The 69,333-nt window shown below is 38.2% G+C and overlaps 7 protein-coding genes and 2 long non-coding RNA genes across 12 annotated transcripts in view; 5 read left to right on the forward strand and 4 right to left on the reverse strand.

The window, feature by feature from the left end:
* rnf31 (ring finger protein 31) overlaps window positions 1-1,162 on the forward strand; it is a 17,423-nt gene extending 16,261 nt beyond the window's left edge. Inside the window, exons 23-24 of the mRNA XM_008396424.2 lie at window positions 177-342; window positions 427-1,162. Coding sequence (XP_008394646.1) covers window positions 177-342; window positions 427-474 — 214 coding nt within the window. The 3' untranslated portion in view covers window positions 475-1,162. The remainder of the gene's footprint in view (window positions 1-176; window positions 343-426) is intronic.
* A 1,357-nt stretch (window positions 1,163-2,519) lies between these two features.
* irf9 (interferon regulatory factor 9) lies at window positions 2,520-11,092 on the forward strand. The gene is made up of 10 exons (XM_008396425.2): window positions 2,520-2,658; window positions 2,983-3,057; window positions 4,645-4,767; window positions 5,266-5,443; window positions 7,922-8,040; window positions 8,125-8,188; window positions 8,503-8,562; window positions 8,654-9,040; window positions 9,429-9,544; window positions 10,117-11,092. Exons 2-10 carry the CDS (start codon window positions 3,001-3,003, stop codon window positions 10,282-10,284), a joined length of 1,272 nt encoding a protein of 423 aa, XP_008394647.1. The 5' UTR covers window positions 2,520-2,658; window positions 2,983-3,000; the 3' UTR covers window positions 10,285-11,092.
* A 1,106-nt stretch (window positions 11,093-12,198) lies between these two features.
* Window positions 12,199-15,859, reverse strand: emc9 (ER membrane protein complex subunit 9). The gene is made up of 6 exons (XM_008396426.2): window positions 15,585-15,859; window positions 15,294-15,496; window positions 14,450-14,526; window positions 14,299-14,368; window positions 14,090-14,184; window positions 12,199-12,848 (listed from the first exon to the last, which is right to left on the reverse strand). The coding sequence occupies exons 2-6, from the start codon at window positions 15,486-15,488 to the stop codon at window positions 12,668-12,670; spliced, it is 618 nt and encodes a 205-aa protein (XP_008394648.1). The 5' UTR covers window positions 15,489-15,496; window positions 15,585-15,859; the 3' UTR covers window positions 12,199-12,667.
* An 832-nt stretch (window positions 15,860-16,691) lies between these two features.
* On the reverse strand, window positions 16,692-18,323 carry LOC103456717 (adhesive plaque matrix protein). 2 transcript variants are annotated; one of them, XM_008396428.1, is made up of 5 exons: window positions 18,260-18,323; window positions 18,137-18,183; window positions 17,184-18,066; window positions 16,831-17,123; window positions 16,692-16,753 (listed from the first exon to the last, which is right to left on the reverse strand). In XM_008396428.1, exons 1-4 carry the CDS (start codon window positions 18,274-18,276, stop codon window positions 16,844-16,846), a joined length of 1,227 nt encoding a protein of 408 aa, XP_008394650.1. In that variant the 5' UTR covers window positions 18,277-18,323; the 3' UTR covers window positions 16,692-16,753; window positions 16,831-16,843. The 2 variants fall into 2 exon arrangements, with proteins under 2 accessions (XP_008394650.1, XP_008394649.1); XM_008396427.2 differs by having other exon boundaries at window positions 16,831-18,066.
* An 804-nt stretch (window positions 18,324-19,127) lies between these two features.
* LOC103456719 (neutral cholesterol ester hydrolase 1-like) lies at window positions 19,128-25,592 on the forward strand. The gene is made up of 5 exons (XM_008396430.2): window positions 19,128-19,564; window positions 21,467-21,689; window positions 22,662-22,731; window positions 23,015-23,186; window positions 24,703-25,592. Exons 1-5 carry the CDS (start codon window positions 19,430-19,432, stop codon window positions 25,321-25,323), a joined length of 1,221 nt encoding a protein of 406 aa, XP_008394652.1. The 5' UTR covers window positions 19,128-19,429; the 3' UTR covers window positions 25,324-25,592.
* On the reverse strand, window positions 22,746-23,354 carry LOC103456718 (uncharacterized). Its single transcript, XR_532305.1, has 3 exons — window positions 23,314-23,354; window positions 23,019-23,172; window positions 22,746-22,942 (listed from the first exon to the last, which is right to left on the reverse strand). It is a non-coding gene; the product is annotated as an uncharacterized LOC103456718 (long non-coding RNA).
* A 16,242-nt stretch (window positions 25,593-41,834) lies between the features above and the next one.
* tnfsf10 (TNF superfamily member 10) lies at window positions 41,835-53,504 on the forward strand. 2 transcript variants are annotated; one of them, XM_008396431.2, is made up of 6 exons: window positions 41,835-42,062; window positions 42,614-42,739; window positions 45,048-45,093; window positions 46,185-46,301; window positions 47,200-47,441; window positions 50,877-53,504. In XM_008396431.2, the coding sequence occupies exons 1-6, from the start codon at window positions 41,955-41,957 to the stop codon at window positions 51,084-51,086; spliced, it is 849 nt and encodes a 282-aa protein (XP_008394653.1). In that variant the 5' UTR covers window positions 41,835-41,954; the 3' UTR covers window positions 51,087-53,504. The 2 variants fall into 2 exon arrangements, with proteins under 2 accessions (XP_008394653.1, XP_008394654.1); XM_008396432.2 differs by having other exon boundaries at window positions 41,837-42,062; window positions 47,206-47,441.
* A 3,091-nt stretch (window positions 53,505-56,595) lies between these two features.
* On the reverse strand, window positions 56,596-63,456 carry msl2b (MSL complex subunit 2b). The gene is made up of 3 exons (XM_008396433.2): window positions 62,194-63,456; window positions 58,099-59,357; window positions 56,596-57,403 (listed from the first exon to the last, which is right to left on the reverse strand). The coding sequence occupies exons 1-3, from the start codon at window positions 62,333-62,335 to the stop codon at window positions 57,104-57,106; spliced, it is 1,701 nt and encodes a 566-aa protein (XP_008394655.1). The 5' UTR covers window positions 62,336-63,456; the 3' UTR covers window positions 56,596-57,103.
* On the forward strand, window positions 59,810-65,572 carry LOC103456721 (uncharacterized). 2 transcript variants are annotated; one of them, XR_532306.2, is made up of 3 exons: window positions 59,810-60,310; window positions 60,432-60,608; window positions 65,374-65,572. It is a non-coding gene; the product is annotated as an uncharacterized LOC103456721 (long non-coding RNA). The 2 variants fall into 2 exon arrangements; XR_001775994.1 differs by having other exon boundaries at window positions 59,810-60,608.
* Window positions 65,573-69,333: the final 3,761 nt, after the last annotated feature.

A 69,333-nucleotide genomic window follows, 5' to 3' on the forward strand; every position in this document is an offset into this window, starting at 1 on the left:
TCCATCCATCCATCCATCCATCCATCCATCCATCCATCCATCCATCCATCCATCCATCCATCCATCCATCCATCCATCCATCCATCCCTCCCTTCCTCCCTCCCCCCCAGGTGTCACTGAAGCCCTGCAGCAGCTCTGACTGAACCCCTCTGAGTCTCAGGTTGTTTTTCCTGCAGGAAACACTACAGGGAGTACCTGGTGAGCCTGATAAACGACCACTCTCTGGACCCGGCGGTTCTCTACGAGCCCCAGGAGCTGGTAGTGGCCTGCCAGAGATACCTGGGCGACCTCAAGAAAGGAGACGGGGAGGACGACAACGCGTTCAGCGTCCGCCTGCTGAAGGTTCGGCCCAGACAGGATTAAACTCACCTGCTCTAATAAACCCGGAGACGCTGCTAATCCAACTGTTCTGTTTCCGCTTTGCAGAAACTGATGGAGGTTCCTCTTGGAGAAAAAGTTCCTCGAAGCAAATAAACTGAAGAAATCCCTGCCTGCAAAAAACTCTTACCAAGTATCTTTACCTGGTTTCTAGGGCAGAGAACGTCAACATGTGGGAGCCTGTTTTCAGTCAGACGTTGATATGGATGAAAGAGTTCTAGATATACTGGCAGATAAATTCACCTGTAACAAAATATTTTCCTATAACTTATATAGAACCAGAACTTTTCACAGTATTAAGGAATTATTCACTTAAAACAAGCTCCTGCATTTTGCTGATTAATCAGTTTTGTTTTATTCCAAGATATTTGCTCTAGAAACTAGAATAAAAATATTTGGTGGGATTTTGGATTTTTGCAGTGTTGACATCTGGTTGATTCTTCCATAGAAATCATATATTTATAACCATATATTTCTTGTTGTTTTTTTTGGTGAAGCACAATCTATCTTAAAATTTCCTGCACATTTTCTCTTGCTTTGTGCATTTTAATTGGATTTACTTAAAAAGTTTAATCTGAAGTTATTCACTGTGTATGTTGTTGTGCAGGAATCTGACAGTTTTATTTCTTAAACTTGAACGAAGCTGGATGAGGGGAAACAAATGAAAACATTATGTTATTTTGATTAGATTTTGGTGCGGATGTTAAATTTTTCTTCTTGTTTGGTGTTCACATGATGACATCACATCTAAAACCAGATCAATAAATGGTTCAAAAGGGAAAAATTGAGGAAATTCTCATTTTTATTTACCGCTTCTTTCTTTGTTATTGGAAGTGTGAGGAAAAATGAAACGTGTCATTTTTTGCAGGCCTTGGTAAAGACGAATTTAACTGAATAAAGCCGTACAGTAACTGAGGCGTAACGCTGTGCAGCCAGACGCATTACAGTCATTAGTAAACAGACTCTCCACCCCCTGCATTTCTGCCAGATGATGCAGCAGTTCTGGAGAAAAGCTGTGCATATTGCAAACAGCTGGGCGTTCTCCATTAAAGGAAGAGACCAAAACGACCCACAACACAAATATTACAGCACCCATGAGTTGTATTTGACAAAACAATTTCGGATTAGTCTCCGAAATCATTTTAAAATATTAGCTTTTATGCTTGAAGTCATTGTCTTTGTGTGTTAGCAAAGGTTACCTTAACTAAACAACTCACTTTGCCGTTTCTATCCACGGAAACTGAATCCTGGATTAAGTCTAATCCCTCCGATTGGGACATGTGAAGAAAAGCAGAGAGATCTGAGTCCTGTGTGCTGCCAACGCCCATCACAGAGGACCAGGATCCAAAAAGCCTAAGTCAATAAACCCTTAAAAATGAATAAAACCCCATCTGTTGCTTCCTTAACAGGTTTTCTAAAAACTTAAGCAGATGATACTCAAAGTTACTTAAGAAAAACATTGACACTAGTGGCAAACCAACAGTCAAGACGATGTATTTTAACTAACAACTGATCAAATTCAGAGGTGTTAGGTACAGAAACCAACAAACTAACCAAGATCAAGTATAAAAATGAGATCAAAAGAGATCCAGCATGTATAAGAGAAAATGTTGACTTTAGAACCATTATCTGTATTTACTAACTTTAAAGCCTCAGAAACATGCTCTGTATTCATGCTGGTTATATAAGAACATTAAATAGTTTATCCAACTCAACTATAAAATACATCATTTACACACAAACTGATGTTTTCAAGCATCTATTACTGCTTATTATGATTATTTTTCATTTTTAGAATTAGAGAATTACAGCAGGCTAATAAAATAAACCTTTTTAACACTGAAATGTTTAGATTTTATGACAAGTCTTATTGGGGGCATATTTGAATTTACTGAACATGTAAATATTCATGTCAAATAAAAACAGCAGGATATACTACTCATAAATCATTGTATTAGCTAATAAAAAGTCTCAGGAATGTAGAATAAAGTGTTGCAGTGTGGATAATTAGATGTAATTATTTAGTCTTAACTTGAACTAAAGCACGAATATACATTAAAACAAGCTGCAGTTTCTTTTAGGATAAAAAAACATCGGGTTGTTTTTGTTATGTAAGCTGCAGACTGAGCGGTGTTTTCTGTCGCCCCCTGGCGGTGGAGGCGCGGCGTGTTTCTGCAAAGTCACGTGATTTCGAGGAAACGGGCAGCTGGGCTGAGAGGAGCGAAGCTCTGCTGCTCCGTCACTCAGTCTGCAAGGCGCCGCTGAGGAAACATAACCAAGGTAAACGAAACTTAAACCTACTTCCTCCATTTTGACACTTTAGCTTCTATTTCTGACTTTATAAAGTCCTCAGAACCGCAGCGGAGGGCTCGCTTCTGATATTTTATATCAGCAAAACTCGGCTCTGTTTGAAGGCTGTCAGATTTTTAAAAAAGAAAAACAACTTTTAGTTGTTATCGCGGCTCATTTCTGTGTCATAAATCAAATGTATTCTTCTTTTACTTATTTTTTCAGTCAGTTATTTATTAAAATGCACCTGTAGAGCGATATTAGCTCATGTCATTAATGTGGCACTTATTGTTTTATGTTGTTTATGTATTTCAGTCGTTTTAAAGGGGAATCATGGCAGCAGGAAGGATGAGATCCACCCGCAGACTTCGCTCATGGATAGTGGATCAGGTGTGTGTGTGTGTGTGTGYTTGTGCGTGTGTGTGTGTGTGTGTGCGTGTGTTTATGTCGTGAGGGGTGGAAAGAGGGGCAGAAAGGGAGGGGAAAGCAGATAAGAGTCCTAATAACTGTCCCGTTTTTGAGGTCATATAAATATCAACCGGAAGTCTAATTTTCAGAAGTTAAAATGAATTAGTTCTCTTCTTAAGTTATTCTAAAATACCACCTGCTGAAATTTTAATGAGATGCTTTTATGTGACCGAAATCTGTTTTTTAGAACCAGAAATCTGTCACAGAAACTAGATTTGAGGTTTGGTCGGTTTATTTGTTATTGTAAACAAGTTGTGTGAGCCAGATTAGACATCTATGAATACCTGTGGATTGTTTTAATGCATTATCTTACATGTCTATCTGATTTTTCTCTTGCAATTGAACTAGATAAAAAAAAAGACAAACTTGGTCAAACTTGCGTGACTTTGTATTGTAAATTTCCACCCAAAAACTCGAGATTTCTAGATTAATTCAACAAATTTAGGAGAAAAAGATCAAACTCTATGCTGTAGTTAAAAAGTTGTAAATTTACATGAAAGAAATTATAATTTGCCATAATAGTTACAATCTATCCTTTAGAAAAACATCCAGATGCTCGTAATTTACCTCCTCAATATAGGTTTTCTGGTAAAACAAAAAAATACAAAGTATTTTAAAAAATTAAATTTTGAGAAGTTGAAATAAGATGACAAAATCATAATAAGATGGGAATAAAGTCAATATGAGAATAAAGTCGTAAGAAAATAAAGTCGAAATAATAAGAGAATAAAGTTGTAGTATTACAAGAATTAAGCCGTAATATTGTAACTTCATTCTTGTAATACTACAATTTTATTCTCATAATTTTATTACTTAATCTCATTTTATTTTTTTCTTTAAATGTTCTTAGCGTGGCCCTAATACTGTTGTGTTCTGGCATTTTTTATTTTGTTTTATGCAAATTTATGACTTTCAATGTCAGAGAAAATCTTTGTTTTGATATTTAAATTTCTCTTGTTAAATTTTTTATGTAAACATGTGAAATGAATCTAAACATTTCCAAGTTTTTGCCAGAAATTTACTCAGGTTGAACAAACTTTCTGCTACTTTCTTCTTGTTTTGTCAAATTGCAAGATAAAAATCGGATACATTTGTAAAATAATAGCCTTATAATAGCCCACAGAAATTAAATCGGTTGAGGCAACTGACACTTTGTGCAGTTCCAACAGGATAATGATGTGAAACCCATTTCAAATCTGGTCTAATAGGATAAAGCTAGCTAACTGGAAGCTCATTCCAGTTCAAATGAACGGACGTTGCTCCAAATCTTAGTCTAATCCTTGAAACATTTAGTTGTTATATTAAAAAACCATATTGCAGTGATGGAGTAACTCCAGCTGTTTATTGTGACGCTCAGATTCTATTTGGTCCGTTCGGAGCTGGCGATCTCTATCTAACCGTTAGCAGGCGTTAGCCCAGGGCAGCGGTTTGGTTTCGCCAAATGGAGGAACTTCCTGTTGGTGTTGAAACGTTGCTGGAAACCAAACGTTGGTGTTTGTCGTGTGACAGGTGAGCAGCGGGAAGTATCCAGGTGTGATGTGGGACGACGAGGCCAAAACGATGTTCAGGATCCCATGGAAACACGCAGGGAAACACGACTTCCGTGAGGACGAGGACGCAGCTCTCTTCAAGGTCAGAGGTCGCCTGATGCTTTGTGACTTTGGATTTTAGTTTACAGGATGAGCGGGACTGGATCAGAACCCGGTGACTGGACCGGATCAGAACCAGGTGATCAGACTGGAACAGAGCACGGTGACCAGACTGGACCGAGTTTGGAAAATATTTCTGTTTTCAGATTGAATTTAAAGTCTGACATCCATCCATCAGCCTATCGTTCATTAATCTGTTCATCCATACATACATACATCCATCAATCCATTCATCCAACATCCATCCACTCATCTGTTCATCCATCCAGTTATCTATCTATCCATCCACCCAACATCCAATCATTCATCCATCCATCCATCCATCATCTGTCTGTTCATCTATCCGTCTGGTTTTTCCTCCACCCATCCATCCGTCCTTCCATTTGTTCATCCATCCAACATGTATCCATTTTTTAATGTATCTGTTTTTCATCCGTCCATCCCTCCCTCCATGGTAACGCGGGTTCCCCTGGTTCTGCAGGCCTGGGCCGAGTTCAAAGGGAAGCTGGCGAACGGAGAGAAGAATCCTGCGGCGTGGAAGACGCGTCTTCGCTGCGCTCTCAACAAGAGCCCCGAGTTCAAGGAGGTGATGGAGCGCGCCCAGCTGGACATCTCAGAGCCGTACAAGGTGTACCGCCTGGTCCCCATCAGCGAGCAGGGTGAGGCCCACCCGCCGGTTCTGACCCGGTCCAGGCTTTCTGTCTGTCTTGGTTTGGTGAAAACATTGAGCAACACGTTGCACAAACCAATCTATTTTTAGAGCAGAAGCGTTTCTGCAGCGGTTTATCTCTGACAGGAGCGTTTGGTGTTTGTCCAGCAGCTGGTTCTGACTCTGGTTCTGGACCAGATAAAACTCCAGCTGCTGATTCTTCAGGTCAGACTGGTGAACTTTCACACACATTCAGCAGACAGAGCGAGGGTTTTATTTAGAGCAGGAACCAGGAAACCGAGCGCGATTTCTCTGAGGTTTTCACTGCGATTTGTTGGCGGACGAAGTGGCTTTAGGTGTTGAGACGCCTGCTGGCGCGAAGATTCAAGAGGAAATGGAGCTGATGCTCCACGTTACCTTGATTTGAATATCTGGAAACTTTTATTTTCAAATCTACTTCTTGTTTTCCCGACAGGAAGCCACTGTTCAGTCAAACATCAGTCAGAAGTCACAGTAAAAAAGTCACAAACAAAAACATTCAACAACAGAATCATAGTGATGCTTTGGATAGGAAGGATTTACAGTAGCAGTCAGTACTGCAATCTGTAGAGGCCTCTGACTGAAGACTGTTGCTTTATCACCCTCATGACACCGTCAGTTGTTAACCAGCTCTGCTAATCCACCTCATTTGCTTTTGCTCTCCTCTTTAATGCTGCATTCCATTTGTAGTTGCAACTCGGAAATTCCAGCTTCTGAGTCGGGAAAAATCAGTATCCAATATGGCCGCTCCTCGCAGCAACAGCAGTATAAGGGTGTCTAAAATCAATTTTACATGTAGCACCTGCAACTCTAAGCTGAAAAAATGAAACATGGCGAAAAGTACGGCTTGAAACGATGATCGTAAGATGAACAGTGGCCACTTGGGCAGCGCCATTTTGAAACCAGACTACGTTAACTGGACCACTGTTAACTCGGGTTTGACGTCGATTTGACCTCTGAGTCAGCGAAAGCCTCATAACTATCCTGACATGCTAGCAGCTCCATAACATGTCCTGGATGACACCATCAGCTCTGCTAATCCACCTCATTTGCTTTTGCCACTCCTCTTTAAATCTCTGTATGGTTAGAAAGATGTTAGAGTAGGGGATATCTCTCTCTCTGCATCCTTTTCACCTCCACTGGGGTCATAGTTCAGGTGTTATTTGAGCTTTCGAGAAGCTTTATTCTGCACAGAGAACTAGCCAAAGGCCGCCTTAGAAAGAGGAAGTATGAAGCAGTTAAACATGATGATGACAGCAGGGGTGTAAAATGAAGAGCTTCACTGGGATCTAACTTCAGGAGACGCATTGAACATTAATATTTCATCAGTAATAAAGTTATTATGCTTATCATGTCAGCTGTAAAGCAGGGAAACGTCGTCGACCTCCATATTTACAGAAACGTTTACCTCTCCTGTTTGGGATCATTCATGCTAATGAGCTTCCAGTTTGTTTACGTTTTACTATGGAAACCAGAACACGAGTATTTACATGTCAGCTGCTTTCTGATCCACTTCTGACCAGGAAGGTCAGACTTTGAGGGATCGTTTGATCACATTTTTATTCTCAACTTTGAGTAATTCTTTGTTTTTAAGCAGATTTTTAAATGTTTTTATTTTAAATTAGAAAAGTGATGATATCCAGGGTTCCGACGCACTCTGGGAAAGTCTGACTTTTGATTCAAGTAATTTCAGATCTGGATAAAATGGAAATTGAAAAAAAATTCCTTTATTTTACTTCTTATCTAAAACTTCATTTCCAGTATTATTTTTTTCTTTGTGTCTTTTCTAGTTCCTTTTTTTCTCATTATCCTTCCTAGAGTCCTTTTTCCTTATTGTGTTTCCTTCCTTATTTCCTAGTGTCCTTCCCTCTTCCACTCATTTCATTCTTCTCTTCCCAGGGTTTTTCCTGTTTCCTTCTTATGTCTTTTCCTTCCCTCCTAGAGTTCTCTGCCTTCCTTTTTATGCATCTCCTTTCATCTTTCCTTCCTAGTTACCTTTACCTTCATTTAATGTCCTTTTTCCTCCTGATGTCTTTTCTTTGTTTCCCTTTGTTTCATTTTCCATCCCCTTCCATCTTTCTTTTGCAGTTTACTTTCCCTCCCTTTCCTTCTTGTTTAATTCCCTCCATCCTTTTTTCCTCTTTATTCTTTCCTTCCTAGCTGCCTACAGATGAAACGGAGCTGTGTATTGTGTCGTCTTGTGCAAAAGTCTTGAATCGTTCTTCCCAACTTGTTTTCCTCATCATCATGAGAAAAGTTGTTCTTCAGCCTTTCTGAAGGTTTTTTTTTTTTTTTTGCGTCAACCACCTGATCGTGACAGAGTGTTGTGTAGTTTGCACTTAATAAAAGGCGACACCCCTCAGAAGTTTCGGCTGCTGGCAGTCGGAATATAATCCCTTGGATTAGCGCTGCTGGACGTCAGATTAATCTTCCTCCTCCGGGTTTCCAGGTGTGCTGCTACCTGAGCCGAAGGTCAAAGAGAAGAGCAGCAAGAAGCTGAAGAGGAAGAGCAGCAGCTCGGACTGCCAGGTCAAAAAGATCAAAACTGAAGAGGTCACCTCTCAGCTGGTGAGGTTAACTCTCAGGTCAAAGGTCAAGGTTTCATCTCGCTGATGTCAGGTGGACCACTAACCTTCTGTCCTTGATTCACAGCATGAAGAGCACCAGCAGCAGGACAGTCAGCCGGTCCAGTCAGACGGACCCGCCCAGTGCACCAGTGAGTCCAGACGCTCCATTACAGCCCACAGCATCATGCTGCCACCGCCATGCTCAATAACTAGCTTTATAGAGGAAGGTCTAATCTCTTCTAAACTCTGATGCCTGAGATTCATTTACTAAATATTTTTGTTTATTTTGATGCATTTCTTTAAAAACATTATTCAGAAGGAACTTTTTTTTATCTGTAAAAGCCCCAGTGAGGTTGATATCAAGCTGTTGCTTTGTCTCTGCAGTATTTCAGAGTAACCTTTAACAGAATTATGAGTTTTTTCTGCTTAGTAACTGGTTTATTTCTCATCTTCCTCTCTGCAGCGCTGGATGAGATCAGGCTGGACGTTCGGATCGAGGAGAGTGTCCCGGCCAACACGGGAGGTAACCAAGGAAAAAAGCTGCTGTCTCCATCATGAACCTGCAGCTTTAGCTCCTCCCCCTTTGTTAACTCCGCCCCCTCTCTTTCCAACAGACCAAGACTCCTTCAGCGTGACGGTTCATTATCTTGGCCAGGAGGTGCTCAAACGTCAGATCAGTGGCCCCGATGTCCGCATCCTGTACCTGCCCTCCTCGTCCGTCCCCCCGACTCCTGCCGCCCTGTGCCGCTTCCCTCGCATCCTGCTGCCGGAGCCGCCGTCCACATTGCCGGCGGGCGAGGAGCTGCAGGCGCTGTTCACCCTGCTGCCCTTCATGGCGAAGGGCATCGCGCTGACGTCCACGGCGCAGGGGGTGTACGGCAGGCGGTTCTGCCAGGGCCGGATCTTCTGGACGGGGCCACATACGACCACGCCGGGCCTCCACCGGATGGAGAGGAACATGGAGTCGGTGCTGCTGTTCAGCAAAGACATCTTCAAGCAACGTGAGTCTAAACTTCTGGTTTTTATTTACCCATTGAGCTGCCTGGTACTCGTTTGGCTGAAGGGTGTAGCTGGCTGCATCCTTAAAAAGTCTTAAATTTCTTTTAAAAAACCAGCGAATTGGCTTTAAATTCATTAATGTCATGTTGTAAAAGCAACCTATTGTGCTTCCTTGAACAGGTGAGGATGTACAAAAAAACATTACACTTAAAATGAATCCATTATGGTCTTAAAAAGTCTTAATTTGAGTTGGTGAATAAAACATGATGGAGATTCGTTTGAAGAATATTTCAGGCTCTGCTTTCCTCCACTTCCTGAAACTGACCTGGGAAACTTCATTAGTAGGTAAAGATGAAAACTCAACCTGGTTCTGGTCTGGTGTTTCCTCAGAACTGGACTTTTTCCGAGCCAACGGCGGCGAGCCTCCTCAGTGTAGCTTCACTCTATGTTTTGGAGAAGAGTTCAGCAACACCGAAGATCCGTCTCGAAAGCTGATCATCGCGCAGGTAAACCTCCGAACCGTCAGCAGAGATAAAATAACCGGATACAGAGGCACATTTTGATCATTTTGGTTTTAATGCTACATATTTTTTTTTAAAATTGATCATTTGCAGAAAAAACTACAGTTTTAAAAGATTAAATATACAATATTAAGTCAGACATTTGTGAGAAAAATATGTCAAATTAATGTCAAAGTATTAGTGATCTTGGTGGAAATTTACTCTCCTGACACCATTTTTAACATCTAGAATGACCCTTGTTACCCAAATACAGCATCGTATTTAAGGAATCAATTTCAAATTACTCCTTGAAGTTTAAAGGAATAAATTTGAAATCTAAAGAATCACATTTTTTAAAATATGTTATTTAAAACTACATTTTGTGTTTATGAGCCAAACTTCCTGCCGTTTGTTCCAGTAATCTAATATTAAGTTCAGTTCTGATGGTTTAGCATCAGATTTAATAAAATAAAGCCACTATAATCTAAAAAAATAAATTTTTATGTCCAGTTTTTCTACTGTGAAGCACAAAGTTGAGGTAGTTCCTCTGTAAGGTGGCCTGTGCCTCCTGTGTGCAGGTTTCCCTCCCGTGGGCGGAGCAGCAGGTGGAGAATGCACTCTCCGTCTTCAACACCCTGTCGGTCTTCCGGACCTTGGCCAGCCAGTCTCCGCTGGGAGAAATCACGCTGAACCTCGTCACGGTGCCGTCGCCGTCCTCCGAGCTGGACGCCTGTCAGACCAACTGAGAGTCTCCAAGAAACTCTGAAACATTCCCAGCTTTCAAAATAAGAGCCTCTACTTTCTCTGCACGCAAAAAATAAGACTTTGAAGCACTTAAAAGAAAACTCCGTTGAACTCTGGAGCTGAATCGGTGACGTTTGAGGTTAAAAAAAATGGATTTTCTTCATTTTCTGCGGAGATCGGTGCGTTGGAAACACTACAGGAAAAACCAACAGCGTGGAGATCGATCGTGTGTTTTAGAGAAATTTGAAAATAGCTTCTCTATAAATCAGTTTTTATTGTTCTGTTGGGGCTTAGAGCCCAGACACTCTTTTAAAGGGACCATAAAGTTAAAAACAGGCATGTTTGTCGTACTGTTATCCAATCATAGCATAGATTAATAGTCTTAGCTGCTTGTTATCATCCAGACTGATTATGAAACAGTCTTAAAGCTGAGTTTTAGTTTAAAACACTCGTTTTATTAAATAATAAAGGACTTTCCACTGTGAACTTCATTATTACAGCAGAGATCACAACCAACAGTTTTTCCTTTTTACAATTCCTAAATCTTCCTTCATTCACTGGATTAAATTATGTATCGCGAAAGAGTAAAGCGCAATAACAACCATGGAAGTAAAACTACTGTTTTAGCCTCACAAACACAGATTTCTATTTCATTTTAAGGAAGTTCTAACTTTAGTAGATTATTATTTAAAGGCTGGTTTAAGAAGCTCTACTCAGATTTTATTTTGATAGTTTCTGGCTGTTATGATGCCATGTTCAGGGCATCTGTTCAAGAAAAAATAGTTTTAAAAGTTTGTATTTTAATAATTTGCAGTACCAAGTTAGTTTTTGTTCAGTTTAGATAATAAAAGTTTAAAAATGGCTGTAAAGCAGGCAGTGTAGATTAAAGAAAATAAATAAAATGAGGCCATTGAGGAGAAAGTTTCAGGGGAAAAACTCAAATATTTTGAGTAATTTCATATTAAAGGCTTAAATTTAAAGTATTAAAACAAAGATATTATAATGTCAGAAATTTGTAAGAATACTCTCATATTTTTCAGAATTTTTTTTTTTAATTGGACATTTGTCACAGAAAATGTCGGAAGTCATCTAAGACTGAGGCGGTAAATTTAGGAGACGAACATCTGGATGTTTTCCAGAGCTAAAGGGAAGATCCAGGTTGTTTTCCTGGATCAGAACGTCTCCTGGAGACCCGGTTCTGGTCCAGAAAAAAGCCCAGACCTCATCCTTAAACTCTGGGAAACATCCAGGTGTGAATCTCGTAGACGCAGCGCCTCACAGATGTACAACGTTTTAGAAAATTCCTGACAAATTTGAGTTTTCTTACAAATTTCTGAGTTTGTACATCAAATCGTTTTAATATTGTAAATTTATGCCTTTTATCCTGGAAGATTTTCATTTTACAGCTTTTCAACATCAGAAGTTTTTTCTCATAAATGAGTGAATTAATAAATTTGAGTTTTTTGCAGAAAATCAGCTCCTCCATGGTCTCATTATGTTTATTTTTTTCATCTATAACAGCCCTGATACTCTGTCATATTTATACCAACTATTTATGTGTATTTATATATATTTTTTAAGACTTAAACTGACAGAAAAACAAGGAATTATAGAATTTGAATGTGGGGAAAATTGGAATTATGAAACGGAAAATAGCAAACACTGAAATATAAAAATATTCTAAAAATTCTTAGAATTTTATTTTTTAAATCTGAGAATTTCTTGAATTTGAATGTTAAATTTTCTCATCTGATGTTGGTGTAAAATGTAAATATGGGAATATTGCACTAAAGTTTAGAGCATTTCGTTTGTTGGATTTCATTTAATGGTAGTTTGGGTCGATTTTAAGTTGATTTTCTTTAATTCAAGGTAAGAAAATCTGCAGAAATAAAGAAGGAAACTTCTTGGACCACAACGAGCTTCGAGTTCAGTTTATATCCAATATTTAAAACTGGAACATTTAAGGTTTGTAGAAGTTGAAAACTTGTTACCAATGTAATTAATCACAGTGTAATAATAACAATAATAAAGTACATCCTTTTAAATTAAACGTTTCTATCCAGCAGTTATGAGGAAATCAACCAAATAAAACATATTTTTTTAAACAAACTACCATCATCATCATCATCATCCTGAGTTGGATGAACATTTTGTGACAACAGATAAAGAAAAAAGGCATTTTAGAAATAAAACCATGAGGTGGATTGTTGGAGTTAAATCGTATTTTAAGGTGGATTAGTTAAAAAATAATCCGTTTTTTTTTTTTTAGGTTGGCACGAGATGTAAATCTGTCATTTAAGCTCGTTTGTCTTTGTTCTGTCGATAGTAAAACTTTTCCATGGACTCTGCTGGGTGTGTGTTTGTGTCGGGGGAACCGGGTCGCCGTCAGATGTTTCCGTTGGCCGGCGAGGAAAGCTCGGCGATCTTGGTGTTAAGCGTCTGATTGGTCCAGTCCTTGGTGATGTCATCCAGGTGGCCGTCGAAGTCCACCAGGAGGGCGTGGTCGCCCGACTCCAGCATCTGGCTGGCGATGGCCTGTGTCTCCTCCCACTGCCGCAGCATGATCCTGGACAGGAAGTGACACGAGTCCCTTAGGCTGACGAACAGGAAGCTGCTGCTACTCAAACCAATGGAGTTCAAACTAAATCAGCCATTTTATACATTTATTAATGAAAACTAAAAGGAAACTTGATAAATTGTTTCAGATGAGATTCTAATTTCTCAGATTTATCCGAGTCGGATTAAACTTCCTGACTCCAGATTAATCTCCTCCTGATGCTATATTGACATTTTACTACAAATCAAGACTTTATAAAGTCCCTCACAAACCTAACATCTTTATCAGACAGACCAACACACAGTGGAAAAAAAAATCGTTTTCACAACCCTCAATAAATAAATCTGAAAAGTGTGGCCTGCATTTGTATTCAGCCTCCCGGGTCTGGAGTTTTTCCTCCATCAGATAATTTTTCAGTCTTTAAATCTTCATTTTCAAGCCTTAGCACAGATACTCAGTTGAATTGAGGTTTGGACTTTGACTAGGCCATTCTAATTCATGAATCTGCATTGATGAAAACCAGATGCGTCCAAATGCAATTTAAAAATGATAGAAATTTGTCCCATCCAGCACAGGTGTTTGATCCTGAAGGACTTTTTTTGTAATCAAGGCAAAACTATTACAAACTTTATTTTTTATGATGAAAAATGTAAAATACGACTCAAAGTATTTGTTTTCATAACCAAGCTTTTAACGTAAGTAGATCCAGAGACTTCTAGAGAGCCAAACCCTTTTCTTATTACAGAAAATACTTTTTTTTTTAATAACTAGTTCATTTCATACTTCAATAATGAAAAATCCCTTTTAAGTTTCAGATCTGTTATAAATAACATCCATGTCTGCCTCTGCTGACCTTCACCGTTTCTCTACCTGAGGAATCCCTGACCTCACCAGCGCCCTCTGCTGGCCATTCTAGGTGCTTCAACTCTTTGCAAACTGGATTCTTTTCTCTCCATTTACTGGTTTTCATGTGAACTAAATCACAGATAAATGAGTTAATGTTCCAATTTAAAACATCCTGCAGCTTCCTGGAGACTTAAGACACTTAATATTATTTTTATTTTACATTTCAGTTTCAGGAATTTGTATCTTTTTCTTCATAGATAAATGATGAACTGGCTGTGTTGATTTGAACTCTTCCCACATGACTTCCTAAGTTAAAAAGTTGGTATTTAAACCAAAACTAACTCGTTTTATTCTTTATAACTCCCATACTGTCCCTTATGTCCTCCCTCCCCCTCAGGTCTTACGTGTGTTTGTCCTTCAGAACCCATTTGGAGTCTCTGCGCTCGTACATGACGATCGGAGGAACCCGATCATCTGGAGACATTTTGCTGCCGTCGAGCTTCAGGAAGAAACAGAAACAAACCGACTGCAATAAACCAGCAAACTCTCCCGTGCCATAAACATTGAAAACATTTAATCTCTTCATTAAAACTTGATTTTCTGTCGTCCTCACCATTAATAAGACTGCACTCTCAAACTGCTCGGCGATCTTGTCGGCTATCTTCAGAGCGCACGGCGTCGGGCTGCAAACAGACACCAGACCACTGAAACCGTTTCTGGATCGGCTTCGGTCCTGGAGAAGTTTCTCCCCTTCAGAAACTCACCTGCAGTCTGATGCGCAGGCGTTGGCCTGGTAATATCCAACTATCCTCTGCTGAGTCTGAGCGCACCAGACATCCACCTGGGAGAAGAGAAGAGAGAAAACTGCTGGTTTAGTCATTTTAGACAACATGTCTGCAAAACATCTGAGTAAATTAGCTGATTTATGTTCAGCTTTAGCAGGATTTTAAAACTAAAAATGCCTCATAAACGTGTTGCAGGAAATATTTAACGAAATCAGCAGATTGTTTACAAAAATAAAAGTGGATTAACACTTCACCCACAGTCCACACCTCATTGAAATCTTGAGTGGGCTTTGTAAGCCTGCAACTATTATTTTGATGATAAATCAATTAATAAGATAAAAATACATTCTGCAGATTTTTTATTTAACCACAAGCTTCATCTTTGTGGGAAATTTGATTTTTTTTACTAATATTGCTTTTAAGCTCAGAGCATCCAAGTTTTTTCTTATAAGCATGTGAAATTAATTCATACGTTTTTGGTTGAATTTACTCCTTCATAACCACATTACTGTTATTTTTGTCATCTTCAATGATCTTCAAATACTCTGTCATGTATATATCAACTAATTTAATACTCAAAACTAAGAAAAAAAATAGAAAATTATCAAATTTCAATGTGGGGGTGGAGAAAAAAAATCAGGAGTTGTGAAATGGAGCAACGTAAAACCAATTTTATGTCAATCTGAATTTGGAGTTTTTATATTGCTGAAATAAATTACATTTTAACTTTATTCTCATTTTTACTGAAAACCTTCTCTTTTTTTGGATTTACATCACATCCTGGACCTTTTTGAAAACCGGGCCACGACACCAAACTCCACACCTGCGTGAGGGCCAGTTGCGTGATGGGAGCCAGGGGCAGGTGAGAGTGAAGCAGCGGCACGCAGTCCGTCACGCAAACAGCGCCACCTGCCGAGCTTGAGGACAGCAGCAGTCCATTGATGCTGCAGCGGGGGAACAGGCAGGAGTGCAGGTACATCTTCACATAAGCCCGACAGGAGAGCTCCACCTCACCCATGGTGACCGCTACGGAGGTGCGGGGCGGACAGAAAGACGTTGAAACACCGAAGAACAGTAACACAAACACTTTTCTTATGAACGGCGCCATATTTACCTAGAAACAGACCCAGAAACGTCCCGGTTCGGCTGCGTTTGACAGCCGGATAATTGCCCTGGGAGGTCCTGTGGTTAGCATACAAGCTAAACCGATCCGCTGAATTAGTCTACCTCCAAGTTAGTCTCACTAGAGTAGCGAGATACACGATCAATACCTTAAGCAGTTTAGACCCCAGTTAAATTTCTTACAAAACCCAGAGGTCTGTCTTTTAGCTAACAAGCTGGGGAATGAATGACGTCCAACGACAGTTTCTGGTCCCTCCCACTGGAGTCATATGCATTGTTCCGATTGGTTTAGAGCATAGATTCTGTATTATGATTGGCGTAGAACCGTGCTTCTCCGTTCTTTTTAAGAGCATGTTTACACATCGCAGCACCGTGCGCCCCCTAACGGAGCGGAGGAAGGCCCTTTGACAAAAGTGAATGAGTATCTAGAAAAATGTTTCTAGATGTTTTAGTGGAGCATTACACTCCATTAAAATCTGGATACTCAACCCACTAACTTAACAAAAAAAAAAAAAGACAAGTCATGTTAGAAACGTGTCACTGGATGCGCTCCATTTTCTTATATGTACTGCAAGTACTAGTTAAAATAAAATATCCACTTAATTTTGAAACATGAATTGCAGGTAGATTGAATATATGCACAGGGTTAATCCCAATATCACTGCCATTTGAAAAACTACCCTTACGTGAACCTCTTGGTTTAAAAAGAAAAAGACTAATGCATAGTTTTGTGAAAAATCTGCATGACTGGTTCTGCTTTAGAGGTGCTTCTGGGACAGCCTTGGTTGGTTGTTTGGGATATAAGGTTCCTGTGGCCATTTAACCAAATCACCACACTGCCTAGCCAAATAGCACTTCTGTGAGTGTTTTGGTACATTGTGTCCCTGGGGAAGTGTAGTCTCCATTTTACCCTCAATGTTGTAGAAACACCTGGAACATGCAAAGTTCCAGTCAAGTTTTTAATACCATATCAGCACAGTAAAGCTTAGCAGTTGAAAATTAGTCTATAGAGTTTTGCAGGCAGGTTTTCACTTATGAAATCATAATCAAAAAACCCCCAATAAGATTAGAGACACTTTAAGACAAAAAAAAGAAAACATAAGTTTTGTAACGAGTCCTTTATTGACAGAGGTGAATAATTTGGTGTAATTACTTCTGGACCTAAAACAAAAAAAAAAAAAAAAGTTAATTAGTCAAGACTGTAAAAAGTTGAAGTTCCTCTTCATAAAATTACCAACCTTCTGAAGTGCTCTAGATGCAGGGTTTTGATTGCAGAAACGGCCATTTGCTATAGCATCTTGGACTCTTGGGTGGCTCTCCATGATGAAGGGGCTCTTTAGGAACCTTGCCAGACTCCAAGGTTTGGAAAAAAGGCATTAGGCTATGGTTGACTGGAGCCTCTGTAGGATGCCTGGGCTTAACAGGGAATGTTTGTGGCCTACAAACACTAAAGGGACTCCCCACTGAACAAGGAGGCTTACTAGGAAGCTGTGGTGGTTGGGCCCGAGATACTGGCCCTCCTATTGGATACTTTGGCTCAACAGGAAGTACTGGTTGGTCAAACAGAGGGACTGGCCCTCCAAATGGATACTTGGGCTCCACAGGAAGCACTGGTGGGTTGGATTGAAGAACTGGACCTCCTATTGGGTACTTGGGTTCAATAGGAAGCACTGGTGGGTTGGACTGGGGGACTAGAAATCCAAATGGGTAGACTGGCGCAACAGGAAGCCCTGGTAGGTTGGATGGAAGGGCTGGACCTCCTATTGGGTACTTTGGTTCAATGGGATAAGCTGGTGGCCAGCAAGAACCTGATCGTCCTCCACTTGAACAAGGAGGCCTTCTAGGAAACCGTGGTGGCTTGACTGAAGAGACTGGACCTTCAATTGGGTACTTTGGCTCAACAGGAAGCATTGGTGGATTGAAGGGAGGGATTGGAAATCCTGTTTGGTACTTGGGCTCAACAGGAAGCGTTGGTGGGTTTAAGGGAGGGATTTTAAATCCTACTGGGTACTCTGGGGCAATTGGAAACATTAACGGGTAGAACAGCTGGCCTGGATGGCCTATTGAGTACTTCGGCTCAACAGGTAGCATTGGTGGGTTGGACGAGGGGGCTAGAAGTCTGAATGGGTACTCTGGCACAATAGGAAGTGCTGGTGGGTTGGACAGAAGGACTGGACCTCCTATTGGGTACCTTGGCTCAACAGGGAATATTGGTGACCTGCAAGAACCTGCTTGACAAGGAGGCTCTCTAGGAAACTGTGGTGGCTTAAACAGAGGGACTGCACCTCCGATTGGGAACTTCGGCTCAGTAGGCAGGTGAGGTTTACTACTGCCCTGTTCCTGGTGAGGGGTAAAGAAACCATGGAAACCTCTTGGAAACCATGGGGCATAGCGTTGCACATCTGGCAGTTTGTGTGGTTTGTTTGGACCCCAAGTTAGAATCCCAGCCTCAGGCTTTGAAGGCACATATGAAGCTGTTGAAAAGCAGACTCAAGTTGAGTTTTTGTTTCAATATATATTGAAAATTACACAAGTCAACCTTACCTTTTACTTTACATATCTGCAATGCCAGTAAGGAGACCACCACCAGCCTAGGAATAAAAAAAAGTTGAATAAAAACTGTTTAATGAGTAAAAAACATTCAACTTACTCTACAGTTTGACATACCTGAACAGAAAAGCCATAATGTCAACCTAAGTTGACAGCAAGCAGTTACTTGTGTACTGCTGCTGCTTAATTTTTATACCTCCCCCACCAATTCTGTTTTGGTAAATGAAAACAGGTGTCAGTAGTTGAAGGCTGGTGTGGCCAATTATCTTACAAGAGAAGTGCTTCCTGCATGGGGAAGCCATACAGGGACTTTTTTTTAGGTGGAAAACAGCACCTATCAACAAAGTTTAGGAAATTTGTCAATTTTTTTCTCCAGAACACTAGAGAGTCACTTTACATACATGATACATTTATTGTGAAACATAAATGAGAGACTACACAGATTTAGATCAAGATCACCCTTTGTGGGGTCAATGGACGGAATCACAAAGTTTAATGGCTAAAAATATATTATATATTAAGACTTAATACACATCTATAGCTTTGAAATTGGTAATACACGAGATTACTTAGTTCTGGTTTCAATCAAAGCTTATTTGATCAACAGGCAACAATGTGTGATGATAAGAAAAGATTGTTCAAAACAGTTGGGCACTACTTGTAGTCTCCTCCAGGGGTCAGGATTGAGACCAATAGATTTCATTCTTTCAACAGATATTTAAGGAGACAGCTTACAGCAGCTTTTAAAAGTAAACACTCAAAACTTTATTAAAATTAATTTATTGAAATATATGCATGTCATTTGGTGACAATAGTAATGAATACATAAATATAAAATAATTATGAAACTGACATTATATATATTATATATAAACAGCATTTAAGCTGTTTTTAAACTTAAATGCTTAAAAGCAGTCCAATCGGATTGAGTTGTGATTTAGCTTGGTGGGTCGTTTTTGTAGCTAGCTTAGTCACAGACTTAACTAACGGCCGTTTTCACGAAGAACTACAACTCCCATGAGCAAAATCCTTAAGCAAGGCGTACATGACTTCCGACATGAGCATTTCAAAATAAAACGTAGAGACGTTCTCTCCATCATGAAAAATATCACTTTGAGTGCCATTTTGTGCTTTTATTTTAAAATCGGGGTCATTCCTCCGCGTTTCGTCGATCCCTGACAGAGTCTCCCACCCGCTCCGCTCCCTCCTCCCCAACCGTTGGCGACCTGACAGCGGGCAGTGCCGTATGATTCTCCCGGGCAGGTTCACTCCTCCTCCTTCTGCGCGATGAGGCTCCGTTTGGCCGGGGCCGTGCTGCTGGCGGCGGCTGCCTACTACGTGTACCTGCCGCTACCGAGCGGCGTGAGCGAGCCGTGGAAACTGATGCTGCTGGACGCGCTGTTCCGGAGCTTCATGCGGGCGGTGAGTGGCAGAATGATGCGCTGAATGTGGAGGAACACCGGCGGACAGGTAGCGATCCACCGCAGCCGGGATCAATTTTACAGGTTAAAGCCGCGCAGGGCAAGTAAACACCTGCTTGTGGGTTTAAATAATAAATCACTAATGTGATTTTCACTGAGCTGAGCTGTCTAAATCAAGTTTTGAAGAGATTAAAATAGAATCGCATAGGAAAATACAAAATAAGAGCAACAAAAAACCCTAACCTAAAATAGTACATAAATTGTGGGGGGGATTTTGTTTCATATTTGTGCACACATTTTCTTTATTAAAGCATATGGAGATCTCTGGTTTTTCTGGCCTGTTTATGTGTTTCAATACAACTTTGATTGGTGTTTTTTGCAATGTGGAAAGTATTTTAACACCAAGGTAACCAAACCTAAACACCTGTACGTTTCATTTCAGTTATTTTTACAGCTACAACTGGTTTTGTTGTTACATAATTATTTAATTTGTAGTTTCTCGTGTGAAAAATCTAAATCTTTAATTAAGATGATTGAATGTTTAGACCGTGCAGAAATGCTTTTAGTGTTTTAAACACTGAACCATGTGGAAATAAATGTAACACATGTTGGCTTGTGGATTCTTGACTCCAGCAGAAACATTGTGATCGTCTTAATGTTCAATTCTGTCTCTAATCTGAGTCCATTTTTTACTGAGCTGAAATTAAAGTGCATGAAATGACTAGCTGATTATGCATTTTACAAACTGACAGAGATGCAAATATTTATTTTAGATGCATTTTATAACAATCAAAAAAGCCAAATTTCACACTGTTTAAGCTGCTGGTCAAAGAGGAACTGTGTCAACTGAGTGGTGCATCCTAATAAAAATGATGAATAAAAACCTCAAATTCAAATTGTTGTCAATGCATCAGATAATTATTCATTTCTATGTTCGTCAGTTAAATTTTTTATTGGGGAAAATTTCCATGAGGTCCAAACAGAAAGCACAGAATGCTGCAACAACGTGAAAAACTCCTCCGACCGCATTACTGACGGTAACCTGCCTCCACAGACGGTAACCTAATGCCTTTCAGCAGACGATGCTGCGCCTTGGTCTTTGTAAAGAGCAACACGTTTTTCCTGTGTTTGGAGGACAGGTTTGGCACCCTGCTCAATGAGTTCACCCCGTTACTCAACAGAGGGGTCAAAAGGTTTCACGCAGGTTTCACATCCATTGTGTTTCTATAAATTAAGATATCAGTAAAAGCTTATTTAGTTTTAATTAAGTTATAAATGTATTCATTTCAGTGCAAAAAGTGAAACTCATGTGGATTTGTTCCTAACACAGTGATTATTTCGGATTATCTGGAACTATATTTCTAACCAGATTTTAAAATGTCGCAAAAAAGAAAATACAAATTAGGCTCTTTTTTTTTTTTTTTTACATTTTCTGGTTTGAAGTGAATCAACCAGGCTATGTAAAGCATAATTTTGTCATATTTTGGCTGTAAAAGTAAAAGAATAATTAAAAATGTCAAAATTTTTACAAGTTCTGTGCCTCTGGTAAGGCACAGATCAACTAGTGGAATTCGCTACGTCAGAACTTCTTCAGCAAATGCCCCCTTTTGGGCATTAACTCTTTTTCGGAAAAGCCAAAAAACCGAGTGTAAAAATGTTTTTATGAAATTGAGAAATTTTGCCATTAGCTTTATCTAATGCTGTACTGAAGAGTACGCTTAAAAAGACAACAAAAACGCGGTTTATGGGGGTTTAGTCTATCGTCTGCAATCTGGAGTTTGAAGCTATTCACTCTTAAATGGGTATTTGTGCCACCGTTTTTCCTTCCACTCAACTTTCATTGTATATATTTGAATCTTACATCATTGATCTGTTGTGAACACGGCTTGTTTGTGCATTTCAGAGCGACGCGGCCCACTCCCTGGGCGTGTGCCACCGTGTTCGCCTGCTGAACCGGGTGGTGTCCTGGGTGGAGGTGATCGAGGCTCGCTCCAGTCCCACCGTGAAGGTGATCGACTCCTCCCTGGGAGGCGTCCCCACCCGCGTCTTTCAGCCAAACGGAGACAGCAGGCTGAGAAGAGGAGTCATCTATTTCCACGGAGGAGGCTGGGCGCTCGGCAGCGCAAGTGGGTTTAATCCTAGATCTGATGTTTTTATTATATTTTTGCTATAAATTAGGAATACCTGCAGTTTATATAAGATTTCAATACAAAACATCTCAAGATTTTATGCTTTATTAAAAGTTTAGACCAAAACATGTCAGATTAGTCTAAAAATACATCTGATTCAATAAAATAATAAAGGATACAAAACATTTCCGGATGCCAACCTTCTGTTATCTTCCTAACCAAGATATAAATTCATGTTTCCTCACATTATTTTCTTAATTGTGAGGCAAAAAATAGTTTTATTTTTTATTTTGTTCTTTAAAAATAAACTAAAGAGTGGTCATCTTTATGTCTGTCATGATAACAAATTCTGTTGGACAATAAATGGTCCCAGAAATTATTGCCATAAATGATAATATTGTTTTGAGATCATACTTAAGTAATATGATGGTGATAATAATACAAGAACTCATCCTCATAGATCAATAAACTATAAAGTTTAATGAATATTTAACAGGAATGGAAGACATTTGAAATATCTAAAATAAATAAAGAAAACAACAGATAAATAAAGTGAAAAGTCCTTAAAAAAATATTTAGTTGAGACCAAAACATCAGACTGAAGAGTTTTATCATCCTGGTTTTGGTAGGAAGAGAGAAAAGAGAAAAATTATAAATTATGCAAATAGAAAATATTGAGCTTGTTTTAATTTAGTACATGATCAATTGATTTATTGCTTATTGCATCAGTCATAGCCATCGTAGGAACATCATGCTGTAGTTTTTCCATGATTCCTCTGGAACAAAGTAGAGATGTTTATACTCTTATTTTCCATGAAATATTGCCTGATTGTTGTTAAGTTACATCATTTTCCTGGTTTTGTCCACCAGCTGTTCATTTACATGCCAGGAAAAGTCAAATTATTATAGAAAGCACTCAGTAAATCTGACATTTACATCACAATGAATTTTACCGCTTGTGTTTTGCAGGGATGCGCTCCTATGACCTTCTGTGTAGGAAAATGGCGGAGGATCTGGACGCCGTCATAATGTCTGTGGAGTGAGTGTCGGGAGTTAAATCAGCAAATTCATTCCTTTTATTTTCTTCTTCTTCTTGCTAACTGCAGTGCTGCTGTGGCTTTCATGAAACAGGAGGTTTTTTATGTTCAACTTCACGGTACATTGTGTCCGTTTCGACAAACAAAGAGTTCGTTCAGTTGTCATGGACACGGTTGAACTGATGAGACCAGGGAACGATTTCTGCCCAGAAACTGGAATATGAGCAAGAAAAGTCTGATGATTTAGTCTTTAAATGCTGCCATGTTGCGTTTGTCCTGTCATAGTTACCGCCTGGCTCCCGAGGCCGTGTTTCCGGATCAGTACCACGACGCCGTGGCAGCGTCGCGGGTCTTCCTGTCTGCTGAACTCTTGCAGCAGTACAGCATCGACCCGGAGCGGCTCTGTGTGTCTGGAGACAGCGCTGGAGGAAACCTGGCTGCTGCTGTGGCGCAGGAGGTAAAGAAAAAACAACAAATATTACGCAGAGACACATCCAGGTTTTAATTTTTTTCTCTATTAACTCATTATTTAAATAACTGAAGGTCCAACACCACCGTCACGCCGCAAAGAAACAATGTCTTACCAAGTATTTCTGTCTAGTTTCTTGTTCAAATTTCTTAGTACATTTGAAATAAGATAAAACTAACTTACAAGTAACGTTTCAGCAAGAATAGGAGCTTGTTTTAAGTCAATGATTCCTTAATATTGATTGAAAAATTCTTGTTCCACTGATAAAATGACATTTTTACCATGTGATATGTGAATTTATCTCTTAAAATTAAGGAATTATTTACTTAAAACAAACTCCTATATCTTGCTGAAAAGTTGCTTGCGAGTTAGTTTTGTTTTATTTCAAGTGGAACTCGGCTTAGGTTGCTAGGTAACGGGGCTTTGGTTGCTAGGTAACGCCGCAGTGCCCATGTGACTTAACTGTTGGGTTAAAAAATATATTTTTCCCATGTTACAAATAAAATATGTTGCCAATGGAACTTAGACTTTTTCATTAATATTAAGGAATCATTTACTTAAAACAAGTTCCTGTATTTAGCGGAAATGTTACCTATAATTTAGTTTTATTTCACGTTTACTAAGATATTTTCTCTAGAAACTAAACCAAAAATATTTGACAAATAAGGCTCTTTAGTTTCTTCTGTCAAGTTGAGAACTTAAAAGAAGAAAAAAGCTTGTTTGCTAACTACGTTAATTGGCACGCGTGGTCAAACGTCAGTATTGATATGGCTGGAAGATTAATAACTGAAACTCATGTTTAAATTTTAACGTTTAAAACTCACTTGCCTGCCAGTGAACAAACTTTACCAATTTAGCAAGCTAAGCTAAAGTGGAAGTGCTACGATATGTCCCATGTGTTTAATAGTCTTTCTATGCCTGAGTGATTTATGCACTAAAGTAGAACGTCGAAACAATATGGGCCTGAAATTGGTGAGAAGATTTGAAGAATCGGCAAACGTCTAAAGAAAAGCTGTGAAAGATCTTAAAGTCTGTGGAGCCATTATTTCAAAATGGTTTCAAACATTACAAGAAAGACTGGAAATTTGGATGCGACCTATAAACCAACTGAAGTCTGTTTAATTGTATAACTTGCTTATTTTATAAAATGTCTTCAGTTTGGTGATTTGGTCTCAACTATCCCTTTTATTGATGGACAGTTTTCTTTAGAGACTCCATAATTCACTTTGTCATTTCTGTTGTTTTATTTAATTTTTGTTGTTCCAGTGTTAAATGTTTTAGAATTTAAAGTTTATGGATCTTTGAGAATTTGTTGTTGCATTATTATTATTATTATTATTATTATTATTATTATTATTATTGCACCATTCCCATCATATTACTTGGAATTTGTCTCAACAATCACAATAACTTCAGGGTGACATTTGTTACCGTGACCGGCCCGGTTCAGTTTGGGTCAGGAATCTTCCTCTGAACTGGTATATTTTATATTTTTTTCCTGCAGCTCAGCCTGGATGACTCTCTGCAGGTGAAATTCAAAGCCCAGGCTCTGATCTACCCAGTGCTGCAGGCTCTCGACTTCCACACGCCGTCGTACCAGCAGAACCAGGCCGTGCCCATCCTCTACAGGCCCTACATGGCCCGCTTCTGGCTGCAGTACCTCGGCGCTGACTCCTCCCTGGAGCCCGTCCTGCTGGCGAACAACCACAGCGCTCTGGACCAGCGGGCCATCAGCGCCGCCACCCGCTCCAAGCTCAACTGGACCGCTCTGCTGCCGACCGAGCGCAAGAAGAACTTCAAGCCGGTGGTTGAGGAGAAGGGATCGCCAGGCGTGGTGGGCGCGGTGCCAGGGCTGATGGACGTGAGGGCGGCGCCGCTGCTGGCGGAGCAGGAGGTTCTGGGTAAAACGCCCCAAGCGTATGTGATGACGTGCGAGTTTGACGTTTTACGGGACGACGGTCTGATGTACGGCAGGCGGCTGCGGGACGCTGGCGTCGAGGTGACGAGTGACCACTACGAGGACGGTTTCCATGGCTGCATGGTGTTTGCGAACCTGCCAATGATGTCGAGCGTTGGGCAGAGAAGCATGAGGAACTACATTCGCTGGCTGGACCAGAACCTATGAGCAGGACTCCACACATATGGGAGCTCTTAGTTGAATTTTTAAAAATTGGTGCAAAGGAAACCCAAAACAAAACAAAACTAAACAAAACAAAACAAAAGCAGCAGTATAAACATCTTTACACAGCAAAAAACAATTATCAAGTATTTTTGTCTAGTTTCTAGTGCAAATTTCTTATTGCACATTAAATAAGGTAAAACTAACTTGCAAGTAACTTTTCAGCAAGAAATAGGAGCTGATTTAAGTCAATAATTCCTTGAAAAAGTTCTTGTTTCATTGGCAGGTAAAGTGAAATAATCTGCCAGTGGAACTAGAAGATTTTCAACAATATTTATTAATTATTGACCCAAAACATGCTCTGATATCTTGCTTAAAGGTTATCTTTAGCTTAGTTTTGAGTTATTTCAAGTGGACTAATGTATTTAACTAGAAACTAGATCAAAAATACTTGGTAAGATTTTGTGTTTTTGCAGTGTAAACGTACAAGATTTACTGCTTCAGAGATGCTTTAAAATAAACTCACTGGATCTGAATATTTTAGTGAAAATGGCGCAAAAAAAATATTTATGAAAAGCAAATATTATTATGGGTCAACGTTTTGAGGGGAGGAAATATATTTATGGCTTATTTATTTCTTGAAATTTCTAATTAAAAAAAGAACTTTTTTATGTAAGCTAATTTTACACTGGATTAAAAGAAGATGAATTCACACATACTTAATAAAAAAAGAAAGTCAGCCACTGGACAAACACGCATAATGGATCAGTGTTTTACTTTAGTGTCTGCACAGTTTATAAATTTGTACTTCGACACATTTTATTTGATATATTTGTTAATTAGGTCATTTATGTGCGTTTTCATGATTTATTTATGTATTTTATTTAAAGGTTTAGAGTTTTTGATTAATTGACATTTTAGTTGGACACAACAATGTGCTGTACTGATGACAAAGCAGCTGTTTGCAACACCTGAGCTTATTCAAAGTATTTTTTGCAATTAATTACATTTATTACACATGAGATAAACACAAATTAACTATACAATTTAAAGCATATGGCCACTTTTTGACTCCTGAAATTCATAGACATTGAAGTACAAAACATACAATATTTTGGAGTTCACTTCAAACGAAACGTCTTATTTAAAACTTCTAGGTTTAAGCATTGTTACTGTTAAACTTGTAACAGACGGTAAAGTAATGAAAGTTCAGAAACAAAGTTGTTATGGACAAAACAAGTGAACACTTACTCAAGCTAAGGCTACGCAAACAAATGGCTAATACCAATTGGCTATTTTAGCTAACTAGTAACCAAGCTAACGCTAATTACTACATGATCTAGCTACTACTTATTCTAACCGTTCACTTATAGGAATGTAGGTTAACGCTTCTTGCAGTGTAAAAGTCCCTCTAGTGGTCATCTATATTAACTAAAGCTTAACATTTATTTTAGCTTGCAGCTAAATAATCCAACAGCTACTAAAGCTAATGACAACTCATGGTAGCAACTTAGTAGACTAATGACTACTCAAACTGAAAACTACTCAAACTAAATATTATTTTAGTTAAAAGCTACACAAACTAATACCTAACTCTTTGGATTGCTAGTCAGGGTTATAGATAGACCAGCTAACAGCTAAACAAACTAACATCTAGTGAAGCTAATGCTGTGATCCATTTGTGGTTGGAAATTTCAACTTCTGAGTTGGAAAAATAAACTTGAAAGCCCCCCAAAGTTGGACTTTGCTGGAGAATCTTTCCATTTTAGCTAGCACCAATTTAGGCTAATAGCCACTCAAACTAACAGATGTTAAAATAACAGCTACCCAAGCTAATAACTACTCACTTGAAAATATTGACGCTGTTACTTACATTTTTAACTTCTGAAGATTACAGTGATCCAAGCTAATATCTACTTAAGCTATTCAGCTAATGTCTGCTCAAAGCTACTTAAGCTTGGTGCTGTTTAGGCTAGTGACTTCTTGGGCTTACTGCTACTTAGCATCTACTCGAGCTGTCAGATTTTCAAACTAACAGCTGGAAAACAATTGATCAAGATAATGACTGATTAGGCTGATGGTGGCTCAAGCTAACAGCTACTAATGCTAAAAGGTGCCTAGAGCTCAGTTTAGCAACTTTTAAAGGTTCATCATTTGAAAGAACTCAAACTCTTTACTACTAGATTAAGATAAGGCTATATTTATTTTTTGCTTTTTTACTCTGCTGATTTTATATGAAACATTTATGTTTGTCAGTTTTCTCACCTGTGTTGCTTTGGAAACTGTATTTTCAGTATATCTTACACTTGAAACCATATTTTTGAATTTAATCAGGCAACAACTCCAAGACTAAAAATAATGTTTGCATAATAAAATATGACATTCCTTTCCTTTTCTTTTGTTCAAAAAGCAAGGAAACATGCCTGACCTACGCTTTTTAAAGAATACGTCATGATTGCAAAATGCAATAATTCAAATTGAAGGAACATTTCATCCGTTTTTCCTTTTTAATTATTATTCCGCTGTTTAAAAACGGCCTGCAGGTTTCAGATGATGCGCTTTGTAAAAGTAAAGCTCTATATTTTTGAATAAAGCTGCTTCGAGTTTGAAGAACTTCGACCTATTCCGTAACAGTTCCCTCAGAGACTGCAGAGGTTTGCTGACACATGTAACTACAAGTCAGCGTGAGTTATGTCCGTGTGTTGTAGTAAAAGTATGCCAGAGTTCGCAGCTGTGTATACTCAGCATTGTGCAATACTGTGTGTGTCCCTCTCTCACTCCGTAACGTTGAGATCGCTGCACTGCAGGATGATGGCTGTGAAATCTATTAGTAGGCTGCTGTACCGCCATGAGAGCGCAGATCCCCGGTGGGCTATCATGTTTCCTTTCTCCTCCACCGCTGTCCTAAAAACGAATAAAATAAATGACGTCGGCCAGCGCCTGACAGACACATGGCTCTGGCTGTCGGCCAACAGCAGAACCGATGACCTGATTGTGGTCGTTACTTCTCCAGTCTTTGGGAATAAGCAAACTGGGAGTTTCTTTTCTGAGGGAAGAAGTGATTCCAGACTTAAAACTTAATCTGTATAAGAAATAAAATGTCTGTTAGCAGGAAGAACGCAAAATCTTACCAAGTACTGTTTTCTGATTGATGTTTATGCATACAGAACAAATGTATTTTACATATACCAGAATGCAATAATGCAAATCAGCCAATTAAGTTTATTTGCACAGCACGTTTTTATACATATTGCAACTTTTATTGTATTTAGTCAAATCAATCATTGAAAAAAAAAAGTCTAACCAAGTATTTTTGTCTGGTTTCTAGTGCAAATGTTCTTAGTGCACTTGAAATAAGACAAAACTAACTTACAATCACCTTTTCAGCAAGAAACAGGAGCTGGTTTTACATAAATAATTCCTTCATACTGGAAGATAACCAGTTTGAACAATGAACTGAAGGAGGAAAAAAATAGGAGTGAATTTCTGCCAAAACCTCAGACATCTTGAGATTAATTTCAGAAATCTCTAGAAAACTAGAAGAAAAAATCTGAGTTCCAAAAGTTGGAAAATTGCAACAAAAAAAATCTGAAATTTTGAGATTAATTTCAGAAATTTTCCATAAAAACATGGAAATTTCTGATTTTGAGAAATTGAAAATTTGCTAGAAAGACTCAGAAATTTAGACATGAATTTCAGAAATAATAAAAAACAATTTTTTTTAGATTCAAAAGTTGAAAAATAGCTAAAAAAAAAATTCAGAAATTTTGAGAATAATTTCAGAAACCTTGTGAAAAGCTAAGCCTGGAAATTTCTGATTTTGAAAAGTCGAAAATGTGCTAAAATAATCTAATTTTGAGAGAAATGTTCTGTCGATAATAAGGAATAAGGAACATTTTCCACGTTTGGATTTTTTAAAAACTTTTTTCTGGAAGATTTCTGAGATTAATCATAATCAGAAAATGTCTAAAGATTTTTTTTTTTTGGCGTAAATTTACTCCTTTTTTTCTTCTACCACCAATATCCCTATTTGTAGTTTGCTGATATTTCTGAATCAAACATTCTGAATAAAGAACCAAACAAGGAGAAGCAGCATTCAGCTTCTATGCACCACAAATCTGGAACAAACTTCCAGAAAAATGTAAAACAGCTGAAACACTGTTTTACAGTTTAAAAATCAACTTAAAACCCACCAGTTTAGAGTTGCTTATGGCTAAATTAGGATTAGAGTGCCGGTTTTGATGTCTTTGATGTTTTTATCTTTACTTTTTATTTCCTTATTCTCACTGTTTATGTTTTAATGAAAGTTTTAAGGTGTGCGTACCTTTGTTAGATGGCGTTCTAACTAAAACTCTAAGGTTTTAATGTTTTTATCTTTTATTTGTTTTAATCTTTTTCAAAATCCTTTTCTCTTCCTCACTGTTTATTCCTGTTTTTATTTTAATTATGTAAAGCACTTTGAAATGCCTTGCCGCTGAAATGTGCTATACAAATAAAATTTGATTGATTGATTGAATAAAGTAGATTCTGATTTCAGTTAACAGAAGATGGCGCCAGATCGCTCTCTGAATGTTATTGATCTAATGCCTCTTTTCTTTATACTTTTACTTTGGAAGTTCATGAACACAGATGTATTTTTCATTTGTAAGTTCGCGTCCAGAAATATCGGAGGCTAATAAAACCATTGTGCAGAGCATGAGGTTTGTTGAAAAGTGACTTTTTGTCCTTTCATTGGTTTCCAAGATGCTTTTCTGCAACTTGTCCTTCAAGTTGAGGCTTGCAGAGAAACAGAAAGCTGTCAAGTCGATTTCAGATCATGTGACAGAGAGTTGGCAGCGAGGTGAGCAGAACCCAGCTGCTGGTCTCCGTCTGAATGTGAGAACACCTGCAGTGAAAAAGCTTAACCAGACCCGCCCATGGAGAGCCACAGGGCATGCTCAGTGTTTGTTTACCTGAATGCCAGGAAGTTGGATTGGTGCCCAGCAGAAGTTGGATCTCTGAAGCAGGTATGTGCAGAGGGAGGTGGGAGGGGCTTGAGCCCTTAACCCTATGATGCTCAAGTGCTTTTGTTGAGTTTTTTTGAGTTACAATCTGAAGTTAGCTTCAGATTGTAGCTTCCTGTACTTATCCTACAAAGCTGAACATGATGTCTGTCATGGAAATACACAGTAAACAAAGTACTGATTGGTAGTTCAAACGTGGAAGGTAGTTTTCCAAACGTGGAAAATCTGAAATGGTTTTTTAAGCCGTCCTGATAGGTAAAGGAGGGACTCAGAGTAGATCCGCTGCTCCTTCACATCGAGAGGAGCCAGTTAGGGCGGCTCAGGCATCTGGTCAGGATGCCACCTGGACGCCTCCCTGGTCAGGTGAGAAGGGCAGATCCCAGCGGGAGGAGGCCCTGGGAACACCCGGCGTTCCCAGGCTGACCTGGGAACGGCGTTGGGCCCAAATGGCTTGTTGTTCGCGGCTTCAGTTGGCTGTAATCTGACAGGAATTACTTCTTCCCCTGTTCCTGTTGGATTACTGCCAGATAAAGCTACAAACACAGAAGTTCATAATAAAAAAAACCCGTAAACATAATTACTATAAATGTTGTAAGGTAGTAGGACCTTAAAGGATGCTATATTAATTTTAGTTGAACACTGAAACCCAAACAAATGTCCAGATGATGGGACTGAACCCAACATGAACGCTGGGTTCACTGGACATATTTGTTTTTGGTGGGGAAACTGGAGCGCCCAGAGAAAACCCATAGAAGTAGGAAGTCATTTTACTGTAGTCTGGACTTCTAACACTGGAACTGGAAGAAATGTTAAATATCCAAAACAAACAAAACTGATTGACGGCACTAAGACCCTCCTCCTGGCTCTGATTGGTTGTTTTTGGTGCATTTCTTCAGACGGCAACAGCAGCTCAGGGAGATGAAGGAGACTGATATTTTCACAGATTATCTGTCATAATCTGTCACAACATGGTGACAGTTTTAACAAATACACACAAAAAAACTACATATTTTTATAAAAGTTACAACCTGCAACTTCAACTGTATTTAGTAAAACCAATCAAACAACACTTTCCAATTTAACTGACTTAAATCACTGAATGTTGTTTTTCTTAGCTCTTTTTAATTTAAATAACAGCAGTAGTCTCAGTTTGACTTATAATTTCCACACAGTGTAGTTGAGTAAATTCAAATTACACCACTTTTGTTTTGTGGAACAAACATTTATTACCAATAAAACACAACATCATAGATAGCAAACCCACTGCCAAGGTATAAAATAATGCAAATATATAAACTCTGGTTACAGTTACCAAACCAATCAACACTTTCCATCTTCTTCTTAAAGAGCAAATCGGTAGAAAAATGGGTCTACTCACTCTCTTTTTATTTTTATAGTACATTTCAGCAACAAGGCAGTTCAAAGTGCTTTACATCATAAAAACACAAACATACAAAGATATAAAAAAAACATAATACGGTCAACAAATCAGAAAACCAGAAACATAATCATCAAAATAATGAATACACATCAAATGTGTTGGTCAATGTTCCCCATATTATTGTTCAAAAGCAGATACATGTGGGTTTTTGGCTTTGATTTAAAGGAACTCTGTGTTTCGGCTGTTTTACAGTTTCCTGGAAGTTTGTTGCAGATTTGTGGAGGATAAAAGCTGAATGCTGCTTCTCCACGTTTGCGTCTGATCAGGATTCCTTTCCCTTCTCTGGAGGTTTTCCAGACACTCTGGGCAGAAACCCTGGATGCTTAACGGAGCTGTGTGTGTGATGGAAATGTCAGTTTCTCTGAGGAAACATCTCAGAGGATTTAACGTTGGAAGACCCAGCGCTGTAATGTTGCAACATCTTTATTTCAAACAACTAAAAAATGTCGACTTTTCTTCTGTTTTGTTACCCAAACCAGACTGAACCTCATTGTTCAGTATTTGAATAGTATTGCATTGTAAATGTGAGTATAAGTTCCCCCACCCAAGTCACAGAATACCACAATAATAATAATAATAATAATAATAATAATAATAATAATAATAATAATAATAATAATAATAATAATAAAAACAACGATGTAAGATCTCCATAACATTTATGGCCTTCCATACAAAAATGTGAACACCAGATTCTTCATCACTCGTAAGCTACTCTATTTTTTAACATACATGTTATCATTGGCATAAATTAGCTTACATCATGCCAGTGTTATTATGGCTATTTATTCTAACCTTACAAGAGTAGGAAACTAAAAAATAAAGTTTGGATTTTGAAATGCAGTTATTTAAGTTTACCAAAAAAGGTTGCTGAAATTTATTTATTTATTTTTTTCAAAATGTTCCAATTTCAATTTTTTACTTTTGAACAAATTTTATGACCCTAATTTAGCTCCATATAAAGCTTTTTGTATACTAGGTTGTGTACGTTGTAAGCTACTCTATATTTTTAACATATCTGCTATCATTAGCATAATTTAGCTTTCATTGTAACAGTGTTGTGTTTTTGCAGTTTAAACATTTCATTTGCAGTTTAAATCGTTTTTTGCAGTTTCAAATTTCATTTTCTGTTTTTTTTTTTTAAACTTTTGAACAAACTTTATGGCCCCAATTTAGTTCCTTATATTCTTTTGTGTATTTGGTTGTGTTTTTAACATATCTGCTATCATTAACAATACTTAGCTTACATCATACTACAAAATACAAAATAATTTTTCTGTTTCAAATCTTTTTTTTTAGTTTCTACATAATTTTGCTTCTTTTGAATAAACGTTTTGGCCCCAATTTAGCTCCATACAGGCTTTCTGCGCACTCCGCTGAGTCCGTTGAATTCCATAGTTGCTGTAAATCGACCGTCTGAATACCTGGGGGGCCGAAGGGGTTGAGCCTCCAACACGTGATTTACCCAGGGGCCTCATTTTGGCTCTAATTTACCCTCATTTCCGGTTCCAACACACGCGGGCATGGCAAAAAGGGTTTAAATGAATTTCATCCAGCTTTCCACTGTTCACACTAATTAAAAAAAATATCACAAATCAGACCGTGACACGCGAGGAGGTGAAAACTTATCAGGAAGTGTATTTTTCCACGCATGTGTGTGTTGGACCCTGCAGAGGCCCGACTGCTCGTTAATCACAGGTGCCCAGAAGATCATTTCTAAGAAAAACAGAGCTGCTGCGAGTGAAAACAAACCAACGAGAATGTGAAAGGAAAGCCTGGAGAATTCACCAGGGGGAATGTTATCGCTGTGACTAAAGGTCATATTGTTCAGCTCTTCCTGGCTGGTGGAGGAAAGGAAAGAGGGAGGACAGAGAGAGATTGGAGGGAGGAGAAGAAACGCGGCTGCGCGTTGCTCGTGTTCAGCTTACAAAGCAAGAAGCCTGGTGACACTAAAGTATCACCGTTAGTATGTTTTTATACGCTTCTTTTTGCTCCCATTTAAATTAAATCCGATAAAAGTGACTTAAGATTCAAGTTTTCAAAAAGTCTTCTTTGCATTATAAATGAAAGTAAGCTCAGTAATTTCTATTTGCATAATTAATCGTTTTTCTCTTTTTTCTCTCTACCAAAAACTTGATGACAAAAATGTTCAGTTTTTGAAGAACAATTGTATTTCATAGTTGTTTCTGTTGTTTTTATTTTGGATATTTAAAATATCTTCCGATTCCAGTGTTGAATATTCTTCAGAATTTAAAGTTTATTGATCTTTCTTGCATTATTATGCCATTATTGCTATTATATTACTTGAAAATGGTCTGACAATAACAATATTATCATTTATTGCGATAACTTCTGGAATATCGTCCAGTAAATTTTGTTATTGTGACAGGCCTGAAATCTGTCTAATCTGTTTATATGTACTAAATCAGAAACTAAGATTATTAATCTATTATCCACACCAAACCTGAAACTTAAAGAAAACCAGGCTTATATAAACTTATCGATTATTCTAACGATTAATTGGTTAAAATTGCACATTCTACGATTTCTTATTTAACCTCAAGCACTTTTCTACATTCAATTATTACATTTTATACTTAGTTGCTTTTAAAAATAATAATAATATAAAAATGTTCTTGTCAAAAATGCAATACCATAGAATTCCTTTGGTGAATCAGACTTTAATCACAATGTGTGATGTTCTTGTTTTCACTTCTAAGACAAAAACTCAACAACTTAAACAAGAACAAAATGTTTTCCCTGAAGCATTTAAGTGCTAAAATATGCAAAATAAGATGAAATCTGTGTTGAGCAATAAACTCTCTCAGCGTTTATGTTGAGCAACATTGTCTCTTTGTGTCAAGGTTTCCCCCGCTTTTTAAACACTTACCAGTTTTCTTGCACTATTTTCCTGACAAAACTATTATAAAGCATTCTTTAGTCATTCGCTTTTCAAGGAAAATTACTGGAAAACATTAAACTCTCCAGTTTTTGTTCTGAGTTTTGGCAGAGAAGCGGCTGAATGACGGATCTTGTCTGATTGGACTGAACTGAGCTGCTCTTTCACTTCTGTTTTTTCAGGAAACATGTAAATATGCAAAGCAGAAATAGCTTTCTCCCAGATTTTTCATGGGAATTTTAGGAGCTGGCTTCAGCTAGTCGCTTTCTTTCTCCCAATTTAAAAGTGTGCAAACAAAGCCAAACATACTTTCACCCTCAGCTGCTGTCAAAGTGTTTATTTAATGATAAAAGGAGAAGAAAATAAATCTTGTTATATATTAATTATGTCACTAAAACTCAATTTATACATTTAATCAAATGAGACCTGAAGCTGTCAACGCCGAGTCAAAATCTGACCTCTGGTGCCTCTCAGAAATGATTCGGGTCACAAATCAAACAAAAGGTTATTTCATAATTTATCAGCAGTTCAGAAGAATTAATCACGCTTAGTAAAAAATAACAGAACAGTAACTCTGCTGTCAAGCTTTTCTCCTTCGAGGTTTTATTTAAGTAAGAAGTTGCACTCTTGTTTTGGTTTCCTCCATTTTGTCAAACATTTTATTTTCATACAAAAATTATGAGAAAAACTCAGATTATTATTCTTTGCCTCATCTTACTATTTTTCACTCTGAAATTACTAAAATATATATATTTGTCCAGACAAGTAGGTTAGAAATAAAAAAGCAGAAAGCGTTGAATTAACATGCTGACCTATTAGACAGTTCACCATTACCTAGCTTAAGTAGCAATTAGCCTGAATGTTTGTTAGCTTGTGAAGCAGCTGCAATAGATATTAGCCTGAGCAAATATTCTAATATCTAAGGTTTTAGCTAAGTTAGCAGGTAACATGAACAACTTTAATTCCAAATGTGTACCTAATTTTTCCAACTAAAATCGTCTACTGTTTACGGTAAGATACTGACTGTTCATAACCACTGCACACAACCCCCAGAAATTGCTCGTTTTCTTTCTTCTTTGTGTGTTTTTTGTGTTGTTCTTTGTGCTGAATAAACAGCAATAAAACCAACAATATGAACATGAATGTAGAAATTTATGAGCAGAGTTATTATTATGATAGTTCTCAGGTTTGTAATAGAAATTCTTATTTGGAGGGAAATGAGGTTGGTTGCCTTCAGATTTTTGACCAGACCAAAAATAGACAAAAAATATAATCAAATCTGACTGTTTTTAATATCCCGCCCTCCTTGAGTTACGACTCCCTGTAATACGTCATCACAACATAAATTTTAAAAACACAGGCAGGAAGAAATAAGAGATTCTTTGGCTTAAATTACAACACAGAAACCAGAAAAAAATCCTTGAGAAAACAACGACGGAGCCAGAATAATTTTGGAAACTTTGGGAAAAGTCCCCTAACTTTTTCCTGAGTGCTTATTGGTCTAACTTTGGGTTTTCCATCAAGTGGATTGGCGGCTTCGGTTCTCCCACCTCCCGAATCCTGAGGCGTGTGAGGGAGTGTTTGGGGCAACAAATCAGTAATATTGTTCCGCACTCAGAGCTGTGCACTGCTGGCATGGACAAAATGAGCAGAGTGTGTTTTCCTAAATGTGTGTGTGTGTTGGGAGGGTGTTTTCCTTGGCAGACACTCAGAGACACAGAGAAGGAGGGAAACTTGGCATATTTTACTGCTCTTAGTCATTGTTTTTACAAATGATGTGCCTGTTTAGATTAATAATCTACACCAACAAACACTGGAATTAGGTTCACACACATAAATTTAGATTTAACGGTTAAAGGGTGTTTCTCTGGATTATGTTTGTGATTGAAGGTTGAAAAGGGTTAAATTATAGCTTTAGGAGTTTAACTAGATTTTTGTGGTATTGTGGAAACTCGATATTATGCCAAATTATTGTCTTTAGTGATATTTAACTGCCAGAACTCTGACATGTTCTCTTACGTAATGTTTTTTTGGTGGCCAGTATATTATAACGTGAAAAGCAAATGGGTCCAAAGATACTCATAAATAATTTGCTGAAATATTATGCATATTACAAGCTTTATGTATTTAGAATAGTTAATGTCAGATAAACATACAGGGTGGACTGTGTACGTAGGTCTGCATAAAATGTTTTGCTCATTACTTTAATAAAACACTTTAAGATAACTTGAGTTTCTTTTTAGTTGATCAAAGTCATTCTTCACTATAGTTCTGCTTTTGGATTGAGGAACTATTAGCATTAGCGGTTTTTAGAGTCACTGAACAAGCAATTAGCATAGCAGTGTTATTTGAGTCAGTTGTTTCAGCAAAAATATTTATTTAAACAACTGACATTTTGAGTTTCATCTGCTTTAACACAGCCACTTAACAGCTTAGCTTAGCTTTTGATATGAACATAATCACAAGGTAGAGCTATAAAAGCTAACGGCTACTTAACAGAAAATTGAGCTAACTGCCAGTTAACTGGCACTCAAGGCTACTTGAGCTAACTTATGCTAAAGCTAAGCATGTCATACTAACTATGTCTTAAACTAACAGATACTAAAGCTAACTGCTAGTTAAAAGCTACCTAATTAGCTTTTAAATCAAGTAGCTTTTAGCTCAGTTAGATGTTTCTATAAAGTAGCTCATCGCTCATGTAGCAGTTAGCTTTATATAGCTTGTATAACAGTAGTTAGTACTGTCAGCTGTTTATGTCAATTAGCTGTGAGAAGTTGCTCGCTTCCATCCATCCATCCATTTTCTTGCACCCTTGTCCCTTAGTGGGGTCAGGAGGTGCTGGTTCCTCTCCAGCTAACGTTCCGGGCGAGAGGCGGGGTCACCCTGGACAGGTCGCCACTCTGTCGCAGGGCATCACAAGAGACGCACAGGACAAACAACCATGCACACACACACTCACACCTAGGGACAATTTGGAGAGGCCAATTAACCTGACAGTCATGTTTTTGGACTGTGGGAGGAAACCGGAGTACCCGGAGAAAACCCACCATGCACAGGGAGAACATGCAAACTCCATGCAGAAAGACCGGGGCCGGGAATTGAACCCAGAACCTTCTTGCTGCAAGGCAACAGCTCTACCAACTGCGCCACTGTATTAGCTGTAACTTTAGTAGGTTATAGCTCAGTTGAATTTTAACACAATTAGCTGTTAGCACTTGTAGCTGTTAGCTAATCTGCTTGCATTAGCATTCCTGTGAAATTCTTTAAACTAAGATTACTTTTATATCTGATACGAAGAGTTTGGCTACTGTTTGTGATTACTTCACTACCTCTCGCATAAATATAAAACATACTTTTAATCTCGGTTAGCAGAAGGGTAACCCCCCTCCCAAAAAACCCAAGATATGCAACATTTGTTTAAAAAACATAAACTTGATTGGTTGCATTGCTTCAAACGCAATGCAATCAGGTTCTCTGTTTCCTGAATAACTGCTAAAACTGTGAGGAAATAAAAACAAGACGTGCAGTCTTTAGTCCAGATGTGTCTGTGCACAGAAACTCCTTCTATGACCTGACCCAAAGAGGCATATTTGAACAAGCCTGGACATAAATTTGCATCTCTATTAAATCACAATTGGATGACAATAAAAGCAATAAAGTTGAGTCATAATAAACTGCATGGGCCGGTGATAAATGATTTGAAATGCGCACATTGACAGTAAAACTGAGTATTTCAGGAAAAAAATTCAGCCTGAGATGGAGAGATAATTCAAAAATGTTTCGGCAGACAAGGAAAGAACGAAGCAGAGTGTGTGAGGCGACAGAGGTAGGAGGGAGTCAGCTCTCCCTCATCACAACTTGGCCGCCTTTCAGCAACTCTGACTCTGCTTTTCAGCTTGTATTAATATAAATACGGGGACAAAAACTGTCCAAGCTGCATTACTTATGCTGGGGCTATTTGACACAAAGCGCCTCTGAGACGATGCTCTTTGTGTTTCCTGCGTTACCCCCAGCAGGCCCTGCGGGTGGAGCGGAGTGAAACCTAAGCGGTGAGCTGCTCTCCCCCGAGACGGAGGGGCGTACGAGCCAGATTGAGGCCAGATGTTGCAGACGCAGGAGCGAGCCAGCAGGACCGCGATCCATTTATAGGCTCAGGCCGCTTTGCTGCAAAACAATATATTGATAACAACGACCAGAGCTTCTCTGGACGCCAAACTTAACGTGAGGAATGGATTTACAGTACAGCCTGTACTCATTTCTGAAATATTTGTAGCCTTTGGGTTTTTACTGCACTCAAATGTGGTTTAAAACAGTTTGTTCCAAAAGTTTCTATTTTCTCACCCATTAAATAACAGCAGATACTCAGGATTCTGGTTATTGTAGTTAACTAAAACTAACAAATAACGAAAACTTAATAAATAAAATCTGCGATTAATTAAGAAAAAATATAACTAGGTGGAACCATACTAAAATTCTAGATATGACATCCTTTGTTTTTGTGTTAATGAATTTATTTATTAGCCTTTTGAACTGATGTGAAACAGGTTAGCAGTTTACTTTAGCTGTCTGCAAATTTCAGCTACAACAAGATGGGAGAAAACGTCAGCATCAGTTGGTTGTCCAACAATTTGAATCCATTTTTAAAAAATAGCATCTTCTGTTCGCCAAACTGATGTATGCATAATCGCAACACTTTGACCTTTTGAAATTATGAACCCTAAACTAACTAACTAAACAATATCTGACGAATAATAACTAAGAATAACTAGCAGATGCACTCTAAAGACTAAAACTTCCTGAATTAGACAAACAAAAAGTCACAGCGAAATAAAACTAAACAGTAATGAAAAGATGAGCCCCAACAACCATTAAGCATGAATCACAGCAGTTTTTAATCTATTGTTGCAATTACAGTATAACTATGTGATGTTAATACTACTGATAGAGACAACCATAATGATGAAAATGGGAAAGTACAGAGAAAGGTCAAGATACTATTAGATAAGTGATAAATTGTTTAAGGAACGATTAAATGACTCATTTTGAAGAGTTTTTAGAAACAACAAACGTTCAAACTCCTAAACGTGAATCAAAGGGAACCAGATTTCTGGAAAAAATAATCGTTCGTTTGGTTATGGAGACACTCCAGCTGGTGCTAATAATCCTGTGCTGTTTGTCGATGACCTTGTTTTACATGTGGTGTTTTGTTGACTTCTGTCTGTCCTGAAAACAACACTTGAGCTTTGTTTTTGTGGTTTCAGTTTAAAAAACTGAGTTAACGGATTCCCCCGACTTTTATTTTCATTCCAGAACCTGGAATTGTGTTTAAGAGGCAGATGAATTATGTCTGCTTTGTTCGATACAGTGAAGTCAGACATGTTTCCATTTTCTCCCAGACTTTCTGAAAAGATGGCACAACATTCCTGCCCTTGTTGGCCTTCAAACACTGTTAGCAATGGGTGTACATTTTGTTTTGGCTCCAGCCTGTATCTGTAATCTTCTGACTCACAGTGCTGACTGCTCTACATCATCTGGTAGAGCCTCACTAATGTGGTTCCTAAATCTTCGACAGGCCTTAAAGGTCACCCATGTGGTCCGGGCCCCTCGGGTTGGGGAACTCCCTGCTTCAAGAGGTCAGAGAGAAAAACAGTGTCTTGCCTTAAATTAGTGCAGTTTCGGTATTTTAAAAAGTGTTGAAAAGCTGAAATCACTCCAGGTTGGATAGCTAAGTTTTAGTTTCCAAATTGTGAAGTTGCTCAGATTTTATTGCAGAGTTTCAAATCTGAAAACTTGTGGGATTTAATTTGTTTGGCATTTAAACACAAATTTATCACATTCATTAAAATGATAAATTTAGGAAACGCAAACTATGAGAAGTTCAAATAAGATTTTTCAAGCATGGCATCCATGTTGGATTTTGAAATCAGGGCTTTGTGTGGAACCGTTTTCCAGTTTTAACTCTGAAAACTACTGGGATTTGCTTCTTGTTTTGCTAATTATTATTAGCAACATGCTGAAAACAGTCTTGGCAAGTTGACACGTTCTATTTCAATCAAAAATAATAAATAGACAGCTCACTAGTGGAGATACTGGTAGCTTTTCATAGTCGGTGCAACCAAATTGGACTGTTTTTCAAGCCAGAATTACAGTTTATTCAGAAAACACCTCACACCCACATAAATTGGATAATTATTTTGCCAAATAATGTAATTATGTAATATTGTAGTCATGAGAGGCTTGTGATCCTTTCTAAAACCGTTTACAGTTGCCCATTTTAACAGGTCAAACAAGCTAACATCAGGTCTTCATTATCTCTTCAGGCCACAGCCAATCAGGAAAAAAATAGCACCCCAGGATTGGCTGCCAGTCAGGTAGCATTGTATCTGTGACATTTTTCTTTTGAATATTTTTGATATTGTCACCTTCCAAAAATAATGTCTAGTCATTTTTTGCTAAATTTTTTAGTTTTTATTAATTTTCTACACTTCATTTGAATCCTGAAGGAAAATGTTCACTAACTGAAGTTGTAAAGAACTCAGTAAATGGCCAAGAACTATGAAAAGGTCAACTGAACCTCTTAACTACGCAGTTGCGGCTGCCATACTGGATTTTGTGCAGCACAGCTAACACTAACACAGCTAGCAACTAACGCTAGCTGTGCCAATGCTAGCTTTTGCGTAAACGGCAACCGCAAATACACTATTAAAATAATTTGTTGGAACTTTTTTTTAACTTTAACCTTTCTAAAAGAAAGTCAACATGTTTTGTGAGTATTTGTGTAAAGTTACAGTTAAAATTCTTTGTTTTTCGGTCGACATTTCCCGCCTCATGTAGCCAACTGAAACCAGAACGTTCTCCTCTCCTGATTCTGCCCTTTACATGCGATCCGTGGTGCTTAAATATTTGGCGTTAAAATAGAAGTCATGCAGGTGCCATTCTTCTGGGTTTTATTGTGTCAGAGTTGTTTTTTTGTTGTTGTAGATGTGTAGATATGAACCTCACAATAAACTATAGAAAGTTATCTGTGTTTTCTCAGCGCAGAAATGAAACAATAATCTCTCCTTGCAGGAGAAACTCAAACAGGGAGCAGCTTTTTACTCTCCGGACCCGCCTCCTCCTCCTTCTCCTCCTCCTCCTCCTCCTCCTCTTCTTCCTCTTCCTCCTGTGTGCAGAAATGGGGAGGGCAAGAAGTTAAAAAGAGTCCACCTCTGAGCCATTGTTCTAGTTCTGGAGTTCTGGAGACGGGTCGGGACGCAGCTGCTGCGCTGCTGGTACCGGACGGCGGTCTGTCGTTATGACGGGCTCCGGTCCGAAGCTGGGCGTCCTGCTGCTTGTGGCGGTTCTGCTGCAGACGGTGGTCGTCACCATCACGGTGCTGCACTTCACCTCGGCTCTGAACTCGGTGAGGAAACGGGGGGGAAAGATGCGGGCTGATGGTTTTTGTTTGCGCACGGCGCGCGTTGTGCGTCAAACTGATGCTGGTGCAACAGATTCTGCGTTTTCTGCAAACTCTTGCATGATATCTGTTAAAAAATATATTGTTTTTTTCTACAAACCTTTCTGTTTTTGGAAAGTTGACGTTTTAAACCATGCATGTTCACGTTAAATCTGTGCAAACACATGCGCAGAGGTGACAGGAAAGTTTGGAGGTAGACTTCAGCCGTTTTTATGAGTTTCTGCAGAGCATGCGTGCTTCTTCTGCTAAACTGGGTTTATTCCAGAGAGACTCCTGGTCTGTTTACAGCAATCAATCATTAACTCACATAAAGCGGAGCAGCAATAAGTGGGAAATGAAACATAAACAGATAAGAAGCAAAGAACGGGACACCTGCCAGGAAACTTTTATGTTGACTCAGCCTTTTAGGAAAACAGAGATTGCCTCCTTTTTAAGCTATGATTGAGGTGGATTATCAAGAAAATTGCTTTGAAACTTTTTTAATTTTGTCTGCACAGATGAAAGAGACGTTCGCCAGGAGCAGCGTTTCCTGTCTGACAGGCTCCGACCTGCAGAGCGTCACGGCTGTACGAGGAGATCCATGCTGGCAGGTGACCCAGCAGCTCCACCTGCTCATCGAAAAGGTATCACACCTGGTTCTTATCTGGCAACACAGCAACGCTTGTTGGTCAGCAGATTACCCACAGATTGTTCTCAAGTGAGAGTAGTATTACTTCAACATGTTTTCACTGAAGTAAAAGTGAAAACGTACTCCTTAGAAACACTTCTCTACTTCTGAGTAACTGATAACATTTTACGATGTTAGGTAGACGGAAAAATGGACAGATTTTTGGACTTTAGAGATAAAAGTGAAAAAATAAACCAAAAACACAATAACAGAGCAACAAATCTGAGCAGAAGAAACATTTTTCAAATTAAATTTCCCAGCATAACATTTATTAAACTAATAGATGCATATATTAAAATATGTCATGTATGAATGTTTGTCACCATGAATTTTTCTGGACGATAAAAGTTATTGCTATAAATGATAATATTGTTGTTTTGAGAATAGTAATTTAATGATAATGGCATAATATCCAAAACAAATAAACAATTTAAATGATAAATTAAGGTGAGTTCAATAATTTCTATTTGCATGATTTATAGTTTTTCTATTTTTTATTTTTTACAAAAAACTGGATGATGAAATTCTTCAGTTTGGATTTTTATCATCTAGTCTTTTTTTGCAGGACAGTTTTGTTCACAGAAATTTTTAAAATTCATTTTATTTGCTATTTCTATTGTTTTGTTTCTTTATTTTGGACATTTAAAATACCTTCCAGTTCCAGTGTTTAAAAGTTTATCAGAAGTTTATTGAGAATATATTCTTACATTATTATTCCTTTATTACCATTACATTGCTTGAAACTGGTCTCCAAACAATATTATCGTTTATCGCCGTAACTTCTGGGACAATTTATTGTTAAACAATCGTGACAGGCCTAGTTAAAGTATTCCTCAAGTAAAATTTAGAAAATACGGTGTAGTAAAACTACTCCCTAAACAGCTTTTTCCAAAACGTTGTTTGAGTAAATGCAGCTCCAACCCTCCTCTGTTGATTAGTTTAATATGCTGTCACTTTTTGGCAAACTGCAGAGGTTCAACAAGTTAATTTTTCCTCCCCTGCTCTGCACCAAAACTTCCCACACACTCAAAACTGCCCTGAAAATTACGATTCCGAGAAGCTACTTTTATCCGCCATTGCTGTTTCTTCTTTCATGTCAGCCTTTTGATATGAAAAAAAAAAAACTCCAACTGTTGCAATAATGTGGTTCATTCTTTAGGTTTTGGATAAGCTGGGAACAATGAGAGCTCCTTTAACAGAGCGGAGGGCAGGTAGTTATCCTTATTAATATGATTATCAGTGGCTTCCTGTGAACAGAGGCGGCAGGAAAAATGCAGAAATGATCCAAATCTCTGTCAGTCGCACAATGAGCTCCTTCATAGATGTGATGTGATCCTCTGTGGTCTAATCAGCGCAGGAATGCATTCACCTGCTCTGCTCCGACACACACACACGTACACACACACACACACACACACTCTGAGTTTCTTCATTTCACTGTTCATACTTGTACATTTTCCTCCTTCTCAGACTTTGCTGCTTTCTTTAGTTGGTTGTTTTATCAGCTGCAGTTTGAATAAACTACTGTCATCGTACTGAGACACTTTGACCTGCAAGCATGGAGAATCCTTTAAAATTACAATTCCTCATGAGAAATCATGCAAAAATGCTAAAAACTCACAATTAAAACTCTAATACAAGGATGGTGCTCCAAGGCTTAAAACTATCCGTGTTTCCACGTGAACATGCTTTTACAGAATGAATTGCTATATTTATTAATTTAAAGCCTCAAATTACATTGGCACCTCCAAATAAAGTCATGCATATCAACATTTCAGTAAGTTAAAATGTAATAAAAGACTTTAACTGATTGAAACAGGAATGAAAAAGCTCAAATATTAAATTCAATCCTGCATTTTTTCTAAATTCAGTTTCGTTTTTCATTAGTTTGGTTGCAGCTGCTGATAAACTGAGCAAAGGAACGTATAAGACGAGGAAGCAGCGAGCGATCGGGTTACAGGAACACCAATGCTGCTTGTTATTCAGCGAAAGAAACTTCCTGGTCGTGGTGTCAGCACATTTCCAGGGTCAAACAGCTGCATGTCGGGCAGAGCCCACTGCTTCGCTGCAGATAAGGCGTAAAACTGCAGCTCATGTTGTTGTTCTGCGCTGAGTAACATGATGTGATGCCTCAGGGTTTGTTAAAGTGAGACTTGTCAGAGAAAAATGCTGTTGAGTTTGTGAAGGTACTGAAGTAACCAGCAAAGCACCGAACACACATCTGTGTGACTCCAAATAATTGTTTGCATGTGTTCTTCCTGTAGTCTCTGTCTCAGCGCTACCAGAGGCGGATTTCATCAGCAGTCAGAGGTGAGGAAAAGGAAAAAAATCAAGAAAAAACGCTCCTCTGATGTCATGATAGAAACATAATCTGGTCGTTAGGAGGTTTTAAAAGAGATTAAATAATCCCAAGAGCAAAACATGAATAAAAAACTAAACTACACACAAAACTAAATTACAAACTGAGTGAAAATAGTGTCAGGTGCTGCAGATGAAATATATAACAGCCGGGCTGAAACGATTAATCATGATTAATCAATTATTTAAATAATCGTCAAATAATTTAGCAATGAATTAATTGTTAGAGTATAGAGTCAAAAAGAAAAATCTGAACAAAAATACATATATTTTGCATTTTCAATCTAGTTTTAGCTTCACCTGCTTCAGATCTACTGAAATAATCCTAAATTATTGCATTTCAGGCTATAAAAATTTTACTTTCTTATTAAACTGAATTGAATTATTTGTTTATTTGCATTTTTATGTATTTCTATTACTTAAGTGGTTAAATGAAAACCTGCAGAATGTGTCATTTTTTAAAATATGATTAATCGATTAATCGTCCAAATAATTAATAATTAAAATAATCCTGGCATCATGTCCTTACTAACATGAAGCCAGGGTGGACAGATATCAGCAATGACCTTAGAGAAAGTATTGTTTCTGCTAATCAACTATAATCAATAACTGTCAATCATTTCAGGAATAAAACACAAGATCATGTTAGACTGTGAAGGCCTGTTTGGAGAGGTTTTTCAGAATAAAGCGTCTTCTCTCTAAGAAAGAGAACAAATATTACCTTAACTAACTGATGATCAGGGACAGTCCAGAGGAAGTGTCCAGTCAGCTCTGTTTGAAGTATTTCAGAGTAAAATGTAAAAACATTTCAGATGAATATTTGACGAAATTGGATCATCAAAAGGACAATCATCACAAAAATAGCAACAAAACCGCTAGCTAATGTGCTAGCAAATAAATGAATCAATGCGTGGTAGTGGAATGAACAAAACATTGTTTTATTTACTTTATTTCAAGCCTCAGTGGAGTCCTTAAGATTCTTAACATGTTGGAAATTTAACACTTAAAGAAATTTCTGTCCTTATCTTTTCTCTTCATAATAGATGAAGTGTCCCGTGTGTTGCCCTCACTAGTGATGGAGGACAGGGCTTCACCTCGCCCCAAAGTTGCCGCTCATGTCACGGGGAGTTTTGTGTCCAAACTGGAGCGAGACGGAGGAGGTGAGAGAACCTTTACTGACTACATTTGGTAGAAAGAATCCTGTTTTAAATGTATTTTTATTGGAGCTGAATCAGTTTTACAAACAAAGTTAAATGCTAAAGGTAAAGGATCCAACATAAACAAAGCTTGTAATAACAAATACATCAGTGTTAATGAAGAAATACATTGATTATATCAGGCCTACATTATGTGATAATAATAACGGCATAAATGATATGTAACAGTATAAATACAAGTAAGTGTAGCTTCCAAAAGCAGCTAGCAATGCTCTATCGCTCATGCTAGCTTCTAAATTCACCTGACAAAAAAGTCCCTGTTTCTTGTCTTTTAAAAATTTTCCTTTCCCTCCTTTTGAAATCTGTTCCCTGGGTAAGAATTGAAATTGTTTAAAAAAAGCAATAGTTTATGGTAATTTTCAAATTCTACTTTTCTAACTTTCTGTATTGGCTTGCTGTGCTGCAATGATAATTCTAACTTCTATGTAAATAGGAACGGTATGCTTAGATTTGAAATCAGCTCTTGTTTTTATTTTGTCCTCCTCTATGGCACGCTCTTGCTAACAGCTCAAGTAATTACAAATACAGCAAATTGTAAAGTGGTGTTTTTCTAAATTCCTGTAGAAACTAGCTGTACTGTAATGCTAATGCTAGTTTCTATGTAACAGGAAGCACAGGTGTGGATTTCATTTTTTACGTTTTACATTTCTGTCATTGTTGCAATGGTTATAAAATGTTTTTTTGCTTTCTTTTAATAAAATGAACGTTGAGTTGCTAAAAGTTTTAGCCACCACAAAACCTGCTATGCTAATGTTTAATTTCACATTTCTGCAGAGTCAGTGTATTCCAGATTTATTTTCTCAACCCCATGTTTAAAAAGAAATGTGATTTTTTTTTCTAGTTTCAGCTGCAGTTCCTGCAGGGCGACGCGTTCAGGGCCAGAAGATTTCGTGGTGGGAGGGTCAGAAGGGCCTGGCGTTCCTGCAGGACGTCCAGCTGCTGGACGGGGAGCTGGTGGTGTCGCATCCTGGCCTCTACTACGTCTACGCCCAGACGTATTTCAGGCACACCCACTCCCTGGAGGAGAACAGCGAGGAGGCGGAGGACCGGGGGAAACCCCTGCTGCAGTACGTCTACAAAAAGGTGAACTCCTCTTTTTTAATTTGGCAGCAATATCACTGCACTTCACGCATCAGCTGCGTCTTAAAGGTCCAGTAGCATACAAAATTCATTTTTTCATGGTCCTCTACATCCAATTTGGAGCTCCACCCTCTTCATTCCAAGCTCCTGCTGTACAATGGCTGCTGGAAAAGGAAGATATTTTCTTATCAGCTGCAGTACACAGCTTGTGTTCATGCATTTTCTTCCAGACATGGAGAACAGAGCTAAGTGGCTTCAGTTTATTTCTACTTGCAATGTCCTTGCGATGTTGCCAAAGAAACATTGCAGTAGTTTGTAGTTTACGCCGATCAGTTTAGGAAGATTTCCTCTGAAAACTACCAGCAGTACATGGCAGGATTCACCAAAAGACTTGGACTAAAGGAAGGTTTAGGTTCTCGTGTTTGTGTCTAATCTGCAAAAGATGGTGATGTAAGTACATGCTGATGTGTTTTCTGTTTTTTGTTTCTGTTTGGCATTAACATGATGTGTCAGCATAAGTTAAAGCTGAATGCTAGCCTCTGCTAACCCTGTGTCTGATGGAGGTTTTCTCCCAGGAAAATCACTTTAAAAATGCTTAAAGTTGACGGGAAATTAAAAAATATCACTGGATTTTTGCGTGTTATTGGAAGACATTTTTAACAAATCTTAAACACCAACTATAAATTCTTACATAAAAAAAATCTAAATTATATAAACAAGTGCAGCCCTCACCAGCGTTTTAGCCTGGTGGGGGCTGGTGGCCCGCCAGGCTTATAATACACAGAAACCCCGTGATGTTACGTTACTCACAATACCTGCGCAAAATGGAAGTTTATTTTTGCGTATTGAGAGAAGTGTTTCTTCTCTAACCTGTCAAACACTTATTTTAAGAAAAAGTTGCATTTGCGGAAAATAAACTGTCTTTTTGCTGAATTATTGTGTTGATTTCAGCTGCTTTGCTGAAGTGAAGCAGAATCGTCAGAGTTTAATTAATAATGATATAAATGTGTGTCAGATTCGTTTCATCCTTCAGGGGTTAAAGGTTTGATGGATGGTCAGGAGGCTCCACTTCTCTGTGTTTCTGTGGACCCATTTTCATGTATCTAATAATGTAAACGGGCTGCACAGTGGTGCAGTTGGTAGAGCTGTTGCCTTGCAGCACGAAGGTTCTGGGTTCGATTCCCGGCCGGGTGTCTTTCTGCATGGAGTTTGCATGTTCTCCCTGTGCATGGTGGGTTTTCTCCAGGTACTCCGGTTTCCTCCCACAGTCCAGAAACATGACTGTCAGGTTAATTGGCCTCTCCAAATTGTCCCTAGGTGTGAGTGTGTGTCCTGTGTGTCTCTGTGATGCCCTGTGACAGACTGGCGACCTGTCCAGGGTGACCCCGCCTCTCGCCCGGTACATTCGCTGGAGAGGCACCAGCAACCCTCCTGACCCCACTGAGGGACAAGGGTGTAAGAAAATGGATGGATAATAATGTAAACACTGAGTTAGGGGGCGTGGCCTGCAGGAGCTCATTTGCATAACCTAATTGTACAGCTCATTCCTTAATGAGTAAAAATAAGCAGAAAAGAGCTTTAATCAATCCTAGCATACTGGGGGACCTGTAATCTGTTTTTGGTGACTCATCACCCCTGCTGAGATGGATCTGAATAAACATTCAAGTCTTAAATTAAACGCTGATGTTGGTGATAATTGGTCCACACCGCCTGCATGTCAGATAAAAAGCTGGCTTGTCCTGAACATTTCATGTCTTCAGTTTGTGATGATTCACATCAGAAGGAGCCAAAGCGCTGCGTCCCCTGACTTCGATCAGTCAAAACTGCTGACTAATGTGGAGCCAGACAGTGAGCATGTGCTGCTTCATGACATCCAGAGGCCTGCAGTTCATTACAGGCTGGAGAAAAATTACATTCCTTCAGACAACAACCTGAACAGAGAAATGTTTCTCATTATTTACTTGTAAAACTAAAAGTCAAACCTGGAGAAAGTAATTTTCTAATCAACAGCTCTGGTGGGAACTGTTTCCTAACACAAATAAAAAAGTCTCAAGACATTCAGCGTCATTCCACAGAGTTTCTCACATCCATCCATGACGCCCCACATGTGTTGGTTCTGGTTTGTGTTGCTTTTTTTCCCAGATGTTGAGGCCCAAAAGAAATCGATTTTCTGGGCTGCAAGATTCAAGAAGGAGAAAATATTCAAAAAGATTGTTTTACTTTGTGAAGGAAACTGGTTCTATGATGACGGCTCACATCAGCACCCCATCAGATTACAGACATGTTTCTGACAGCGAGGTCAGAAACATGTCTGTAATCTGAGTTCAGTCTGCCACAGATTATTAAACAGTATGCAGTACACAGCTATTTCAATAGGCAGTTATTTTATTGATTAATTGATTAAATTGGAACAATCTACACATTTTTCATTCACTTTTACTCTTAAGCTTTTGTTAAAAATATTAGAAATATTTTAAATCAAATAAACAAATTTAATTCCTTTTTTAAATAAGAAAATGAACATTTTATTGCGTAAAATGCAATAGCAGCGATCCTTTAGTGAATCTGAATTAGGTAAAACATATTTACAAATAAAGGCATTTTTATCTTAATATATATATTTTTATTTTTACATGCATAAAACTTTAAGGCTTTACAATGTCTGAGTAACTTAAATCTAATTTTCTCTGCAGTTATTTATAGATTAACACATTTGCATGTGCCTGCTTATTTATTTATTTATTTAATTTTTTTATTTATTTATGTTCAGTTATATTGGATTACTTGCATTACTTGCATCACTCTTAGGCATATATATTATAAATTTTGTCTCTTATCGTTTTAATTCTACTAGTAATATTTGGATGGAGTAGCTTGTCAACTAATAATCAGTTTCCCCCGGGGGATCAATAAAGTATATTCTACTCTAAATAAAAGCATTTATTTATGTATATTAAACAGAATACACATAAATAAATGCAAAAAAAAAAAGCCTTTAAATGTTGCCTGTATCTTACCTGGATCCATACTTTAAACTTTTAAGACCAAAACAAAATATTTGTTTTGGTCTTAATATTTATGGTACTTAGCATGTTAGCATGCTAGGCTATTTAGCACGGCACTTAGCATGTTAGGAGTGTTAGCAAAATGTTTTCTTCAAAGCAAATTTTAATCCCTGATTGATCAAAACACTTTAGTCCAGTTCAGATATATTTAATACATGGTGATAGAAACAAAGCAGCTGTTGTTTCTTAGCCATATGCTAATCAGCTAACTGGGTTTGAACCACAGTCTTGTTTCTGAAAACCTGTTTTTAGTTAGAGTTGCGTTGCTTCATAATTGTTCACCATAAGCTGATAAAATCTTTGATCTGCTGTATTTCAGTGTTTCATACAACATTAAAGTACTTTTGTCTGGTTTTCTGTGGCTCTGCTCCAGGTGAACTCCTACCCGGTTCCCATCCTGCTGATGAAGACCAGCCGGACCTCCTGCTGGTCCCGCGGCTCCGACTTCTCTCTGCACTCCGCCCACCAGGGGGGGCTGTTCCCGCTCACCACTGGTGACCGCCTGTTTGTGACGGTGACCAACGCCTCTGCTGTGGACATGGACGAGAAGAGCAGCTTCTTCGGAGCGTTTCTCATCAGTTAGAGGGCCGATTGATGCCGATCAAAGCCGATTGGAGCCAATCGAGGTTTTGTTAAAATCGATCAAACTGCTGCAAGCGTCAGACTCTCCTGAGAAAATTCCTCTTTTGTCTTACGGGATCAAAAACTGAACAAAACTTTGATAACACTGGTTGGCAGAAGAGACCAAAACGATAGTTTGGAGGGCAAACTGAGACCGGACTCAGCCGTTTCTGCTCTGCAAAGACAAAATCTGAAGAACTTTTCTGGTCTGATCAGGTCCAGAACTGATTTACACAGAAACTGAATGACTTCTGCTTCAAATACCTTTTTTAAAAAACTGCTTTTTCACAATTTTATTACAGTAAATATTTATATTTTTACCCGGTAAATACTTTAGACATCTGAGCCTGGGTTTATTTTAAATTATATAAATATAATTTTTAAATTTAAAAATGTCTTTGTGCCGTCTGAAGAATTGTGTAAGGATGGTTCATTTGAAAATAGCACTTACAACTGACATAAAGTAGAATTTTTAATATGAAAGATAATGTAGTTATTATTGGATATCTAACTCCAACCACCAGATGGCGGTAAAGTTCTTCATTAAAATGCAAACAATTAGGAAGCAATTTCACATTTGACCACCAGGTGGTGCTGTTTAGTCCTGATTTTTGGCCACTAAAGAAAATAATGTGCCACTGTCGTTTAAATATGACTTCAAAACATTACATATTACAACAAACAAAAGAAGAAGAATTATATTTAGGAACTTATCACTTATAAAAGCTCATCCTTTGCAGAAAGAGGATCTAAATTTAACAGTCAAAATAAAAATCAATTTAAACTGAAAGCTACTTAACTTTTATTTGTCTAATGCATCTATCTGACGTTTCCAAAAATATCTTCATGACTCTCAATGCTTAGTAACACTTTCACTCAAAAATATGGCAAATAAAAAGCAGGGCACACGTGCACAAAATATAACAATTTAAAAAGTTTAGATTGCCTACACCAAAATATCTAAGTCATTTTTATGATGTTTTTACTTTCAGGTCTGTTTTGTTTTTTCTCATTTTTGTTTCATTTAAACAAACTTTATGTACCATCTGAGGACGATGAAAATGTGCACTGTAAAAACGCAAAGTTTTACCTGTATTTTTGTTTAGTTTCTAGTGCAAATAATACACTTAAAATAAAACTAACTTACAAGCAACTGTTCAGCAGAATGTAGCAGCTTCTTTGAGTCAATAATTCCTTAATATTCATATAAAATGTGCTAGTTCCACTGGCAGATTATTTCACTTGTAAGATGGGAATAATGTTTTGTTAAGTGAGAATATAATTATTGACTTAAAACCAGCTGCCACATCTTGCTGAAAAGTTACTTGTAAGTTAGTTTAGTTTTATTTTAAGTGTATTATTTGCACTGGAAGATGGACTAAGAGCAGTGGGTAAGATTTTGTTTTTTTTACGGTGTGTTGAATTAAAATCTGTCCCTTTAAGTTGACGTATGAGGACAAGACGGGACTTCTTCATTTTTCACTGCTGCTGTCTCGTTTTCTGCCCTCTAGTGGACAACAAGAGCAACAGCAGTTTACGCTACAGATTGATGCTTTGCAAAAACTTGTGAATTTCGAAGTCCACTCAAAAACGTGTGCTGATTTCCTGGATTTGTTTTTCTTAAAGGATGTACATACTGATCTATACTTAGTGCATTTTATTTTTATAAACATTTTTCCAATTTTTCCAACACGAAGGCGGAAGGATGACCCTAAATGGAAAATTAAAAGCCACTGAAACAAAAAGACTTTCTACTGCCTCCATTTCTGATTGTTACATCGCGTTGCTGTCGCTTTAAAAGCTCTTACGGTTGGTATTTGTGTTAAGCTGCTCGACCTGCAGGGATGAAATAACGATCATGGCGTCGTGAACTGCTGCAGCGAGCAGCACCAGATGCTCCCTGGAGGAAACAAACATGACTATCAGATGTTTTACCTCTTTTTATGTGTTTACATTTGAGGAAAACAAACTGCAGGCTGCAATCAACTCTAATAAACTAAATACGACAGAGATGTAAAGAAACACAATTTTTTCCAACGTTACGTGAACGCGTCAGTCATTAAAGAGCGTAAACTTTCACTTTCCCGTTTGTTAATTACAGCCTGATGTGTTTTGTTGATTCAGAAAAGGGAGCAGGCCTGCTGGTTGTTATTATTTGATGTGAATATTTAAACCAGCTAAACACACCGAGGTTGTCAGGGTCGCACAAAAATGTAGTTTTCATTAATCCGCCGGAGCTGAACAAGCAGCTGAACGCTAATGGAGCTCCTAAAGTATTTATGCAACTGTGTGCCTGATAGAAAACACATGAATGTGAATGTAAATATATGTGTTTGTCAGAGTGTAAATATTTTAAATAAATACACATTTTTAAAAGGAAGTAGCTGCGTTTTTGTTTTACGTTTTTCCAAAATAATGTTTTATCGCCTGGAAGGCAGGAACATGTCAGATTTCTAATAAATAATGTAATGTTTTTTATTTAAAGACAAACCGTGTGATGAATGGATGATGCTGGTTGAGAACCAACAGATTTCCGCTAAACGGTTCCGATCTGGGTGGGAGTTTAGGTCCAACATTTTATCGTTTTAGTCGCGGATTCCTCTCTAAAATCACTTCCATGACGGTCAAACAACCACATCGTCACCAGATTGTTAGAAAAATTTGCTTTTTATGGTTTTGATCCCTCTCTTTATTCGTTGCTTTGCTTTGGGGCAAAACTGGGACGAAACCTGGAGGAGAAACAACCCGCAGATGGATGAAAACAGGATGGAGATTTTCCCTTCTAAATGTCCCAGACATTTTTATTTTTTTTATTTTTTGCAGAATTTCAGTCTGTAATTGATGGTTTTAGAGGATAAAGGTGCCGATGTTGGGACCTTTATCCAGTGAGTCACTTGAATCTCTCGGCATGAAGTTCTGGATGATCCATAAACATTTTCTTGAAACATCACTACTCACAGAAAAAAATCAAAAAGTGTTTCATATGTAAAAGCAGAAAAGGAGGAAAACACTTAAATGAGACTCGAATAAAAAGGTTTTGTTCTTTTAAATGCGTACCTGATTTACAGGGACAATATTCATGTTTTAAAGGGAACTATTTTGCAAAATTCATTTTTTGCAACTTCTTATTCTACCATTTGGGTCTCTACTGCCTCTAAAAAACAACAAGCACTTTTTGACAATAACGTAATATTGTTGTTTGGAAAGCGAGACTTCTCAAAAAACTCCTGAATGCCGAGTCACATTCTACCTGCACAGCCCCGTTACCTAGCAACCCCTGCAAAGCCCCGTTACCTAGCAACCCGAGCAGAGTTCCAGCACGTCTGGCGCTGTTCAAAGGCTGCTGGGAAAAACAAATGTTTTATTGTTGACTTTCCATCCAGGAAGTTTCTATCAAATTTTTTGGTTGTATATTTATGAGCTAAATAAGATGATAATCACATGAAAAATACCAAAAAAAAAAAAAAAAGAGTCACCACTAATTGGATTAAACAAAACGAACCAATTGTTGAAATAATTGTCAACACATGTAGTCATGGATTAATTAACTGGAGCATGCAGACTCAAAAAATGCCATTTTGTTTACAAAACAACATATTCAGAGCAGCAATAAAGCAAAACCTGTATTTACTTTTTGCATTTAATCAACTGTTAATTTAGACAAATTAAGAAATGTTAATCGGCCTGGGGTCTTTCTGCATGGAGTTTGCATGTTCTCCCTGTGCATGGTGGGTTTCCTCCAGGTTCTCCGGTTTCCTCCCACAATCCAAAAACATGACTGTCAGGTTAATTGGTCTGTCTAAATTGCCCCTAGGTGTGAGTGTGTGTGTGTGTGTGCATGGTTGTGTGTCCTGTGTGTCTCTGTGTTGCCCTGCGACTGACTGGCGACCTGTCCAGGGTGACCCCGCCTCTCGCCCGGAACGTTAGCTGGAGATGGGAACCAGCAACCCTCCCGACCCCACTGAGGGACAAGGGTGAAAGAAAATGGATGGATGAATGAAGAAATGTTAATTTGCAACTTTTGGTGTATTTTTCTAAAAAAAAAAAGAAGAAAAAAATTGAAGTTAAATGAAAAATTAGAATGTACCAACTTATATTTTATCTGATTACTAAAATAATCTTTCGTTGCAACCAGAAATTAATAGATTATTTTGTAAACTGGAATAATTATTTCACATGTCCAATCATGCAATTCAATAAAATGTGCGTGATATTTTTTTAGTCTAAAAAGCATAAAAATACATGTGAAAAGTAGCATAACTGTCTCGTAATTAAGGACGTTCCAGCCCTCTGCTGCCCCCTAGTGTTTATATTCTGCGCTACAAATCAGCTGATCAATGTGTTAAAAAAAACAAAACACTTTTTCTGATTTTCCTTTCTTTTTTATGGAAATATGTTACAGTTATATTACAGTTATTTAAATGCCCAGAGGGAGAAAACAAACAAAAACAGTTCGGAGACACAATAGAAGGCGACTGCAACTGAACCGAGACAGAAAGGGCAAAGGTCGTGGGGCAGAACGGGCGACGGAGGGAGAATAAATACTGCGATGCAACAGAAGAGTCCTCTCTCCGTCCTGTTGGGTTTTTAGCAGCAGCGACCAGAAGCTCGTGGGGAAACGGCGCACAGCGTCGTCTGCAATCAACCAGAGGTTTTAAACACATCAGAGCAGACACACGCTGTGTGTGTGTGTGTTTCTGTTTTTAAGCTGTGTGTGACCAGTGTGAGAAAGTGCTTCATGTTCACAAACACACAAAATGACGACATTTAAAAAACAGCAAAACCAGGGATTTTTTTTTTCTTTCCGTTTTTCCTCCAGACTTAAAATTCACAATTTTACTACTTAAATACATGTTTGTGTAAGTTTACAACATCTCAGAGTAATATTTAGTAGCTTAAGTGGCTCACAGAGTATAAACATTCAACAGGCATATTAAACCTTGGCTGGTGGTTAAAGTCACATCCTGGCTCTACAGCTAAGCGGGTCAGAAAGTTTTGGCTCCTCCGTCTGCCTGCAGGGTGTGAAAACTTTCTGGTTGAATGCAGATCTGCTCCTGAATGGTTAGAAAACGTTGATGTAGAAAAAAAGTCTTTATATAAATTACACCAGTCTGATGATGAAGTTTCTGTCTCCAAACCAGGGCCCTCACTCTCTCTCTCACACACACACACACACACACACACACACACACACACACACACACACATCCTGACGTCATGCTCAACACGATACACTGCAAAAACACTAAATCCTATTTTTGGTTATTTTCTACTACAAGTATCTTATTACACTTAAAATAAAACAAAACTAACTCATTATTCTTTAGTATTGATTAAAAAGTTGAATTATTTCAGCTATAGGAATCTTTTTCCCCATTTTTATGGAGTTATTGATTTAAAAACAGCTTCTACATCTTGCTGAAAAGCTACTTTAAAGTTAGCTTTGTTTGTTTTAAGTGTATCAAGATATTTGCACTAGAAAAAAAACAAAAATCCTTGGTAGGATTCAGTTTTTGCAGTGCAGACGAAGTAAAGAAAAGTGAAATGAAACCTCTGCACATACAGTAACGCTACATCTCTGCAAAAACAAAGTTTACCAAGTATGTTTGTCTAGTTTCAAGTGCAAATAAATAAAGCAAAACCAACTCACAAGTAATTTTTCTGCATGATATTTGAGCTTGTTTTAAGTAAAATAATTTAGTAGTTCTTAAAAAGTACAAGTTTTAAACTAATAAATTATTTTATTAAATTTATCTACTACATGTTGCAGAAAAGTTACCTAAAGTTGTTTTTTATTATTTTAAGTGCGCTAACATATTTGCAGTAGAACGAGACCAGAAATACTTGGTAAAATTTTATTTTTTTTGCAGTGTTCCTCCACATGCACCGCCCGTCGTGTAGCTGCCTGGTTCTGGTTCTGGTTCTGGTTCCGGCTCCGCTGCAGGTCGACCCGGGAATGTAGGAAGAAATGTCGCGTCCTCAACAGTCAAACCGCATCTCCAGCGACTCCTCAAAGGCCCGGTTGTCGTGGCCGGCGCCCGACAGGAAGGCGGCGGAGACGGGTGCGCCGGTCGCCGTGGTGACATTGAGGAGGGCGCCGCCCGGGGAGCCGGCGGCGGGGCTCCGCAGGGCGGCCGCCGTGATGCTGGTGAGGTTGATGCCCAGCGTGAGGCGGGTCTGCTCCAGAGCCTTCTCCGGCACGGCGAAGGCCTCCAGCTTCTTCTCGCCGTTGGCCATGTAGGAGTTCTGGCAGCCGCGGCAGATGCAGTCCAGACACGCCTGAGACAATCAATTCAGTTCAATAACAAGTTAAAAACTGATTATAATTATTATATTAATAATGTTTTTTTATTCATTAAAATAAAATTATAATTCATTTTAATGATTAAATTAATGCCTCTAATAAAATTACAAATAATTCACTAGTGATAAATTTATTTATTTGAATTGTCAAATTTTTATTATGATTAATAAAATAGATTTTAAATTAATTAAAATTATACTAATGATTAATCTTAATAAAAGTGATAGCAATAAATAAAAGTCAAAATAATAAAATTATGTAATAGTATAAATATTACCATTCTTCTTTGACAAGAGCAAATAATTTAAATAACTATAAATGTCATTATTAATTATTATTAGCTTTATTAATATTGTTTTATTAAAAATACATAATTACATACATTTTATATTATTAATATATTATTATAAAACATTTACAGAGTAATTATTAATAATTAATTATAAAATGAATTTAATTTGTCACACAAAAACCAAATTAAAGAGTAATTCTGACCATAAGAAAACTAGTATAATATAATATAATATAATATAATATAATATAATATAATATAATATAACATAACATAACATAATATAATATAATATAATATAATATAATATAATATAATATAATATAATATAATATAATATAATATAATATAATATTCGGAGCTCAGTTTGTGACTCACCTTGCGGTTGGAGTAGCAGGGACAACGCTGCCCCCTGCAGGTCAACACTGATGGGTTCTGCGTTGCTCTGCCGCACTTGCAGCCTTTCTTCTCCACAGGTTTCTTGTAGAGCGGCTTGGAGGGGCTCGGCGGGTGAGAGAGGGGGTGTTGGTGGGGTGGCGCCCTGTCGCGGGGCTGGGTGCGCGGTTTGGGGGCCCCCTGCCGGGGTTTGGTGTAGGGCTTCTTGTTTGGCCCGTGGTGCTCCATGGTCTTCTTCAGGGCCTTGTTGTGGACCAGAACCGTCTTGCCGACCTTTGGGTGGCCGCCGTTGGGGACTGGCGCCAGGTGGGAGTGGGGCGCGGCTGTGGGGAACCTGGGCTCATGTTTGGCGGTGGCGGCATGGTGCTGCGGGGCGGGGAGTGCGGGCCCCCGCAGGAGGCTGGTGATGTTGAGGGGCTGCACCTTCTCGCTGTCGCTTTCCGAGCGGGAGCGCTTGCGGTGGCAGCGTGGCGGGACGTGGGGGGCGACGGCGGAGGGCTGGGGCAACAGGTGGGGGTGGGGAAAGCGGGGGCCGCTGTCCAGGATGAGGCAGGCGGGGTCGAGGCGGTGCGGCCCGTTCAGGGCGGGGTAGTCGGGCTCGGCGGGGTCCGTCTCCAGAGTCCTGAGCACTTCCTCAACGCTGAGCAGCAGAGCCCCCCCGCTGTGCTTCAGCTCCTCCCCAAAATGGCCGATGTCGCAGAGCCCCGCCCCCCCGCCGGCCGACACGCTCACACACACTGGCAGCTCCTCCGAGAAGCCCTCCTGCTTGACCACGCCCCCGCCCGTTTCCACAGCGACGGGCTGCAGCGAGTCCGAGCCCACTAGGCCGTTGCAGTCGTGGAGCCCGTTCACTGTAGTGCCCCGCTCCTCGTCTTTGACCTCCGTCGGGGGCTGAGCCTCGTCTGGCGCAGTCCTAGGCGGCGGTGACGACGGCGACCCGGAGACGATCTCCGGCTCGCTCTCGGCCAGCGCCAGCCCCTCCTCCAGGATAGCCTGCAGGTCCGGAGAGTCGCCGGCGGCGCTGGCGAGGTGCGGCGCCAGCGGAGACTGCGTGATGTAGAGGCAGAGCTTCCTGTAGCAGCGGACGAGCAGCGAGAGCTGGCGGTTCTCCTCGAAGCGGGCGTAGTCCTTGCACCAGCTGCAGGACGGCTTCAGCTGCATCCGCTGACCTTTACAGCCGCGGCAGACGTAGTGCTGGCAGGACGAGTTGGTGGGAGCGATGGGGTCCTGCAGCAGGTTACCTGGGAACGACGACAGGTAAACTGTTAAAGCAGAGAGCTGCTAACCGGCTGCTAACCGGCGTTAGCTTTACCACCAATGCCGGCTGATGCATATTTTACACATTCCATTCCCACCTAAACATAATTTATTTTTATTTTCATAAACGACTTTTATTTATTGTATTTATAACAATTTTAAATGTTAAGCAAACAAATAATTCAGATTTTTGTGACAGATTGACACATTATTGCATAACTGTGAAGTGGGAGGAAAACTAGTTTTAAAAAAATATTTCTTAACATAAAAATCTAAAAATTGTAGGGCTGAATTGATCGATCGCATTAATCGTAACTAATCTATTACTGAAATAATCGTCAACTGATTAAGTATTCGATTAATCGTTAATACAAACTGAAAAAATAACCACATACTTGAAAAAGTAATTAAAGGTGAACTATTATGCTTCCTTGAACAGGTTAGTATCGATCTGTGGTCTATACAAAACACATTAATTAAATTTTTTACACAAAATTACTAATAAGATTCTAATTTTATCAGCTTTGTCCATTTTGAGCTGTTTTCGGAATTATACAACCGTAAATATTTAACAAGCAAAATTGGAGCCTCCTGCACAATCAACAAGAATCCAGCAAGTGGTTTCTGAGTGAGCAAACAACTAAACACTTTTCTTTTCCAGCAGCCATTGTAGAGCACATAGCGGTGAAACCAGCTTACAAACGTGCTGGAACTCAGTTTGGGTTGCTAGGTAATGAGTGGAATTCCCTGGGGTTGCTAGGTAACAGCACAGTGCCCATTGAATGAGACTCTACTATCAGGAAGTTTTTTAAACGGCACCAAAAAACAGTAATTTATTGCCAAAAACCACCTGGATGGATTTGGTTTAGTGCTTTAGCTTTTTCTATCAGTATAAAAACATACAACATGTGAATTGTGCATACTAGCTCCCTTTAAGGTAATTTTTCAATCTTTTCCAGATCCACAGATGAGGTCAGAGAATCTGTATTTATTTGTGTGTGAATGTTTTGCGTAAGTCAGGAGGGCAGCTCATCCTGAGGAGATTCACACTTTCACAGGCTGGAGAAACAGCAGCAGGAGAATCTAAATCCTCATTTAACCTCCTGAGCGTTGCTTGGCGCGCTGCCGGACGGAGCGACAGCTGCTCTTTGAGAGGAGCTTCCTTAGCAACGCCGGCTTTTAAAGCACACAGCTGCAGACGGGAGAAAGGAAGAAGGTCCATTCATAAGAAACAAGTGAGCACACACTCCGCCGACGCCGCCTCCCGACGACAGCGTCTATATTTAACACACAGCTCAGCCGGCTTTCACACCGATGCATTATTTACAGACGCAGGTTATCTGTAAGCACTGGATCAATATGGTGGAAATATTTCAGTTCTGTTATTTAGATTCTCCTCCAGTTTATTTTAATGACTGGAAGTGGTTTGATGATTGATCAGGTTCTGTCCGGGTTTTCAAAAAGATACAGAAGTAAAGGACAGATAAAGAAATGTTCAACTGAAACAAGATCTCCAGCAGATTAAAGTGATTTACAAGTAATGAAAAAAAAAACTGCTTTAAAAAGAATAAAGTGGTAATAAACACCGCAAAGATCAGCAGAAGTTTCTTATAGATCTTTGACAATCAGCTAAAAAAAAAAAAAAAAAAATCAACCGGTTTTTTGATTTGTAACAAAAACATATTTTTTACTAAAAAGTGATCAAAACCACAAAAATGCATTTTAATATTGATAACAACAATTATTACCATTTATTATTAATATTCAACAATAATCATATTACTATTACTACTCTCAGATATAGTAATAATAAGACTAATATTATATACTAAATTATTATATTACATTATATACTATAATAATAATCATTATTAAATAATAACTATTATTATTATTGTAGTATGATTATTAGTAGTAGCATGATAATTATGACAATAGTAATATAAGATTTTATTATTAGTGTAATAACTGTGAAATGTATAATAATTAGCATTATTTATTATTCTAATAATATTTTTTATAAGTATTTGGTTGGTTTTTACATAGAACATTTATAAAGAAGCACAAATTATGTTTAATATCAATTAGACAAACCAAAAACAAATTTATTTGCACAGAAAACGTATCTGTATTTAAATTCTTTTTATTTTTCTTATAATTTAGGCAATAATTGTCTTTATTTGTTCATCTATTTGTAATAGTTAAGTAGAGGAAACAGTGTTCCGTTAATTTATGTAAACAAATGTTTAGTTTTATTATTTGATACGACTTGAGGAGCGGAGCAGCAGACGGGCTGCTCTACTGAATGTAAACATCCGCAGCAGCTGCCAAAACGCCACACAGACGGGGGTGTGTCATGGTGCATTCACTGCACCTAGGAATTCGGAGCTTCGCAACTCGGACACTAGATTATTTGTTTCTCGTTCATTTTTTTCAAACTACAACTTCAGTGAAAGACGTGGAATAACAATTCCTGGAAAACATTCAGTTTGAGGCTTAATTTTTTTAACCAAACTATATAAATAAGCATAATTGATTAGCTACATTTAAAAAAAAAAAAAAGACGGAATGTTATTTTAGCCAACAGCTTAACGTGTTAGCTCCGTTAAATTGATCAAAAATATATTTCTGGCTGGAACAAATAGCAAAGCTCCAACCAATAAGACACGCGCTCATATTTCCAACGGTACCTGAATGCAGCATAAATTTAAAAGCTCGCCCCCTCTGTCACATTAGCTGAAGAGAGGAGGAGGGGTAAAAAACCTATTTTATTCCAAAAATAAGACATTAAAGATGTCGAAAACGAGGCGAGGGACTCACCACAGACCAGGCAGGACAGGGACTGGCGGAAAAACGGCAAAACCTTGCAGAGCTCCGCCAGCTCCCGGGGATCTCCGGGGTCGCACTGCAGCACCGAGCGGCTCGCCGACACGTAGAGAGCGGTCGCATTCACCGGGTTCATCTCAGCTGGCTGGCTCGGTCCGTTTAAGTGGATCAGTACGTTAAAAACACATGAAAAAGAAAGGAAAAAAGAAAGAGGAAGGAAGCCACACACAGATAAATTAACCCCCGATCAACTCCCGCTTTCTGTGAGGTAAAAATATTTGTCGAGGGAGTCCGGCGGCTTTGGAGAGAGCATAGATGGAGGCAGGAACCTCGGTCAGTTCTCCGTCGGTAAATCCCACATATATAACAGTCTGGGCGCAGAGAAATCCCGGTCACACATTCCCAGTCACATCCTTGGCGTGATGTCCCGGTCCGGGGGAGAAGGAGCAGCTCCTAAAAGGGCCTACCATGCACATAATGTCGGTTTATCCTCATCAGCTCCGGTTGTTTCCAAACGACATGAAAAATAAGAGAGCTAAATCTGGACTGGAGCCCGTTTCCTCCACCTTTTGACGCCGCTTTCGCCCGGTTAACTCGCAGCAGCTCCGAAATTCACATGATAAAGTGCTCCGGTTTGCGATGTGCTCCGACATGTGAATCCATTATCCACATGCATTTTCCTCCCGTGTTGTCCACAGCTTGTAGCGCATGATGCATTAATTAAACCCTCCAGTTGCGGTGCAGCCCCGGCGGCAGCAGGCTAGTTATTTATGGTTGTGTTATTGTTCGCAGAGATTCATGGCGGCTCGAAAACAAAACAGGCCGCTCCGGGGTTTAAATGGTCCTTTTTAGGTGAGAAGTACCGGCACCCACGGCTCAGCGAGAGGGGGCGGTGAAACAATAGATTCCTGGTATGAAAACAACAGCAGTAAAAATAATTAAAAAGCTTCGCCGGTTCTGTCGCGGCAGAGAAAAACAAGCGAGCGGAAGCACCGGGTTTTCCTGACAGCGCAAGCCGCCTGAGCTGCACCGGGAAGCCGGCTACATAAGCAGGCCGCGTCCCCGTTCACGGGATTAAAAAGATTCCTTCAGTCTCAGTGAAAATGTAACAAAGAACAGAAAAAATTAACTCCTCTCGTAACTTTTACTGGACCGTAAGAGTGTCAGAGAACACAATATTAAATTATTTTCCCCGTTGGTGTTCGTTGCTATCATTAGCCGCTGTGCTGCTTCTTCACACGCAAACAAGGGGGCGCTGTTGACCACATCTCGCGAGAATACACGTGAGGTGGTACATTTTACTAATATAGTAATAAACATTTCATTTTTAAAACATTTCTGTAGATCAAGTTGATGGGAGGGAAAATATGTTTCTTATTTAAAAAATACGGAACATAGGGAAAAGAAAAAAAAAATAATAAAATTATATAGAAATATGTTTCCTACATTTTCCTCTACATTCCTGATGTAGAGGAAAAAGTATTTGGTTTTCAGATTTTAAACGAGATATTTTATTTAGAAATACATTTATAAATGGAAATGAACTGTCTCATAAGTTTGTATAGGGTGCAAAAAGAAGAAATATAGATACGAATATTAAACACGGCAAAGATTAGATTAATAGCATAATTAAGGTAGAGGTAAAACAAAAATGGCAAACACAATGTGACATACAAGAAAAAGATGAATATTCTTGTATGAAATGTAGAGAAATGCAATATCATCTGCTTGTGTTGCTAACAGTAGTTAGCACAACAGTTAGCATTTCCCACTGTTTTCACAGGCAGTGAGTTTAGAGTTAACACCATTAAATTGTGCTTCGAATCACTCCCTGATATTAAATGAAGTTTATAAGAAATAAACCATTAGGTCTAACTGCGTTCCCAGTTGGTTTTATTAAATGTGGTTTCTGACTGAGCTGATGACAATGACTTTTCTTGCTTTTAAGGGAGCACATATGATGTCATGCAGTCTGTATGAACTGAAAATAAACATGTTTTTGTTTTATAGCCATTTGGCAGCCATATTGAATTTTTAAGCTGCGATTGGTAAAAAATATTTGCCTTCCCATGTTAAAATTCCAGCTAATTGTTTGAACGCATTGTCTATTTCTAAACTTCCTGAAGAGTATATTACACATCTGCATAGTCATTAGAAATTTGTTAACACCAATTGAAACAGTTTCTCTTCACATACTGTACATTGCTGTTGGTGCAATACTTTAGGTCACAGTCCCACGTAGGTTTTCTCAAACTCTTTAGCAATAGACAAAGGTTGTGAAACATTCAGTGACTCCCTGGTGCTCGTGATCTAATGAACTTTTATTTCCTAATTTAGCTAAAGGTCATAGAATACTCACAGTTAAATATTTCATAAGTAAAAGGACTCTTCCTCTTTTGTCTTTAATGTTTCCTAACTAGTGAAAGCTGTCTGGGATATTAAATTAAGCTAATATTCATATGTAATTTTGTATTTTTTTTAAATTTGGTATCAAAGTTGTCAAACTTTGCAGTTGATCACTGATTAAATGTTGATCTGAATGGTGGAAAGTTTGAGAGTATTGACTCATCTCAAAGAAACAGTGAGACACGTTGCAGAAATGTATCATATTCATGATGCAAACATGCTGATAAGATCTACTGTATGTGGGAATGTTTCTCTTTCTCATCATCTTCTAATTAAACACATAAATGTCCACTCTTGTTTCCAAACAAAGAGAAATTCAGGCAGATATAACGCATTAATTAAGTGTTTTGGGGATACAATTAGCATCAAAACTTTCTGTTATCTGCGATGTTTCTCGCTGGTGTTGAGTTTTATCAGGATAAAGTGAATTACAATGTCATTCAATAAATCAAACAATACAATAAAATGCCTTTTGAAGTCAGTTAAAATATTACAACATGAAGCATTCACCTTTAATTTATGAGAAAAACCATGAAAATAAGGTTTCCAGGTTATTTCTAATGCAGATGCTGACTTACATTCCACACACGTGAATAATTCTCCTTTAAATAACAGTCAGTGTGTCAAACAGCAGTGACTGTTCTTCAGTCTATTACAAAAGGACTAAAATACTCCACTGCTCATTCTTTGAGCCTATTTTTTCCATGTGTGACAGGAAGTTTGATTCCACGTCTGTCTTTCTGCACATGCTCCATTCTCTCGTTGCAGGTTACAACATCATCTGCAAACGTTTTCACCCAGCAGGCAGGATTATCAGCAGTTTATGAATGAATTACTGTAAACAACATTTCTGAAGTATCCCGACCTCCATGACTCCTGCAGCACACCTCACTGCTGTCTCACCACACCTCCTACTTCTTCTTCTCAGACAAACCTTAAACTACGATGCCTTGTAGTGAATACGCTACTTTCTTGTGGTTATTGAGCTTTTTTATCGAGTTTATTTGTATAGCACATTTCAACAAAGCACAAAAATACAAAGTCATTAACAATTGAAACGTTACACTTTGCCACGCAGCATCATTAAACATCAAAGTGTTGGTTAGTGTTTTAATTATTGAGATGCAAAAGCAACTTTAGATTTAAAAGAAGAAACAGCAGCTAGACGTTTTCTGATTATTATTTTTCTAAATTATTCACAAAAAGGTGATTTATTTTTTATCTTGTTATCCTCTGACTATGTTTGTATGACACATCAATAGAGGATCTATTTTTTATGATCATTGGGTGAGGAATAAGTGTTTAATAATTTTGCATTTCCTTTTTTTTTTTTTTTTTTTGGGGGCATAATTTCTGCTTTTGGTCGGCAGAGAAGAGCAACAACTGCAACATGACTAATAATTTCTGTCTCACTGTCACATTTCTGTCAGACAGAACTCCAGCCTTAAAGGCACCAGATCAGGAATACAAAGGATTACGTTTTATTCTGTAACATGGAAAATTACATGCAGATATTAAAAATAAAGGAAGTCTCTAGAAATATTGATCACTGCAAACATATTAAATCTTACCAAGTACTTTTGGTCCAGTTTCTGGAGCAAATATCTTAATACACTTAAAATGAGGCAAAACTAACTCACTATAATTTTACAGTGACATATCTGAGTTTGTTTTAAGTAAATAATTCCTTAATATTGATGAAAAGTTCCAACTTCTACTAGCAGATAATTTCATTATATATAACATGGGAAAAATGCCTTGTTATAAATAAAATAATCTGCCAATGGAAATAAAAAAATGTCATCAATAATAAGGAATTATTGATTTTAAAAATCTCCTATATCTTGCAGAAACTTTCATTGTAAATCAGTTTTGTCTTATTTCAAGTGAACTAAGATGTTTCTACCAGGAACTAGACAGATGTTTTGTTTTTGTTGTGTGATGGAAACCCAAACAGGTGATTCTATCAAATAATCCTAATGCATTTTAACTTCTGAATATTAAGAGAGTATAAAAATATCTAAAATGTTCAGTTTCTTATCATTGTGTCTTTAAGAGAAATCATTTAAAAAATCTTAACTGACCTGAAAATGGAAAAGTTTTGTCTGATTCAAGGTGATGATAGAAAAAAAAGTTTTGTGTTTTTAAATATTGTGACTGACTTTAACTGTGAAGTTTTTCCTTACGTCGTATTCAGTGAACCGTTTTCTACCGCAGGTATCATCATACTGACGAACTTTTCCAGATGACATGATGAACTAACAGTTGATTCTTTCTAAGTCGTCTATGAAACAATCATATTTCCAGTCCCTAAGAATAAAACCAGACGAGTATTTTCAGCCTCTGTTGTTACATTAATAAACTAAGACGGTTGTGTGACGCTGAGGGGAATTACGTGGAATATGTCCCTGTTCAGTGAGTTTATATGACATAAAGGTACGTTAGGGATTCCCTTCAGTCAGTAATCCTATAAAAAACACGTATCTTTGCAAAAGTATTTAAATTCCTTAAGCTCTTTCTAATTTTTTACATTAAATCTGCACTTTGCTGTGTTCTTTGCAAAAATTCAAAATCTTGCCAAGTACTATTGGTCTCATTTCTACAGTTAATATTTTAAAAACTTTGAGATAAGACAAAACTAACTTACAAATAACTTTTCAGAAACATATAGAAGCTTGTTTTCAGTCAATAATTCCTTAATATTGATTAAAAAAAATAGGTTTTGTGTTTTTTACTTGCAGATTATTTAACTTATAAGACATTTTCCCATGTGACAAGTGAAATAATGTGCCATTGGAACCAACACTTTTTCATCAATAATAAGGAATTATTGACTTTATAAAACTCCCATTTCTTGTTGAAAACTTACTTGTATGTTAGTTTTGTTTTATTTTAAATGCAAAGATATTTGAAGCAGAAACTAAACTAAACGTAATTGGTAAGATGTTGGGTTTTTGCAGTGTAGCACTTTGAAAAGTTAGATTGGCTTCTTACGGACACAAGTGAAACAGTCCAGTTTTGGCCCTGAGCAGTTGCACTTTAAAAAAATATATTTTTTACTTATTATAAAAAATCCTTTAAGCTAGTGTTTGTCTTTTCCAAACATGTTAGAATCTTTCACCAGAAAACAAAAGATTTCTTGTTTTTGGAGTGTTATATTAGGGTTTTATTAAAGACCAACAGACGGTAGTGCATCATTTTGCAGTGGAAAATAAATGATTGACGGCCTTCAAAAGCTTTGACTCACTGGAGTTTTCTTAGCTGCGCCGACTTCCCCTAAACTCTGACCTGATTAGATGAAGGCCTGTTTGTTTCCAGCTTCCTCCTGTAACACATTTTACTCCATGAGGGAGACAAGCAGCTGCCTGCAGAGTATGATAGAGCTAGTTAGCGCTGCGGTTAGCCTGAGCTAACAGGACATAAGGACATAATGACCAAAAAAGGAGTTTTCCTTTCCGTTGCCACTACTTTCATGCTCAGTGTGAAAAATTCCTTCATCGTCAACAATATTCACGTTACTAAAAAGCTGGAATGAACTGAAAGGATTAACTGCATCAATCGTGAATAATCGATTATTGAATTATTAATTGAATGGGGTGAATGGGGTCAATACACTGCAAAAACTCAAAATCTTGCCAAGTATTTTTGGTCTAGTTTTAAATGCATATGTCTTAGTTAACTTGAAATAAGACAAAAATAACTTAGAAGTTACTTTTAAGCAAGATATGAGAGATTAAGACAGTAATTCCTTAATATTGATAAAAATTACTTGTACTTGTAATAAGTGAAGTAATAATTGATCTATGATTATTATTATTTTTATCAATATTAAAAACAATTGTTTGCTCTATAATATTTATAAAATAAAAGTTCTGGTTCCAATGACAGATTATTTCACTCATAACATGGGAAAATGTCTTTCTATAAATAAAATTATCTAAAAATGGAGCTATGACATTTTTATCAATACTAATGAATTGTTGACTTAAAACAAGCTCCTTTTTTTTTTTGCTGAAAAGTTATTAATTTTGTTTTATTTCAAGTGCAAAAGGATATTTGCTCTCGAAACTGGACCAGAAACACTTGTTGAGATTTTGTGTTTTTGCAGTGTTTAACTTTAAACTTGCCTAAAGAAAACCAGGAAAAAAAACGTTTTCCTGTCGTATTTGTCTAATGAGTTGGTGCGGAGACCCAGAGGTCTCTGCACATGTCCACATTGCTCTGCATCAAACCGAACATCCAGACACACTGTGGATGATTCCCAGGGCGTGTGCCCGCGTACAGCTGCAGTTAGCAGTAATTTCCACCGAACATGTGTCTCATGACCATCCAACTTCCTATTTGTCAGCTATAAAAGATCGTCGTCCTCCGGTTCCTTCATTGCAGTTTGCAGACTTGCAGTCTTTCAGTCCTCCAGTCTTCCTCTCCTCCAGGTTTGCAGCATCATGTCGACTCTTTCTTGCAGCCGTTGGATCTTTCTGCTCATCCTGGCTGCTCTGATGCTCATCTCAGCGTCTGAAGGTAAAAACTGGATGTTTTCTGTTCTAACTGAAATAAATATGAGAATCTTCTTATCCAATATATTTATTTACTTAGCTTATTTTCTTTTTCTTTCATTTTATGCTTTCTAATGTTTATTTTTTTTAAAATTAAATTCTCCTTACTTTATTTTAGTTTTCTTCCAATTGCAATTTTGATGGAAAAGTAAAAGTTTGGAGTATTTATACA

This window comes from Poecilia reticulata, linkage group LG20 (assembly GCF_000633615.1).
Source record: "Poecilia reticulata strain Guanapo linkage group LG20, Guppy_female_1.0+MT, whole genome shotgun sequence".
Lineage (NCBI taxonomy): Eukaryota > Metazoa > Chordata > Actinopteri > Cyprinodontiformes > Poeciliidae > Poecilia > Poecilia reticulata.

Coding starts and splice junctions, on each gene's coding strand:
- emc9 (XM_008396426.2), bottom strand. CDS start 15,488: ATGGGTGAGGTGGAGCTCTCCTGTCGGGCTTATGTGAAGATGTACCTG. Junction 14,527..15,293: donor CGCAACTGGCCCTCACGCAG/GTGTGGAGTTTG, acceptor CTCTTCTCCCAG/GTGGATGTCTGGTGCGCTCA. Junction 14,185..14,298: donor AGAGTGCAGTCTTATTAATG/GTGAGGACGACA, acceptor TTCTTCCTGAAG/CTCGACGGCAGCAAAATGTC.
- LOC103456719 (XM_008396430.2), top strand. CDS start 19,430: ATGAGGCTCCGTTTGGCCGGGGCCGTGCTGCTGGCGGCGGCTGCCTAC. Junction 19,565..21,466: donor TCCGGAGCTTCATGCGGGCG/GTGAGTGGCAGA, acceptor TGTGCATTTCAG/AGCGACGCGGCCCACTCCCT. Junction 21,690..22,661: donor CTGGGCGCTCGGCAGCGCAA/GTGGGTTTAATC, acceptor TGTGTTTTGCAG/GGATGCGCTCCTATGACCTT.
- irf9 (XM_008396425.2), top strand. CDS start 3,001: ATGGCAGCAGGAAGGATGAGATCCACCCGCAGACTTCGCTCATGGATA. Junction 5,444..7,921: donor GGTCCCCATCAGCGAGCAGG/GTGAGGCCCACC, acceptor CCGGGTTTCCAG/GTGTGCTGCTACCTGAGCCG. Junction 8,563..8,653: donor TGTCCCGGCCAACACGGGAG/GTAACCAAGGAA, acceptor TCTTTCCAACAG/ACCAAGACTCCTTCAGCGTG.
- msl2b (XM_008396433.2), bottom strand. CDS start 62,335: ATGAACCCGGTGAATGCGACCGCTCTCTACGTGTCGGCGAGCCGCTCG. Junction 59,358..62,193: donor CCTGTCCTGCCTGGTCTGTG/GTGAGTCCCTCG, acceptor CGTCGTTCCCAG/GTAACCTGCTGCAGGACCCC. Junction 57,404..58,098: donor CCTGCTACTCCAACCGCAAG/GTGAGTCACAAA, acceptor TGATTGTCTCAG/GCGTGTCTGGACTGCATCTG.
- tnfsf10 (XM_008396431.2), top strand. CDS start 41,955: ATGACGGGCTCCGGTCCGAAGCTGGGCGTCCTGCTGCTTGTGGCGGTT. Junction 42,063..42,613: donor TCACCTCGGCTCTGAACTCG/GTGAGGAAACGG, acceptor TTGTCTGCACAG/ATGAAAGAGACGTTCGCCAG. Junction 46,302..47,199: donor ACTGGAGCGAGACGGAGGAG/GTGAGAGAACCT, acceptor TTTTTTTTCTAG/TTTCAGCTGCAGTTCCTGCA.
- LOC103456717 (XM_008396427.2), bottom strand. Junction 18,067..18,136: donor GCAGATATGTAAAGTAAAAG/GTAAGGTTGACT, acceptor GCTTTTCAACAG/CTTCATATGTGCCTTCAAAG.